The 59,419-nt window shown below is 49.9% G+C and overlaps 5 long non-coding RNA genes across 5 annotated transcripts; all 5 read right to left on the bottom strand.

Annotated features, from left to right (window-relative positions):
- Positions 1-1,062: 1,062 nt before the first annotated feature.
- LOC141955734 (uncharacterized) lies at positions 1,063-10,733 on the bottom strand. The gene is made up of 3 exons (XR_012632720.1): positions 10,688-10,733; positions 9,389-9,508; positions 1,063-1,261 (listed from the first exon to the last, which is right to left on the bottom strand). It is a non-coding gene; the product is annotated as an uncharacterized LOC141955734 (long non-coding RNA).
- A 351-nt stretch (positions 10,734-11,084) lies between these two features.
- Positions 11,085-20,754, bottom strand: LOC141955733 (uncharacterized). Its single transcript, XR_012632719.1, has 3 exons — positions 20,709-20,754; positions 19,410-19,529; positions 11,085-11,283 (listed from the first exon to the last, which is right to left on the bottom strand). It is a non-coding gene; the product is annotated as an uncharacterized LOC141955733 (long non-coding RNA).
- Positions 20,755-21,108: 354 nt separating this feature from the next.
- LOC141955731 (uncharacterized) lies at positions 21,109-30,778 on the bottom strand. Its single transcript, XR_012632717.1, has 3 exons — positions 30,733-30,778; positions 29,434-29,553; positions 21,109-21,307 (listed from the first exon to the last, which is right to left on the bottom strand). It is a non-coding gene; the product is annotated as an uncharacterized LOC141955731 (long non-coding RNA).
- A 353-nt stretch (positions 30,779-31,131) lies between these two features.
- On the bottom strand, positions 31,132-40,801 carry LOC141955732 (uncharacterized). The gene is made up of 3 exons (XR_012632718.1): positions 40,756-40,801; positions 39,458-39,577; positions 31,132-31,330 (listed from the first exon to the last, which is right to left on the bottom strand). It is a non-coding gene; the product is annotated as an uncharacterized LOC141955732 (long non-coding RNA).
- Positions 40,802-41,153: 352 nt separating this feature from the next.
- LOC141955730 (uncharacterized) lies at positions 41,154-50,836 on the bottom strand. The gene is made up of 3 exons (XR_012632716.1): positions 50,791-50,836; positions 49,490-49,609; positions 41,154-41,352 (listed from the first exon to the last, which is right to left on the bottom strand). It is a non-coding gene; the product is annotated as an uncharacterized LOC141955730 (long non-coding RNA).
- Between the last annotated feature and the right edge of the window lie 8,583 nt (positions 50,837-59,419).

Raw genomic sequence — 59,419 nt, forward strand, 5'->3', positions numbered from 1 at the left:
TTCCCCTCGGGAAAAAGAGCTGTCCCCCGTGGAAGCTACCCTCCCGGACTTGCAGAAAGGCAAGTACTTTTCATCTTCTTGCACAATGGTTACCACTTTTTAAATTACTGTTACAGGGAGAAACTATCACAGAGTTTGCCCCTCCTCCCCACTTTTTAGATTTCGTGTCGATAAAAGACAGGAATTTCCACACACACCCCCCCGCCCCCCCCATCTCTCTCTCTTTCTCTCCTGTCACTGTATCGAGTGTAGGTGGAAAAGGTAGAAATGGGCTATTAATCCTATGTGTACTTTCCCGAGATACAAGGATCGAGATTTGTGTGGCCTAGTTTTAGCCGTCCTAAGGTAGGAACGTAGTTTCCATTCCCCATCAGGCCGTGCAGGCACTCTTACGGGGCTCTTTATTGCATCGTCAGACAGTGCCAAAGAAAGGGCAGACCAGTCCCTTTCCCAGAGGTGCTCTGTGCTCTCTGCTCGCTGGCTTGGGTCTCTAGATGACGAAATGCAGCCACACATCAAGCTTTTCTCCAACTCAACTCAGATTAAATAAATCCCCCCTTCAAGTGCCTTCTAACAGAGAGTAAGAAACCAGTTCCATTTTGGTTGGAATGCTAGGCTTTACTCAACAGAAGGCAGGACAAAGAAATACAACTCAGAAATATTTACCTCCTCTAGTTTGTTTCTCCTTCATTCCTGAGCAAGTGGCGTGACTGGAAAAAAAACAAAATTCTGTGTTAGATCTTTTACGGGATAAGCAAGAGTATAATTCCATTAGAGGAGAGAGCATTATGTTCAGACTATAAAAACACACCGGACTCACCAGTACATCAGTCATCAGAAACTGCTGCACAGAAATATCACCTGCTACTTTCAACTGGAGGGGGGGGGGGGGGGGGGGAGGCCGGGAAATCACATTACCGTCAATTTCAGGGACAAAATCTTCTAATTTTATATTCTAATGAGATGCAGTCAGAGGAAAGGAGAGAGATGCTTCCCCCAGAGCATTTCTTCAAGTGAGTTCTCTTGAGGTTTTAGGTACAAGGATGACACACACACCTTTTAATAGGCCACATCTTCCCTCGGGTAGGATCCGTAAATAGCATTCCTGAAAAGCGAGAAGCCAAAGAACCAACAGGTGGCTGAGGCCGGTGCCTTCCTTTGGAGCCGTGGTCTTCTTTAACCTGGGCATGATGGTGTTTCATCAGAGAGCACGGCAGTCACACACCAGGTGCTCGAGTTACACTCGGCGGGATCCGAAGAACTAACCAAAGACCAAGAAGCAGACAAAATGAGAGCTTCAAGGCAATTGCACTAAACTAATCACGAGCTCCCAGAGGTGGGAGCCAGTGCTAAAGGAGATTACCTCCATTTTCAAAGGCTCTGCCGTCTGTGCTGGCAATATTCTCAATTGCTACTGCGTTTCCTGAAGGCTCTCCTTCTCTTTTGGCGTTACTCAGCGTGGTGGGAATTGTATTGCCATCACCCGGAAAGGCAAGAGAAAGAAGGGTTTAGCTGCTTGTGGGTAAGCACAGGGAACGGCACTGCCATTCTCACTGCTGAGCATCAGGGGGTAAATAAAATAACTGAATGCATTTGGACTGGGCTACCCAGAAAGAACAAGTTTTTCATCTTGTTTTCCAGCCAGGATGTCAGCTCTTGAAGAACAGTGCAACAGTTCTGTTTGCTTTTTCCCTTTGAGGAATTCATACTTCAAACCCCAGAGCAAAACCAAGTTACCAGCAAAGGGGTCAAAGGGAGGGCGATCAAACTGATTCTTCTCATCTTTATGTCTGTACAGAACCGAGAAGAAAGTCTTCTTTCGACTCTGCAGGACCACCAATTTCGGCGTACATCGTCTCCTGTGCCTTCCCTGCCAAGCCAGCGCCAAAGTTCACGGAAGTTACAGGTGGGCTCCTGCTTACATTGATCTCTTAAAAATGCCTCAACGTGCCTGTCTGGATTGTGCTGCTTTCCATCGGTCCCTGCAGCTGAAAACTCACTTATTTATGCCTGAATATGGGCAGGGGTCAATCTGATCCAGCATCATTTTCACCAACAGACTGATTGCCTCAGGATCCACAGACAGAAACGTGAAGCTTTAGAAAGCTTTACAACTGGTCAGACACAATAGTCACCAACACTAATTTAGCACCTTCCGAGCAGAAAGCAGTCCTCTGCCCCACAAACGGCGACAGATGCAGGAAATGGGCCACGGGGCACAAATATACTGATCCCCACTTTTTACAGCCTCTTTGATCTCTTCAGCAAACTCCTGCTATCAATTTAAAGGTAGCATACATTTTTGCAAATTAACGCAACACCCGAGTATTAATAAGATTCATTTTTAAGCCCGTTTGACAGAACAGGGGTAGTCCTTAGGCAGCGTACTCGGGTGCAAAACCAACCGCCCGGCACAAAACCACAAAGCTGCCTTGTGCCTGGTGCTTTCTTCACAAGCAGGGATAAAACAGGAGGCCGGCTTAGGCACTCCTTTCCTCTAAAAGCAACTGATGCCTTGGGGCAGACTTTCAACACAGGAACATCCCCTTTGTTCGAGTCAAGGATGTCCCCCACGGCGGGATCGCCTCACTGCGAAGGTCCCGTGAGCCCCCTGGGAACGCCACCAGTTTACAGATGATCTTTAAACGACCACAGAGGGAGTCTGGATTGAATACTAGCTGCTATTTCAGAGGTGGTGTGGGATCCACCCCATGCACTCCCTCCTTGGTCCTTCAGCTAACCTCACACTGAATTCACCTCTCAGGCTCAGAGAGCCTTTCCTGCCATTGCAGCTGTCATTAAGAAACAATGTCTATGTGTTTTCTACAGACAGATCCACATCAGGAGCCTCTACCTCAACCCCTGGGAGCAAAAGAAATCCAGAGGGAAAAACGAGCTCTCCCTTGAAAACCACCCTTCAGGTAACTGCTTGATACAATTCCCTCTTTCCAGTGAAAGCACCAGGCCCCTGCCCGCCTCTGTTTCAGACACCCCCCAGGCGGCCCCGCTGTCAGTGCTGCCCCGAGCTGACCCAGGGCACTTCCACACGCAGCATTAGGCCATTCTGACTCCGGTCGGAGATGCAAATCCTGCTGAGGCACCACAGGGATGCAAAGCACCTCAACCCACCTTCGGGAATCCCTCACCAGCCTTGCCACCATTTCTGCTTGCTTTGTGCAACCACCACCTGCTGCTCAAGCAGCTGCTTGGGAAGGTTTTAGAGGAAAAAGACTTGAATGGAACCTTTGGAAACGAGGGTCAATTAGATTAGGATGACATTTTTTTTTTCCCCCCTTGCTTTTACAAGCGTTCAAAGTGTACTTCTGAAAAGGTTTCCGAGAGAGAGAGCATGTTGTTTCCTTCTAGGAAATGACGCACACATAACGTTCTGTCTCTCTCTTTTGACCGCAGAGCCACCAAGACGTCCAGGTCCATAGGAAAGGAGACCGCCAGCCTCCACGCGGGAAAGCCAAGAAGCGAGGGCTGCAGTTTACAAGAACAGGAGAATCGGCAACCGGAAAACCCAAAGAAGATTATCTTACCAAGTCCGAAAAATCATGTCTACCCTAGAACGTTCAAAACTTCCCAACAGCCTTCAGTAAATGGACTACATTTAAATCAGTCAGGAAAATCGGAGAGAGGAAATTATTTTTACAGACTCTGTTTTAATAACGCAGAATTCCTTGTATGAATAAATATGTTGGCTTCACTTAGCAGTTTCAGAGAGCTTTTCATGTAAGCAGCAATAACGATGCATTCTAGAAAGTAGCTGGTTTGGTGCCAAAGCCAGATTTCTAGACGCTTTAGCTGTCTGCCAGACGTCTGGGGGCTCAGTCTGAGCTTCCTCCTGAGATTCTGACCTTTGAGCAGGGCAGCAGAACCGTGTTACGAACCAAACGAGCTTCACAACCAAACTCCCCGAATGAGCTGAAAGAGGTTTGACACACATTTTGAACTAAAGGAGCAAAGATGGGGGAAAGACCAAGATCAGAGCGAGAGGAAGGCTGAGAAGAAGGCTACTTTAATGTTGCCTTCTGAAGAAACCAACCTCACACCCAGCTGTCACCTAGATGTGATGTCTAGCTTTGTCGCAGGCCTTTCCCCTTTTGGCGTTTACCGGACCTTTGGTCGTTCTTAGAACATCCTCACTTTGGGAGGAGAGCCCTTCAGACTCCTTTCTGTAGCTCTGGGATCCAGCACTTATCCGGGTGGCACTTGTCACTGGGAACGTCCAAGTCTTTTTCTTCCTTGGAGCTTTCTCCTCACTGTGACTGTTTAGAACATGGGGATGGATCAGATCCCTTCCAGGGTGCCTTCGAGCTGAAATGATTCTATCCTTCTCCCAGAAATACAGCTCTCATACAGCTCTCTACCCTACTTTACAGAGAGTATCTGGCAGAAACCGCAGGTGGTCATGATGTCCTTTTTCTTCTCTTTAGAAATCTAATGGGGACGGTTCAGTCTGAGGAGGAGAAGGCTGAGGGCAGACCTCAGCACTCTCTACAACTCCCTGAAAGGACAGTGGAGAGAGCCTGGTGCTGGTCTCTTCTCACAGGTCATTAGCGACAGAACAAGAGGGAATGGCTTTCAACTGCAACAGGGAGGTTTACACTGGACATTCGGAGAAAAGGGTTCCCAGAAAGAGAGCTCAGACAGGGGAATAGGCTGCCCAGGGAAGGGCTGGAGTCACCATCCCTGGAGGTGTTGAAGGGTCGTTTGGATGAGACCTCGGGGGCTATGGTGCAGGGGAGAACTTTGCACCATAGTGGGGCTGAGGGTTGGACTCGATGATCCCAAGGGGTTTTTTCAACCTGAACGGTTCTGGGATCCTGTGAAATTTAGAGAGGCTATAGGGATTGTAAACAGGCGTGCAGTTAGGTCTCGCTTTCCTTAACTGAGAGAAGAATAGAAACGTCTATAGAGTATCTGCTTTAGCCGAGAGTTAGAACATGTCAAAAAAACAGAGAGAAACACCTTTTTGAAAGCAAGGACACTAAGCGTCTCAAAAATGTTTCCTCCCCTCGAACTAGACACCGCCCTTTCCACCTGTGGGACCCGACGCCTTGCGGCAACACCTTCTATGTCGTCTGCCTGAGGCAATTTACAATCTGACCCAGAGGGATGCTGTGCCCAGTTAGATAAGGCCCGGCCTAGCCCTTATCTAAGAGTGCAGCAACAAGTTCTCAGGTGAACATCCCTTCTGTCTCACAGTGGAAATGAGGAATCGAGATGGCTTCTTTGGGAAAATCCTCTAAGAGCTCAAAGGACCAAAACGGGGTGACTTTTCCACCGACGGGAGGTGCAGGGGGTGCTGGGCCAGAGTCGCAGGCCCATTCGCTGCCGCACAACTTGGGGCTCCTCCCAGCATCTGAATGGCTGTAGCACGAGCTACACTGTCCTCCTTGCCTTTTAAATGGCATCTCAGAAAACCAGCATCCGAAAAGACGCTTTATACAAGCCCAGTGCCTTTCCAAACCGGGATCATGGAGAACTAGCACCTCCTGAGGCAATTGCACCCACCACCCTCCCCCGAAAAGCCACCCCAACAAGCCAAAGCCCGAAGGAAATCATTTTCTAGCGTCTTAGCGTGCCGACATGCCCAGCACAGGATCGGCCTGCGCGAGAGGCCCAGCTCAAGGGAAAGACACCCACCGTGGCGTCTGCAGAGTTGTTTCTCCCGCAGATTCTCGCTCCTCTCTCCGGCTGCTGCTGCCCAGCAGTTTTCCCCCCTTCTCAAATATCTTATCCCAGAAGCGCTCCCACCGGCGCTGATGGGCGCAGCCCTGGCCGGCAGCGGGTCCATCTTGGAGCTGCCTGGCATTGCCTCTGCCGGACGCGGGGGAAGCTTCAGGCCCCTTCTCACAGAAGCCGCCCCTGTAGCCCCTCCGCTACCAAAACCGTGTCCCGCAAACACCACACGCAGTTAATTCTTCCTGACCGTACCTTCTCCTGTGCCTCCTTCAGGCACAGCTGACCAGCTACAAAGAGCCCCTGTGTGGAAAGCTCTCGGCAGGGTTAACACATCCTGCCCGTGGATGCTGCTGCCCACTGACAGTTCATCGTTCGTGGCCGTCACCTGCTTTCCCAAATTCTCCTCCTATGCTATGAACCACTAGGCTCTGTCTTGAATTCTGCCTTTGATCTCCCTCCCTTCTCTTGGGCTCCATCTCTAGCGTATTACTCTTTCACCTCTCTTTGGAGGCTGTGGAGCCTTTCCCTTTCTGCCCTTGCTTTGACTTCTTACTCCTAAGTTCCCAGGTTTCGCCCTAACAGTGCTCTCAAGCGTTCATCTCCCAGTCACTGATGGCAGGCAGTGGGGTAAATGGGACCCCACGTCCTGAGGAGAACAGGATGCCTCACCGTGTTCCAACGCTAAAACTCCATTTCCCCCCCCCCCCCTCGCTACTTTTTGTGCAGGGGCAGCCTAGCCCCTGAACGGGACCACAGGTCTTCATTAGGGACACAGGTGCACGCTCTTCTTTCTGCTTTAGCCCTGCCAGTGGACATCGCAGAAGCAAGAAGCAGCTCTGCACCCCAGCAGGGGAAGCAGCTAACAGCTAACCGCGCACTGACAGGGAACAGCAACTTTCTCAATCCAAAGAGGGAGGGAGAGTACGAGAAACACGGGGTAAAAGGATTTGGGTTAAAGAAAGAGTCAGAGAAGACCGTTTGCCTCGGTGGTATCAAAGATTTGTTTCCAAGACACTGTGAGTTCCTACAGCAAGAAGTGGGGCACTATTTAAGCCCCGCCAAATGGGTTTCTTCCCTTTGACGGTAAAGAAGCACCAGAACGGGAGACCCTCTGACAGGCTCCGGTTTTCCCGACTTTATTGGGGAGCAAGGGAGAAAAAGGAAGGGGTTCCAGCTGGACAGGTTACAGAGCGCCATGCTGTTGACGGCACGCGCTGGAGGTGCCCTTGGCAACCGCTGGAGGGTAACATTCTAAAGCCCCTAGCAACTGCCTTCGCTGGTTCCACAAGCCTGCAGAAGGTACCACCTCCTCCCTTCAAGCCCCTTTCACTGCTGGCTGGAGTTTCTGTTTCAAGAAAGAAGCAGACATCAGCTTCCAGAGGTGCAGTTTTTGAGAGGAGCTACTGCTTTCACAGGATAAGATCGCCTGCCGTTAGGAGCACAGACCAGAAGCAGCCTCAGCGGGGAAAATGGGCACACTTGGGAATGACCCCTACTTCCGCTTTCATCCCCCCTACGCACAGGTAAATGCTGTAGATTTTACAGGGCCTTGTAACCTGGATTCTCTGGACAGACCGTGCTGAAAGGGAGCCTTACTGTCTCCAGTCTGAAGTTGCTATGACCCCTCTCTCTGGGTCATGGCAGCACCTGTCCATCAAACTGCTGATTTTTGCAAGTGCAAAGAGCTAACATCATCTAAACTACAGACAATTTCTCCTGTGAGCTGGGTTCAGATACTCAAGGAAGACGTAAAAGTTAAAAATCGTGCATAAAGATCACCCAGCGCTTTCTTAGCGAATTGACATGACGCTGATTCTGAGAAAAACTGGCATGTTGAGAGCTTCTGCTCACAGCAACTGCCTGGATCCCCGTAAAGTCACTTACTTCAGAGAAAGACCTTCCAAACGGGTCCGTCCGCCAAAGAAATACTATTCTATTGCACCGAGTAAAAACCCAAGGGTGGGTGTAGGGCTCTTGGTTATTGCGTCCGCTTCGGCCTCGGGGATTGAGGCGTTCACGCCTGGGAGATGGGCTTTGGCCCCAGACCCCAGCCTGTCTCAGGGCATGGCCCGCTTGTGCTGCCTACAGTCCAAAAGCGGCGGGTTGGGGAGATGCTGCTCCTAGACCCAGCTGTTCATGCCTGCACCCAAGTGAAACTTACCTTCAAGTACACAAGGATCTTCAAGCGGGACTTTGCTTTCCTTCAAAAAACCACACAGAAACTCATTCAGAATTTACCCTCAACCTGGCATTTTCAGCTCTCAGCTGGGATGAAGCTCAGCACACCACCTACTAAACCATTTAGGCCATTTTTATTGTGCCATTTACAACACCTGAAAACTCCTTTCTCCTGCAGCAAAAGTACCACAACATCTCCTGTTTCTGGGAAAAACAACCCCGAGGCTGCCTGAGGATCAGCTGTGCCTTCCATCACAGCAAACCCCGATACATCAACGGACTTTTTTTGCCACCTACTAACAGTGAGTAGAAAGATCTTACCAACCATTTGTTCGCTCGACTAAGGACATACGCAAAAATGTCCTTCCAGTGCTGCCAGAACCTAGAGTAAGGTCAAGAAATGCACCCTGGCAAATCAGTCAGCTAAGATCTGCTATCGCAGCAAGGACAAGGCAAGGCACAACCTCTCTGTGTAAAGAGGCCTTCAGTGTCAGAAGGACTGCAGAACTGTACCTGCTGCTCTCAACCCTCATCTGACATTCTAGTTCCCTCCTAACAAAACAAACAAACACCACGTTCTCTTCTGCAGATGCCCCACTGCAACAGGCTGCCCACCATCCAGGCCCTCATCAGCAACCCCACAGAAACCAACACAAGACTCGACTGCCAATTCACCCGCCGCTCATCATAAACCTCGAGGATGATGAGGACGACGAAGACGACGAGGAAGAGGAGGAGAACTGTAAACAAGTTTTTTTCTTTCTTTTACAAGGAAGTAGAAGGGGGGGGCGGGGGGGGGTGGGTGTGTTTGACACCTCAGAGCTCATTTATTCGAATAACGGTGACAATTGTAGAAAAGAGCTGTTGACAGGTTTTTGAAAGAGTTTCCAGCTAATCCCCAAGTTACTGGAACCGGCAGTCACCAGGTGGGAGCGAGGCAACATTCCCTAACTCCTGGGCAATGCCTGGCTGTATAGTTCAACAGCGGGATAATTCCTCTTTTTCCCATTAAATAGAGCTGAAGTCACAGGTTTGTTCACCAAAGACAGTGCTCTGACTTCCACTTAAATAATCCCTTCAACTGCTTTCCTCAACTCTGTAGGCAGTCTCATGTTATTGCAGAAAGTTATCCTTAAATCCAGCAAAGAGAATCCATACAACACTCTCCGCAGAAGCTGAATGTCTGTGTCTGTGTTTTTATACGTACAGAGAGAGATTCAGGTTTTCGTTTTTTAAAATGTAGTTCAACTGTTGGATGTATCTCCCTCGGAGATGCCAGATTCACAGGGAAGGAACGAATTGCACGTTCCCGGAGAGCGGGAGCGCGACCTCCTCTCACGTGCGCACTCCGCAAACCGCTGTGCTCCTTCCTTCCCGGGCAGCCCCAAGCTGCTCGTCACTTTCCCCTGCCCTTCAGGCTGGCTGGCAGGGCTGCCTGTTCAGGCTTCCTAACTCGCTTCCAGCCCCAGGAACCTCAACAATACAAGAAGCAGGGCTCTTCTCATCTTAGCAGCCTTACCTGAGACAGCCAAGGAGCACTCCCTTCGCCAGCTCCGCTGGCAGACACTGCCCGAGAGGAACTCTGCGCAGAGGGTTTCTGACAAGCGCTCCCTGCTGACATGTTTCATCACAACATTTCCTTTGGGGGGGGGGGGAAAAGAAGGATCATGAGTACTGAAGATGGCTTGGCATCAGTTTACATCAACCAACGTTTGCTTCTTAATAGGTGTCGTGACTGCAAGTCCACTGCGCTTGCAAATACCTCACAGCAAGGAATCCACTTTCTGGCCAGAAGCAGAGCTTGCAGCCAGAAAAAAAGAAGGGCTCTGACCAAAGTGAAATTCCTTATGGTGGCTGGTTATGAAGAATTGCCAAAGGTCTTTGTAGAGCTGTCTAGTAACCCTTGAAAAATATTTCCTACAGATGTTCCTGACCGGGTGCCCAAGACTGCTGAAGAGATCGAAGAGGAAAGGGCAATAAAGGAAATATGCTATAAATCTGGTAAATACAAACTTAGTCACTCTTGCCTAAACAGCAGTTCTGACAAGAGAGTGAACTTTGTTGGGTTTTTTTTTCCCTCCTGGGCTGTGTCTAGGAGAGTATTACAGGATTCAGCCCCCTCGTGAACACCCCTCAACAACAACCGTGTCTTCCCCTCGGGAAAAAGAGCTGTCCCCCGTGGAAGCTACCCTCCCGGACTTGCAGAAAGGCAAGTACTTTTCATCTTCTTGCACAATGGTTACCACTTTTTAAATTACTGTTACAGGGAGAAACTATCACAGAGTTTGCCCCTCCTCCCCACTTTTTAGATTTCGTGTCGATAAAAGACAGGAATTTCCACACACACCCCCCCGCCCCCCCCCATCTCTCTCTCTTTCTCTCCTGTCACTGTATCGAGTGTAGGTGGAAAAGGTAGAAATGGGCTATTAATCCTATGTGTACTTTCCCGAGATACAAGGATCGAGATTTGTGTGGCCTAGTTTTAGCCGTCCTAAGGTAGGAACGTAGTTTCCATTCCCCATCAGGCCGTGCAGGCACTCTTACGGGGCTCTTTATTGCATCGTCAGACAGTGCCAAAGAAAGGGCAGACCAGTCCCTTTCCCAGAGGTGCTCTGTGCTCTCTGCTCGCTGGCTTGGGTCTCTAGATGACGAAATGCAGCCACACATCAAGCTTTTCTCCAACTCAACTCAGATTAAATAAATCCCCCCTTCAAGTGCCTTCTAACAGAGAGTAAGAAACCAGTTCCATTTTGGTTGGAATGCTAGGCTTTACTCAACAGAAGGCAGGACAAAGAAATACCAACTCAGAAATATTTACCTCCTCTAGTTTGTTTCTCCTTCATTCCTGAGCAAGTGGCGTGACTGGAAAAAAAACAAAATTCTGTGTTAGATCTTTTACGGGATAAGCAAGAGTATAATTCCATTAGAGGAGAGAGCATTATGTTCAGACTATAAAAACACACCGGACTCACCAGTACATCAGTCATCAGAAACTGCTGCACAGAAATATCACCTGCTACTTTCAACTGGAGGGGGGGGGGGGGGGGGGGAGGCCGGGAAATCACATTACCGTCAATTTCAGGGACAAAATCTTCTAATTTTATATTTCTAATGAGATGCAGTCAGAGGAAAGGAGAGAGATGCTTCCCCCAGAGCATTTCTTCAAGTGAGTTCTCTTGAGGTTTTAGGTACAAGGATGACACACACACCTTTTAATAGGCCACATCTTCCCTCGGGTAGGATCCGTAAATAGCATTCCTGAAAAGCGAGAAGCCAAAGAACCAACAGGTGGCTGAGGCCGGTGCCTTCCTTTGGAGCCGTGGTCTTCTTTAACCTGGGCATGATGGTGTTTCATCAGAGAGCACGGCAGTCACACACCAGGTGCTCGAGTTACACTCGGCGGGATCCGAAGAACTAACCAAAGACCAAGAAGCAGACAAAATGAGAGCTTCAAGGCAATTGCACTAAACTAATCACGAGCTCCCAGAGGTGGGAGCCAGTGCTAAAGGAGATTACCTCCATTTTCAAAGGCTCTGCCGTCTGTGCTGGCAATATTCTCAATTGCTACTGCGTTTCCTGAAGGCTCTCCTTCTCTTTTGGCGTTACTCAGCGTGGTGGGAATTGTATTGCCATCACCCGGAAAGGCAAGAGAAAGAAGGGTTTAGCTGCTTGTGGGTAAGCACAGGGAACGGCACTGCCATTCTCACTGCTGAGCATCAGGGGGTAAATAAAATAACTGAATGCATTTGGACTGGGCTACCCAGAAAGAACAAGTTTTTCATCTTGTTTTCCAGCCAGGATGTCAGCTCTTGAAGAACAGTGCAACAGTTCTGTTTGCTTTTTCCCTTTGAGGAATTCATACTTCAAACCCCAGAGCAAAACCAAGTTACCAGCAAAGGGGTCAAAGGGAGGGCGATCAAACTGATTCTTCTCATCTTTATGTCTGTACAGAACCGAGAAGAAAGTCTTCTTTCGACTCTGCAGGACCACCAATTTCGGCGTACATCGTCTCCTGTGCCTTCCCTGCCAAGCCAGCGCCAAAGTTCACGGAAGTTACAGGTGGGCTCCTGCTTACATTGATCTCTTAAAATGCCTCAAACGTGCCTGTCTGGATTGTGCTGCTTTCCATCGGTCCCTGCAGCTGAAAACTCACTTATTTATGCCTGAATATGGGCAGGGGTCAATCTGATCCAGCATCATTTTCACCAACAGACTGATTGCCTCAGGATCCACAGACAGAAACGTGAAGCTTTAGAAAGCTTTACAACTGGTCAGACACAATAGTCACCAACACTAATTTAGCACCTTCCGAGCAGAAAGCAGTCCTCTGCCCCACAAACGGCGACAGATGCAGGAAATGGGCCACGGGGCACAAATATACTGATCCCCACTTTTTACAGCCTCTTTGATCTCTTCAGCAAACTCCTGCTATCAATTTAAAGGTAGCATACATTTTTGCAAATTAACGCAACACCCGAGTATTAATAAGATTCATTTTTAAGCCCGTTTGACAGAACAGGGGTAGTCCTTAGGCAGCGTACTCGGGTGCAAAACCAACCGCCCGGCACAAAACCACAAAGCTGCCTTGTGCCTGGTGCTTTCTTCACAAGCAGGGATAAAACAGGAGGCCGGCTTAGGCACTCCTTTCCTCTAAAAGCAACTGATGCCTTGGGGCAGACTTTCAACACAGGAACATCCCCTTTGTTCGAGTCAAGGATGTCCCCCACGGCGGGATCGCCTCACTGCGAAGGTCCCGTGAGCCCCCTGGGAACGCCACCAGTTTACAGATGATCTTTAAACGACCACAGAGGGAGTCTGGATTGAATACTAGCTGCTATTTCAGAGGTGGTGTGGGATCCACCCCATGCACTCCCTCCTTGGTCCTTCAGCTAACCTCACACTGAATTCACCTCTCAGGCTCAGAGAGCCTTTCCTGCCATTGCAGCTGTCATTAAGAAACAATGTCTATGTGTTTTCTACAGACAGATCCACATCAGGAGCCTCTACCTCAACCCCTGGGAGCAAAAGAAATCCAGAGGGAAAAACGAGCTCTCCCTTGAAAACCACCCTTCAGGTAACTGCTTGATACAATTCCCTCTTTCCAGTGAAAGCACCAGGCCCCTGCCCGCCTCTGTTTCAGACACCCCCCAGGCGGCCCCGCTGTCAGTGCTGCCCCGAGCTGACCCAGGGCACTTCCACACGCAGCATTAGGCCATTCTGACTCCGGTCGGAGATGCAAATCCTGCTGAGGCACCACAGGGATGCAAAGCACCTCAACCCACCTTCGGGAATCCCTCACCAGCCTTGCCACCATTTCTGCTTGCTTTGTGCAACCACCACCTGCTGCTCAAGCAGCTGCTTGGGAAGGTTTTAGAGGAAAAAGACTTGAATGGAACCTTTGGAAACGAGGGTCAATTAGATTAGGATGACATTTTTTTTTTCCCCCCTTGCTTTTACAAGCGTTCAAAGTGTACTTCTGAAAAGGTTTCCGAGAGAGAGAGCATGTTGTTTCCTTCTAGGAAATGACGCACACATAACGTTCTGTCTCTCTCTTTTGACCGCAGAGCCACCAAGACGTCCAGGTCCATAGGAAAGGAGACCGCCAGCCTCCACGCGGGAAAGCCAAGAAGCGAGGGCTGCAGTTTACAAGAACAGGAGAATCGGCAACCGGAAAACCCAAAGAAGATTATCTTACCAAGTCCGAAAAATCATGTCTACCCTAGAACGTTCAAAACTTCCCAACAGCCTTCAGTAAATGGACTACATTTAAATCAGTCAGGAAAATCGGAGAGAGGAAATTATTTTTACAGACTCTGTTTTAATAACGCAGAATTCCTTGTATGAATAAATATGTTGGCTTCACTTAGCAGTTTCAGAGAGCTTTTCATGTAAGCAGCAATAACGATGCATTCTAGAAAGTAGCTGGTTTGGTGCCAAAGCCAGATTTCTAGACGCTTTAGCTGTCTGCCAGACGTCTGGGGGCTCAGTCTGAGCTTCCTCCTGAGATTCTGACCTTTGAGCAGGGCAGCAGAACCGTGTTACGAACCAAACGAGCTTCACAACCAAACTCCCCGAATGAGCTGAAAGAGGTTTGACACACATTTTGAACTAAAGGAGCAAAGATGGGGGAAAGACCAAGATCAGAGCGAGAGGAAGGCTGAGAAGAAGGCTACTTTAATGTTGCCTTCTGAAGAAACCAACCTCACACCCAGCTGTCACCTAGATGTGATGTCTAGCTTTGTCGCAGGCCTTTCCCCTTTTGGCGTTTACCGGACCTTTGGTCGTTCTTAGAACATCCTCACTTTGGGAGGAGAGCCCTTCAGACTCCTTTCTGTAGCTCTGGGATCCAGCACTTATCCGGGTGGCACTTGTCACTGGGAACGTCCAAGTCTTTGTCTTCCTTGGAGCTTTCTCCTCACTGTGACTGTTTAGAACATGGGGATGGATCAGATCCCTTCCAGGGTGCCTTCGAGCTGAAATGATTCTATCCTTCTCCCAGAAATACAGCTCTCATACAGCTCTCTACCCTACTTTACAGAGAGTATCTGGCAGAAACCTCAGGTGGTCATGATGTCCTTTTTCTTCTCTTTAGAAATCTAATGGGGACGGTTCAGTCTGAGGAGGAGAAGGCTGAGGGCAGACCTCAGCACTCTCTACAACTCCCTGAAAGGACACTGGAGAGAGCCTGGTGCTGGTCTCTTCTCACAGGTCATTAGCGACAGAACAAGAGGGAATGGCTTTCAACTGCAACAGGGAGGTTTACACTGGACATTCGGAGAAAAGGGTTCCCAGAAAGAGAGCTCAGACAGGGGAATAGGCTGCCCAGGGAAGGGCTGGAGTCACCATCCCTGGAGGTGTTGAAGGGTCGTTTGGATGAGACCTCGGGGGCTATGGTGCAGGGGAGAACTTTGCACCATAGTGGGGCTGAGGGTTGGACTCGATGATCCCAAGGGGTTTTTTCAACCTGAACGGTTCTGGGATCCTGTGAAATTTAGAGAGGCTATAGGGATTGTAAACAGGCGTGCAGTTAGGTCTCGCTTTCCTTAACTGAGAGAAGAATAGAAACGTCTATAGAGTATCTGCTTTAGCCGAGAGTTAGAACATGTCAAAAAAACAGAGAGAAACACCTTTTTGAAAGCAAGGACACTAAGCGTCTCAAAAATGTTTCCTCCCCTCGAACTAGACACCGCCCTTTCCACCTGTGGGACCCGACGCCTTGCGGCAACACCTTCTATGTCGTCTGCCTGAGGCAATTTACAATCTGACCCAGAGGGATGCTGTGCCCAGTTAGATAAGGCCCGGCCTAGCCCTTATCTAAGAGTGCAGCAACAAGTTCTCAGGTGAACATCCCTTCTGTCTCACAGTGGAAATGAGGAATCGAGATGGCTTCTTTGGGAAAATCCTCTAAGAGCTCAAAGGACCAAAACGGGGTGACTTTTCCACCGACGGGAGGTGCAGGGGGTGCTGGGCCAGAGTCGCAGGCCCATTCGCTGCCGCACAACTTGGGGCTCCTCCCAGCATCTGAATGGCTGTAGCACGAGCTACACTGTCCTCCTTGCCTTTTAAATGGCATCTCAGAAAACCAGCATCCGAAAAGACGCTTTATACAAGCCCAGTGCCTTTCCAAACCGGGATCATGGAGAACTAGCACCTCCTGAGGCAATTGCACCCACCACCCTCCCCCGAAAAGCCACCCCAACAAGCCAAAGCCCGAAGGAAATCATTTTCTAGCGTCTTAGCGTGCCGACATGCCCAGCACAGGATCGGCCTGCGCGAGAGGCCCAGCTCAAGGGAAAGACACCCACCGTGGCGTCTGCAGAGTTGTTTCTCCCGCAGATTCTCGCTCCTCTCTCCGGCTGCTGCTGCCCAGCAGTTTTCCCCCCTTCTCAAATATCTTATCCCAGAAGCGCTCCCACCGGCGCTGATGGGCGCAGCCCTGGCCGGCAGCGGGTCCATCTTGGAGCTGCCTGGCATTGCCTCTGCCGGACGCGGGGGAAGCTTCAGGCCCCTTCTCACAGAAGCCGCCCCTGTAGCCCCTCCGCTACCAAAACCGTGTCCCGCAAACACCACACGCAGTTAATTCTTCCTGACCGTACCTTCTCCTGTGCCTCCTTCAGGCACAGCTGACCAGCTACAAAGAGCCCCTGTGTGGAAAGCTCTCGGCAGGGTTAACACATCCTGCCCGTGGATGCTGCTGCCCACTGACAGTTCATCGTTCGTGGCCGTCACCTGCTTTCCCAAATTCTCCTCCTATGCTATGAACCACTAGGCTCTGTCTTGAATTCTGCCTTTGATCTCCCTCCCTTCTCTTGGGCTCCATCTCTAGCGTATTACTCTTTCACCTCTCTTTGGAGGCTGTGGAGCCTTTCCCTTTCTGCCCTTGCTTTGACTTCTTACTCCTAAGTTCCCAGGTTTCGCCCTAACAGTGCTCTCAAGCGTTCATCTCCCAGTCACTGATGGCAGGCAGTGGGGTAAATGGGACCCCACGTCCTGAGGAGAACAGGATGCCTCACCGTGTTCCAACGCTAAAACTCCATTTCCCCCCCCCCCCCTCGCTACTTTTTGTGCAGGGGCAGCCTAGCCCCTGAACGGGACCACAGGTCTTCATTAGGGACACAGGTGCACGCTCTTCTTTCTGCTTTAGCCCTGCCAGTGGACATCGCAGAAGCAAGAAGCAGCTCTGCACCCCAGCAGGGGAAGCAGCTAACAGCTAACCGCGCACTGACAGGGAACAGCAACTTTCTCAATCCAAAGAGGGAGGGAGAGTACGAGAAACACGGGGTAAAAGGATTTGGGTTAAAGAAAGAGTCAGAGAAGACCGTTTGCCTCGGTGGTATCAAAGATTTGTTTCCAAGACACTGTGAGTTCCTACAGCAAGAAGTGGGGCACTATTTAAGCCCCGCCAAATGGGTTTCTTCCCTTTGACGGTAAAGAAGCACCAGAACGGGAGACCCTCTGACAGGCTCCGGTTTTCCCGACTTTATTGGGGAGCAAGGGAGAAAAAGGAAGGGGTTCCAGCTGGACAGGTTACAGAGCGCCATGCTGTTGACGGCACGCGCTGGAGGTGCCCTTGGCAACCGCTGGAGGGTAACATTCTAAAGCCCCTAGCAACTGCCTTCGCTGGTTCCACAAGCCTGCAGAAGGTACCACCTCCTCCCTTCAAGCCCCTTTCACTGCTGGCTGGAGTTTCTGTTTCAAGAAAGAAGCAGACATCAGCTTCCAGAGGTGCAGTTTTTGAGAGGAGCTACTGCTTTCACAGGATAAGATCGCCTGCCGTTAGGAGCACAGACCAGAAGCAGCCTCAGCGGGGAAAATGGGCACACTTGGGAATGACCCCTACTTCCGCTTTCATCCCCCCTACGCACAGGTAAATGCTGTAGATTTTACAGGGCCTTGTAACCTGGATTCTCTGGACAGACCGTGCTGAAAGGGAGCCTTACTGTCTCCAGTCTGAAGTTGCTATGACCCCTCTCTCTGGGTCATGGCAGCACCTGTCCATCAAACTGCTGATTTTTGCAAGTGCAAAGAGCTAACATCATCTAAACTACAGACAATTTCTCCTGTGAGCTGGGTTCAGATACTCAAGGAAGACGTAAAAGTTAAAAATCGTGCATAAAGATCACCCAGCGCTTTCTTAGCGAATTGACATGACGCTGATTCTGAGAAAAACTGGCATGTTGAGAGCTTCTGCTCACAGCAACTGCCTGGATCCCCGTAAAGTCACTTACTTCATAGAAAGACCTTCCAAACGGGTCCGTCCGCCAAAGAAATACTATTCTATTGCACCGAGTAAAAACCCAAGGGTGGGTGTAGGGCTCTTGGTTATTGCGTCCGCTTCAGCCTCGGGGATTGAGGCGTTCACGCCTGGGAGATGGGCTTTGGCCCCAGACCCCAGCCTGTCTCAGGGCATGGCCCGCTTGTGCTGCCTACAGTCCAAAAGCGGCGGGTTGGGGAGATGCTGCTCCTAGACCCAGCTGTTCATGCCTGCACCCAAGTGAAACTTACCTTCAAGTACACAAGGATCTTCAAGCGGGACTTTGCTTTCCTTCAAAAAACCACACAGAAACTCATTCAGAATTTACCCTCAACCTGGCATTTTCAGCTCTCAGCTGGGATGAAGCTCAGCACACCACCTACTAAACCATTTAGGCCATTTTTATTGTGCCATTTACAACACCTGAAAACTCTTTTCTCCTGCAGCAAAAGTACCACAACATCTCCTGTTTCTGGGAAAAACAACCCCGAGGCTGCCTGAGGATCAGCTGTGCCTTCCATCACAGCAAACCCCGATACATCAACGGACTTTTTTTGCCACCTACTAACAGTGAGTAGAAAGATCTTACCAACCATTTGTTCGCTCGACTAAGGACATACGCAAAAATGTCCTTCCAGTGCTGCCATAACCTAGAGTAAGGTCAAGAAATGCACCCTGGCAAATCAGTCAGCTAAGATCTGCTATCGCAGCAAGGACAAGGCAAGGCACAACCTCTCTGTGTAAAGAGGCCTTCAGTGTCAGAAGGATTGCAGAACTGTACCTGCTGCTCTCAACCCTCATCTGACATTCTAGTTCCCTCCTAACAAAACAAACAAACACCACGTTCTCTTCTGCAGATGCCCCACTGCAACAGGCTGCCCACCATCCAGGCCCTCATCAGCAACCCCACAGAAACCAACACAAGACTCGACTGCCAATTCACCCGCCGCTCATCATAAACCTCGAGGATGATGAGGACGACGAAGACGACGAGGAAGAGGAGGAGAACTGTAAACAAGTTTTTTCTTTCTTTTACAAAGAAGTAGAAGGGGGGGGCAGGGGGGGGTGGGTGTGTTTGACACCTCAGAGCTCATTTATTCGAATAACCGTGACAATTGTAGAAAAGAGCTGTTGACAGGTTTTTGAAAGAGTTTCCAGCTAATCCCCAAGTTACTGGAACCGGCAGTCACCAGGTGGGAGCGAGGCAACATTCCCTAACTCCTGGGCAATGCCTGGCTGTATAGTTCAACAGCGGGATAATTCCTCTTTTTCCCATTAAATAGAGCTGAAGTCACAGGTTTGTTCACCAAAGACAGTGCTCTGACTTCCACTTAAATAATCCCTTCAACTGCTTTCCTCAACTCTGTAGGCAGTCTCATGTTATTGCAGAAAGTTATCCTTAAATCCAGCAAAGAGAATCCATACAACACTCTCCGCAGAAGCTGAATGTCTGTGTCTGTGTTTTTATACGTACAGAGAGAGATTCAGGTTTTCGTTTTTTAAAATGTAGTTCAACTGTTGGATGTATCTCCCTCGGAGATGCCAGATTCACAGGGAAGGAACGAATTGCACGTTCCCGGAGAGCGGGAGCGCGACCTCCTCTCACGTGCGCACTCCGCAAACCGCTGTGCTCCTTCCTTCCCGGGCAGCCCCAAGCTGCTCGTCACTTTCCCCTGCCCTTCAGGCTGGCTGGCAGGGCTGCCTGTTCAGGCTTCCTAACTCGCTTCCAGCCCCAGGAACCTCAACAATACAAGAAGCAGGGCTCTTCTCATCTTAGCAGCCTTACCTGAGACAGCCAAGGAGCACTCCCTTCGCCAGCTCCGCTGGCAGACACTGCCCGAGAGGAACTCTGCGCAGAGGGTTTCTGACAAGCGCTCCCTGCTGACATGTTTCATCACAACATTTCCTTTGGGGGGGGGGGGAAAAGAAGGATCATGAGTACTGAAGATGGCTTGGCATCAGTTTACATCAACCAACGTTTGCTTCTTAATAGGTGTCGTGACTGCAAGTCCACTGCGCTTGCAAATACCTCACAGCAAGGAATCCACTTTCTGGCCAGAAGCAGAGCTTGCAGCCAGAAAAAAAGAAGGGCTCTGACCAAAGTGAAATTCCTTATGGTGGCTGGTTATGAAGAATTGCCAAAGGTCTTTGTAGAGCTGTCTAGTAACCCTTGAAAAATATTTCCTACAGATGTTCCTGACCGGGTGCCCAAGACTGCTGAAGAGATCGAAGAGGAAAGGGCAATAAAGGAAATATGCTATAAATCTGGTAAATACAAACTTAGTCACTCTTGCCTAAACAGCAGTTCTGACAAGAGAGTGAACTTTGTTGGGTTTTTTTTTCCCTCCTGGGCTGTGTCTAGGAGAGTATTACAGGATTCAGCCCCCTCGTGAACACCCCTCAACAACAACCGTGTCTTCCCCTCGGGAAAAAGAGCTGTCCCCCGTGGAAGCTACCCTCCCGGACTTGCAGAAAGGCAAGTACTTTTCATCTTCTTGCACAATGGTTACCACTTTTTAAATTACTGTTACAGGGAGAAACTATCACAGAGTTTGCCCCTCCTCCCCACTTTTTAGATTTCGTGTCGATAAAAGACAGGAATTTCCACACACACCCCCCCGCCCCCCCCCATCTCTCTCTCTTTCTCTCCTGTCACTGTATCGAGTGTAGGTGGAAAAGGTAGAAATGGGCTATTAATCCTATGTGTACTTTCCCGAGATACAAGGATCGAGATTTGTGTGGCCTAGTTTTAGCCGTCCTAAGGTAGGAACGTAGTTTCCATTCCCCATCAGGCCGTGCAGGCACTCTTACGGGGCTCTTTATTGCATCGTCAGACAGTGCCAAAGAAAGGGCAGACCAGTCCCTTTCCCAGAGGTGCTCTGTGCTCTCTGCTCGCTGGCTTGGGTCTCTAGATGACGAAATGCAGCCACACATCAAGCTTTTCTCCAACTCAACTCAGATTAAATAAATCCCCCCTTCAAGTGCCTTCTAACAGAGAGTAAGAAACCAGTTCCATTTTGGTTGGAATGCTAGGCTTTACTCAACAGAAGGCAGGACAAAGAAATACCAACTCAGAAATATTTACCTCCTCTAGTTTGTTTCTCCTTCATTCCTGAGCAAGTGGCGTGACTGGAAAAAAAACAAAATTCTGTGTTAGATCTTTTACGGGATAAGCAAGAGTATAATTCCATTAGAGGAGAGAGCATTATGTTCAGACTATAAAAACACACCGGACTCACCAGTACATCAGTCATCAGAAACTGCTGCACAGAAATATCACCTGCTACTTTCAACTGGAGGGGGGGGGGGGGGGGGGGGGGAGGCCGGGAAATCACATTACCGTCAATTTCAGGGACAAAATCTTCTAATTTTATATTTCTAATGAGATGCAGTCAGAGGAAAGGAGAGAGATGCTTCCCCCAGAGCATTTCTTCAAGTGAGTTCTCTTGAGGTTTTAGGTACAAGGATGACACACACACCTTTTAATAGGCCACATCTTCCCTCGGGTAGGATCCGTAAATAGCATTCCTGAAAAGCGAGAAGCCAAAGAACCAACAGGTGGCTGAGGCCGGTGCCTTCCTTTGGAGCCGTGGTCTTCTTTAACCTGGGCATGATGGTGTTTCATCAGAGAGCACGGCAGTCACACACCAGGTGCTCGAGTTACACTCGGCGGGATCCGAAGAACTAACCAAAGACCAAGAAGCAGACAAAATGAGAGCTTCAAGGCAATTGCACTAAACTAATCACGAGCTCCCAGAGGTGGGAGCCAGTGCTAAAGGAGATTACCTCCATTTTCAAAGGCTCTGCCGTCTGTGCTGGCAATATTCTCAATTGCTACTGCGTTTCCTGAAGGCTCTCCTTCTCTTTTGGCGTTACTCAGCGTGGTGGGAATTGTATTGCCATCACCCGCAAAGGCAAGAGAAAGAAGGGTTTAGCTGCTTGTGGGTAAGCACAGGGAACGGCACTGCCATTCTCACTGCTGAGCATCAGGGGGTAAATAAAATAACTGAATGCATTTGGACTGGGCTACCCAGAAAGAACAAGTTTTTCATCTTGTTTTCCAGCCAGGATGTCAGCTCTTGAAGAACAGTGCAACAGTTCTGTTTGCTTTTTCCCTTTGAGGAATTCATACTTCAAACCCCAGAGCAAAACCAAGTTACCAGCAAAGGGGTCAAAGGGAGGGCGATCAAACTGATTCTTCTCATCTTTATGTCTGTACAGAACCGAGAAGAAAGTCTTCTTTCGACTCTGCAGGACCACCAATATCGGCGTACATCGTCTCCCGTGCCTTCGCTGCCAAGCCAGCGCCAAAGTTCACGGAAGTTACAGGTGGGCTCCTGCTTACATTGATCTCTTAAAATGCCTCAAACGTGCCTGTCTGGATTGTGCTGCTTTCCATCGGTCCCTGCAGCTGAAAACTCACTTATTTATGCCTGAATATGGGCAGGGGTCAATCTGATCCAGCATCATTTTCACCAACAGACTGATTGCCTCAGGATCCACAGACAGAAACGTGAAGCTTTAGAAAGCTTTACAACTGGTCAGACACAATAGTCACCAACACTAATTTAGCACCTTCCGAGCAGAAAGCAGTCCTCTGCCCCACAAACGGCGACAGATGCAGGAAATGGGCCACGGGGCACAAATATACTGATCCCCACTTTTTACAGCCTCTTTGATCTCTTCAGCAAACTCCTGCTATCAATTTAAAGGTAGCATACATTTTTGCAAATTAACGCAACACCCGAGTATTAATAAGATTCATTTTTAAGCCCGTTTGACAGAACAGGGGTAGTCCTTAGGCAGCGTACTCGGGTGCAAAACCAACCGCCCGGCACAAAACCACAAAGCTGCCTTGTGCCTGGTGCTTTCTTCACAAGCAGGGATAAAACAGGAGGCCGGCTTAGGCACTCCTTTCCTCTAAAAGCAACTGATGCCTTGGGGCAGACTTTCAACACAGGAACATCCCCTTTGTTCGAGTCAAGGATGTCCCCCACGGCGGGATCGCCTCACTGCGAAGGTCCCGTGAGCCCCCTGGGAACGCCACCAGTTTACAGATGATCTTTAAACGACCACAGAGGGAGTCTGGATTGAATACTAGCTGCTATTTCAGAGGTGGTGTGGGATCCACCCCATGCACTCCCTCCTTGGTCCTTCAGCTAACCTCACACTGAATTCACCTCTCAGGCTCAGAGAGCCTTTCCTGCCATTGCAGCTGTCATTAAGAAACAATGTCTATGTGTTTTCTACAGACAGATCCACATCAGGAGCCTCTACCTCAACCCCTGGGAGCAAAAGAAATCCAGAGGGAAAAACGAGCTCTCCCTTGAAAACCACCCTTCAGGTAACTGCTTGATACAATTCCCTCTTTCCAGTGAAAGCACCAGGCCCCTGCCCGCCTCTGTTTCAGACACCCCCCAGGCGGCCCCGCTGTCAGTGCTGCCCCGAGCTGACCCAGGGCACTTCCACACGCAGCATTAGGCCATTCTGACTCCGGTCGGAGATGCAAATCCTGCTGAGGCACCACAGGGATGCAAAGCACCTCAACCCACCTTCGGGAATCCCTCACCAGCCTTGCCACCATTTCTGCTTGCTTTGTGCAACCACCACCTGCTGCTCAAGCAGCTGCTTGGGAAGGTTTTAGAGGAAAAAGACTTGAATGGAACCTTTGGAAACGAGGGTCAATTAGATTAGGATGACATTTTTTTTTTCCCCCCTTGCTTTTACAAGCGTTCAAAGTGTACTTCTGAAAAGGTTTCCGAGAGAGAGAGCATGTTGTTTCCTTCTAGGAAATGACGCACACATAACGTTCTGTCTCTCTCTTTTGACCGCAGAGCCACCAAGACGTCCAGGTCCATAGGAAAGGAGACCGCCAGCCTCCACGCGGGAAAGCCAAGAAGCGAGGGCTGCAGTTTACAAGAACAGGAGAATCGGCAACCGGAAAACCCAAAGAAGATTATCTTACCAAGTCCGAAAAATCATGTCTACCCTAGAACGTTCAAAACTTCCCAACAGCCTTCAGTAAATGGACTACATTTAAATCAGTCAGGAAAATCGGAGAGAGGAAATTATTTTTACAGACTCTGTTTTAATAACGCAGAATTCCTTGTATGAATAAATATGTTGGCTTCACTTAGCAGTTTCAGAGAGCTTTTCATGTAAGCAGCAATAACGATGCATTCTAGAAAGTAGCTGGTTTGGTGCCAAAGCCAGATTTCTAGACGCTTTAGCTGTCTGCCAGACGTCTGGGGGCTCAGTCTGAGCTTCCTCCTGAGATTCTGACCTTTGAGCAGGGCAGCAGAACCGTGTTACGAACCAAACGAGCTTCACAACCAAACTCCCCGAATGAGCTGAAAGAGGTTTGACACACATTTTGAACTAAAGGAGCAAAGATGGGGGAAAGACCAAGATCAGAGCGAGAGGAAGGCTGAGAAGAAGGCTACTTTAATGTTGCCTTCTGAAGAAACCAACCTCACACCCAGCTGTCACCTAGATGTGATGTCTAGCTTTGTCGCAGGCCTTTCCCCTTTTGGCGTTTACCGGACCTTTGGTCGTTCTTAGAACATCCTCACTTTGGGAGGAGAGCCCTTCAGACTCCTTTCTGTAGCTCTGGGATCCAGCACTTATCCGGGTGGCACTTGTCACTGGGAACGTCCAAGTCTTTTTCTTCCTTGGAGCTTTCTCCTCACTGTGACTGTTTAGAACATGGGGATGGATCAGATCCCTTCCAGGGTGCCTTCGAGCTGAAATGATTCTATCCTTCTCCCAGAAATACAGCTCTCATACAGCTCTCTACCCTACTTTACAGAGAGTATCTGGCAGAAACCTCAGGTGGTCATGATGTCCTTTTTCTTCTCTTTAGAAATCTAATGGGGACGGTTCAGTCTGAGGAGGAGAAGGCTGAGGGCAGACCTCAGCACTCTCTACAACTCCCTGAAAGGACACTGGAGAGAGCCTGGTGCTGGTCTCTTCTCACAGGTCATTAGCGACAGAACAAGAGGGAATGGCTTTCAACTGCAACAGGGAGGTTTACACTGGACATTCGGAGAAAAGGGTTCCCAGAAAGAGAGCTCAGACAGGGGAATAGGCTGCCCAGGGAAGGGCTGGAGTCACCATCCCTGGAGGTGTTGAAGGGTCGTTTGGATGAGACCTCGGGGGCTATGGTGCAGGGGAGAACTTTGCACCATAGTGGGGCTGAGGGTTGGACTCGATGATCCCAAGGGGTTTTTTCAACCTGAACGGTTCTGGGATCCTGTGAAATTTAGAGAGGCTATAGGGATTGTAAACAGGCGTGCAGTTAGGTCTCGCTTTCCTTAACTGAGAGAAGAATAGAAACGTCTATAGAGTATCTGCTTTAGCCGAGAGTTAGAACATGTCAAAAAAACAGAGAGAAACACCTTTTTGAAAGCAAGGACACTAAGCGTCTCAAAAATGTTTCCTCCCCTCGAACTAGACACCGCCCTTTCCACCTGTGGGACCCGACGCCTTGCGGCAACACCTTCTATGTCGTCTGCCTGAGGCAATTTACAATCTGACCCAGAGGGATGCTGTGCCCAGTTAGATAAGGCCCGGCCTAGCCCTTATCTAAGAGTGCAGCAACAAGTTCTCAGGTGAACATCCCTTCTGTCTCACAGTGGAAATGAGGAATCGAGATGGCTTCTTTGGGAAAATCCTCTAAGAGCTCAAAGGACCAAAACGGGGTGACTTTTCCACCGACGGGAGGTGCAGGGGGTGCTGGGCCAGAGTCGCAGGCCCATTCGCTGCCGCACAACTTGGGGCTCCTCCCAGCATCTGAATGGCTGTAGCACGAGCTACACTGTCCTCCTTGCCTTTTAAATGGCATCTCAGAAAACCAGCATCCGAAAAGACGCTTTATACAAGCCCAGTGCCTTTCCAAACCGGGATCATGGAGAACTAGCACCTCCTGAGGCAATTGCACCCACCACCCTCCCCCGAAAAGCCACCCCAACAAGCCAAAGCCCGAAGGAAATCATTTTCTAGCGTCTTAGCGTGCCGACATGCCCAGCACAGGATCGGCCTGCGCGAGAGGCCCAGCTCAAGGGAAAGACACCCACCGTGGCGTCTGCAGAGTTGTTTCTCCCGCAGATTCTCGCTCCTCTCTCCGGCTGCTGCTGCCCAGCAGTTTTCCCCCCTTCTCAAATATCTTATCCCAGAAGCGCTCCCACCGGCGCTGATGGGCGCAGCCCTGGCCGGCAGCGGGTCCATCTTGGAGCTGCCTGGCATTGCCTCTGCCGGACGCGGGGGAAGCTTCAGGCCCCTTCTCACAGAAGCCGCCCCTGTAGCCCCTCCGCTACCAAAACCGTGTCCCGCAAACACCACACGCAGTTAATTCTTCCTGACCGTACCTTCTCCTGTGCCTCCTTCAGGCACAGCTGACCAGCTACAAAGAGCCCCTGTGTGGAAAGCTCTCGGCAGGGTTAACACATCCTGCCCGTGGATGCTGCTGCCCACTGACAGTTCATCGTTCGTGGCCGTCACCTGCTTTCCCAAATTCTCCTCCTATGCTATGAACCACTAGGCTCTGTCTTGAATTCTGCCTTTGATCTCCCTCCCTTCTCTTGGGCTCCATCTCTAGCGTATTACTCTTTCACCTCTCTTTGGAGGCTGTGGAGCCTTTCCCTTTCTGCCCTTGCTTTGACTTCTTACTCCTAAGTTCCCAGGTTTCGCCCTAACAGTGCTCTCAAGCGTTCATCTCCCAGTCACTGATGGCAGGCAGTGGGGTAAATGGGACCCCACGTCCTGAGGAGAACAGGATGCCTCACCGTGTTCCAACGCTAAAACTCCATTTCCCCCCCCCCCCCTCGCTACTTTTTGTGCAGGGGCAGCCTAGCCCCTGAACGGGACCACAGGTCTTCATTAGGGACACAGGTGCACGCTCTTCTTTCTGCTTTAGCCCTGCCAGTGGACATCGCAGAAGCAAGAAGCAGCTCTGCACCCCAGCAGGGGAAGCAGCTAACAGCTAACCGCGCACTGACAGGGAACAGCAACTTTCTCAATCCAAAGAGGGAGGGAGAGTACGAGAAACACGGGGTAAAAGGATTTGGGTTAAAGAAAGAGTCAGAGAAGACCGTTTGCCTCGGTGGTATCAAAGATTTGTTTCCAAGACACTGTGAGTTCCTACAGCAAGAAGTGGGGCACTATTTAAGCCCCGCCAAATGGGTTTCTTCCCTTTGACGGTAAAGAAGCACCAGAACGGGAGACCCTCTGACAGGCTCCGGTTTTCCCGACTTTATTGGGGAGCAAGGGAGAAAAAGGAAGGGGTTCCAGCTGGACAGGTTACAGAGCGCCATGCTGTTGACGGCACGCGCTGGAGGTGCCCTTGGCAACCGCTGGAGGGTAACATTCTAAAGCCCCTAGCAACTGCCTTCGCTGGTTCCACAAGCCTGCAGAAGGTACCACCTCCTCCCTTCAAGCCCCTTTCACTGCTGGCTGGAGTTTCTGTTTCAAGAAAGAAGCAGACATCAGCTTCCAGAGGTGCAGTTTTTGAGAGGAGCTACTGCTTTCACAGGATAAGATCGCCTGCCGTTAGGAGCACAGACCAGAAGCAGCCTCAGCGGGGAAAATGGGCACACTTGGGAATGACCCCTACTTCCGCTTTCATCCCCCCTACGCACAGGTAAATGCTGTAGATTTTACAGGGCCTTGTAACCTGGATTCTCTGGACAGACCGTGCTGAAAGGGAGCCTTACTGTCTCCAGTCTGAAGTTGCTATGACCCCTCTCTCTGGGTCATGGCAGCACCTGTCCATCAAACTGCTGATTTTTGCAAGTGCAAAGAGCTAACATCATCTAAACTACAGACAATTTCTCCTGTGAGCTGGGTTCAGATACTCAAGGAAGACGTAAAAGTTAAAAATCGTGCATAGAGATCACCCAGCGCTTTCTTAGCGAATTGACATGACGCTGATTCTGAGAAAAACTGGCATGTTGAGAGGTTCTGCTCACAGCAACTGCCTGGATCCCCGTAAAGTCACTTACTTCAGAGAAAGACCTTCCAAACGGGTCCGTCCGCCAAAGAAATACTATTCTATTGCACCGAGTAAAAACCCAAGGGTGGGTGTAGGGCTCTTGGTTATTGCGTCCGCTTCGGCCTCGGGGATTGAGGCGTTCACGCCTGGGAGATGGGCTTTGGCCCCAGACCCCAGCCTGTCTCAGGGCATGGCCCGCTTGTGCTGCCTACAGTCCAAAAGCGGCGGGTTGGGGAGATGCTGCTCCTAGACCCAGCTGTTCATGCCTGCACCCAAGTGAAACTTACCTTCAAGTACACAAGGATCTTCAAGCGGGACTTTGCTTTCCTTCAAAAAACCACACAGAAACTCATTCAGAATTTACCCTCAACCTGGCATTTTCAGCTCTCAGCTGGGATGAAGCTCAGCACACCACCTACTAAACCATTTAGGCCATTTTTATTGTGCCATTTACAACACCTGAAAACTCCTTTCTCCTGCAGCAAAAGTACCACAACATCTCCTGTTTCTGGGAAAAACAACCCCGAGGCTGCCTGAGGATCAGCTGTGCCTTCCATCACAGCAAACCCCGATACATCAACGGACTTTTTTTGCCACCTACTAACAGTGAGTAGAAAGATCTTACCAACCATTTGTTCGCTCGACTAAGGACATACGCAAAAATGTCCTTCCAGTGCTGCCATAACCTAGAGTAAGGTCAAGAAATGCACCCTGGCAAATCAGTCAGCTAAGATCTGCTATCGCAGCAAGGACAAGGCAAGGCACAACCTCTCTGTGTAAAGAGGCCTTCAGTGTCAGAAGGATTGCAGAACTGTACCTGCTGCTCTCAACCCTCATCTGACATTCTAGTTCCCTCCTAACAAAACAAACAAACACCACGTTCTCTTCTGCAGATGCCCCACTGCAACAGGCTGCCCACCATCCAGGCCCTCATCAGCAACCCCACAGAAACCAACACAAGACTCGACTGCCAATTCACCCGCCGCTCATCATAAACCTCGAGGATGATGAGGACGACGAAGACGACGAGGAAGAGGAGGAGAACTGTAAACAAGTTTTTTCTTTCTTTTACAAGGAAGTAGAAGGGGGGGGCAGGGGGGGGTGGGTGTGTTTGACACCTCAGAGCTCATTTATTCGAATAACCGTGACAATTGTAGAAAAGAGCTGTTGACAGGTTTTTGAAAGAGTTTCCAGCTAATCCCCAAGTTACTGGAACCGGCAGTCACCAGGTGGGAGCGAGGCAACATTCCCTAACTCCTGGGCAATGCCTGGCTGTATAGTTCAACAGCGGGATAATTCCTCTTTTTCCCATTAAATAGAGCTGAAGTCACAGGTTTGTTCACCAAAGACAGTGCTCTGACTTCCACTTAAATAATCCCTTCAACTGCTTTCCTCAACTCTGTAGGCAGTCTCATGTTATTGCAGAAAGTTATCCTTAAATCCAGCAAAGAGAATCCATACAACACTCTCCGCAGAAGCTGAATGTCTGTGTCTGTGTTTTTATACGTACAGAGAGAGATTCAGGTTTTCGTTTTTTAAAATGTAGTTCAACTGTTGGATGTATCTCCCTCGGAGATGCCAGATTCACAGGGAAGGAACGAATTGCACGTTCCCGGAGAGCGGGAGCGCGACCTCCTCTCACGTGCGCACTCCGCAAACCGCTGTGCTCCTTCCTTCCCGGGCAGCCCCAAGCTGCTCGTCACTTTCCCCTGCCCTTCAGGCTGGCTGGCAGGGCTGCCTGTTCAGGCTTCCTAACTCGCTTCCAGCCCCAGGAACCTCAACAATACAAGAAGCAGGGCTCTTCTCATCTTAGCAGCCTTACCTGAGACAGCCAAGGAGCACTCCCTTCGCCAGCTCCGCTGGCAGACACTGCCCGAGAGGAACTCTGCGCAGAGGGTTTCTGACAAGCGCTCCCTGCTGACATGTTTCATCACAACATTTCCTTTGGGGGGGGGGGGAAAAGAAGGATCATGAGTACTGAAGATGGCTTGGCATCAGTTTACATCAACCAACGTTTGCTTCTTAATAGGTGTCGTGACTGCAAGTCCACTGCGCTTGCAAATACCTCACAGCAAGGAATCCACTTTCTGGCCAGAAGCAGAGCTTGCAGCCAGAAAAAAAGAAGGGCTCTGACCAAAGTGAAATTCCTTATGGTGGCTGGTTATGAAGAATTGCCAAAGGTCTTTGTAGAGCTGTCTAGTAACCCTTGAAAAATATTTCCTACAGATGTTCCTGACCGGGTGCCCAAGACTGCTGAAGAGATCGAAGAGGAAAGGGCAATAAAGGAAATATGCTATAAATCTGGTAAATACAAACTTAGTCACTCTTGCCTAAACAGCAGTTCTGACAAGAGAGTGAACTTTGTTGGGTTTTTTTTTCCCTCCTGGGCTGTGTCTAGGAGAGTATTACAGGATTCAGCCCCCTCGTGAACACCCCTCAACAACAACCGTGTCTTCCCCTCGGGAAAAAGAGCTGTCCCCCGTGGAAGCTACCCTCCCGGACTTGCAGAAAGGCAAGTACTTTTCATCTTCTTGCACAATGGTTACCACTTTTTAAATTACTGTTACAGGGAGAAACTATCACAGAGTTTGCCCCTCCTCCCCACTTTTTAGATTTCGTGTCGATAAAAGACAGGAATTTCCACACACACCCCCCCGCCCCCCCCCATCTCTCTCTCTTTCTCTCCTGTCACTGTATCGAGTGTAGGTGGAAAAGGTAGAAATGGGCTATTAATCCTATGTGTACTTTCCCGAGATACAAGGATCGAGATTTGTGTGGCCTAGTTTTAGCCGTCCTAAGGTAGGAACGTAGTTTCCATTCCCCATCAGGCCGTGCAGGCACTCTTACGGGGCTCTTTATTGCATCGTCAGACAGTGCCAAAGAAAGGGCAGACCAGTCCCTTTCCCAGAGGTGCTCTGTGCTCTCTGCTCGCTGGCTTGGGTCTCTAGATGACGAAATGCAGCCACACATCAAGCTTTTCTCCAACTCAACTCAGATTAAATAAATCCCCCCTTCAAGTGCCTTCTAACAGAGAGTAAGAAACCAGTTCCATTTTGGTTGGAATGCTAGGCTTTACTCAACAGAAGGCAGGACAAAGAAATACCAACTCAGAAATATTTACCTCCTCTAGTTTGTTTCTCCTTCATTCCTGAGCAAGTGGCGTGACTGGAAAAAAAACAAAATTCTGTGTTAGATCTTTTACGGGATAAGCAAGAGTATAATTCCATTAGAGGAGAGAGCATTATGTTCAGACTATAAAACCACACCGGACTCACCAGTACATCAGTCATCAGAAACTGCTGCACAGAAATATCACCTGCTACTTTCAACTGGAGGGGGGGGGGGGGGGGGGGGGAGGCCGGGAAATCACATTACCGTCAATTTCAGGGACAAAATCTTCTAATTTTATATTTCTAATGAGATGCAGTCAGAGGAAAGGAGAGAGATGCTTCCCCCAGAGCATTTCTTCAAGTGAGTTCTCTTGAGGTTTTAGGTACAAGGATGACACACACACCTTTTAATAGGCCACATCTTCCCTCGGGTAGGATCCGTAAATAGCATTCCTGAAAAGCGAGAAGCCAAAGAACCAACAGGTGGCTGAGGCCGGTGCCTTCCTTTGGAGCCGTGGTCTTCTTTAACCTGGGCATGATGGTGTTTCATCAGAGAGCACGGCAGTCACACACCAGGTGCTCGAGTTACACTCGGCGGGATCCGAAGAACTAACCAAAGACCAAGAAGCAGACAAAATGAGAGCTTCAAGGCAATTGCACTAAACTAATCACGAGCTCCCAGAGGTGGGAGCCAGTGCTAAAGGAGATTACCTCCATTTTCAAAGGCTCTGCCGTCTGTGCTGGCAATATTCTCAATTGCTACTGCGTTTCCTGAAGGCTCTCCTTCTCTTTTGGCGTTACTCAGCGTGGTGGGAATTGTATTGCCATCACCCGGAAAGGCAAGAGAAAGAAGGGTTTAGCTGCTTGTGGGTAAGCACAGGGAACGGCACTGCCATTCTCACTGCTGAGCATCAGGGGGTAAATAAAATAACTGAATGCATTTGGACTGGGCTACCCAGAAAGAACAAGTTTTTCATCTTGTTTTCCAGCCAGGATGTCAGCTCTTGAAGAACAGTGCAACAGTTCTGTTTGCTTTTTCCCTTTGAGGAATTCATACTTCAAACCCCAGAGCAAAACCAAGTTACCAGCAAAGGGGTCAAAGGGAGGGCGATCAAACTGATTCTTCTCATCTTTATGTCTGTACAGAACCGAGAAGAAAGTCTTCTTTCGACTCTGCAGGACCACCAATATCGGCGTACATCGTCTCCCGTGCCTTCGCTGCCAAGCCAGCGCCAAAGTTCACGGAAGTTACAGGTGGGCTCCTGCTTACATTGATCTCTTAAAATGCCTCAAACGTGCCTGTCTGGATTGTGCTGCTTTCCATCGGTCCCTGCAGCTGAAAACTCACTTATTTATGCCTGAATATGGGCAGGGGTCAATCTGATCCAGCATCATTTTCACCAACAGACTGATTGCCTCAGGATCCACAGACAGAAACGTGAAGCTTTAGAAAGCTTTACAACTGGTCAGACACAATAGTCACCAACACTAATTTAGCACCTTCCGAGCAGAAAGCAGTCCTCTGCCCCACAAACGGCGACAGATGCAGGAAATGGGCCACGGGGCACAAATATACTGATCCCCACTTTTTACAGCCTCTTTGATCTCTTCAGCAAACTCCTGCTATCAATTTAAAGGTAGCATACATTTTTGCAAATTAACGCAACACCCGAGTATTAATAAGATTCATTTTTAAGCCCGTTTGACAGAACAGGGGTAGTCCTTAGGCAGCGTACTCGGGTGCAAAACCAACCGCCCGGCACAAAACCACAAAGCTGCCTTGTGCCTGGTGCTTTCTTCACAAGCAGGGATAAAACAGGAGGCCGGCTTAGGCACTCCTTTCCTCTAAAAGCAACTGATGCCTTGGGGCAGACTTTCAACACAGGAACATCCCCTTTGTTCGAGTCAAGGATGTCCCCCACGGCGGGATCGCCTCACTGCGAAGGTCCCGTGAGCCCCCTGGGAACGCCACCAGTTTACAGATGATCTTTAAACGACCACAGAGGGAGTCTGGATTGAATACTAGCTGCTATTTCAGAGGTGGTGTGGGATCCACCCCATGCACTCCCTCCTTGGTCCTTCAGCTAACCTCACACTGAATTCACCTCTCAGGCTCAGAGAGCCTTTCCTGCCATTGCAGCTGTCATTAAGAAACAATGTCTATGTGTTTTCTACAGACAGATCCACATCAGGAGCCTCTACCTCAACCCCTGGGAGCAAAAGAAATCCAGAGGGAAAAACGAGCTCTCCCTTGAAAACCACCCTTCAGGTAACTGCTTGATGCAATTCCCTCTTTCCAGTGAAAGCACCAGGCCCCTGCCCGCCTCTGTTTCAGACACCCCCCAGACGGCCCCGCTGTCAGTGCTGCCCCGAGCTGACCCAGGGCACTTCCACACGCAGCATTAGGCCATTCTGACTCCGGTCGGAGATGCAAATCCTGCTGAGGCACCACAGGGATGCAAAGCACCTCAACCCACCTTCGGGAATCCCTCACCAGCCTTGCCACCATTTCTGCTTGCTTTGTGCAACCACCACCTGCTGCTCAAGCAGCTGCTTGGGAAGGTTTTAGAGGAAAAAGACTTGAATGGAACCTTTGGAAACGAGGGTCAATTAGATTAGGATGACATTTTTTTTTTCCTCCCTTGCTTTTACAAGCGTTCAAAGTGTACTTCTGAAAAGGTTTCTGAGAGAGAGAGCATGTTGTTTCCTTCTAGGAAATGACGCACACATAACGTTCTGTCTCTCTCTTTTGACCGCAGAGCCACCAAGACGTCCAGGTCCATAGGAAAGGAGACCGCCAGCCTCCACGCGGGAAAGCCAAGAAGCGAGGGCCGCAGTTTACAAGAACAGGAGAATCGGCAACCGGAAAACCCAAAGAAGATTATCTTACCAAGTCCGAAAAATCATGTCTACCCTAGAACATTTAAAACTTCCCAACAGCCTTCAGTAAATGGACTACATTTAAATCAGTCAGGAAAATCGGAGAGAGGAAATTATTTTTACAGACTCTGTTTTAATAACGCAGAATTCCTTGTATGAATAAATATGTTGGCTTCACTTAGCAGTTTCAGAGAGCTTTTCATGTAAGCAGCAATAACGATGCATTCTAGAAAGTAGCTGGTTTGGTGCCAAAGCCAGATTTCTAGACGCTTTAGCTGTCTGCCAGACGTCTGGGGGCTCAGTCTGAGCTTCCTCCTGAGATTCTGACCTTTGAGCAGGGCAGCAGAACCGTGTTACGAACCAAACGAGCTTCACAACCAAACTCCCCGAATGAGCTGAAAGAGGTTTGACACACATTTTGAACTAAAGGAGCAAAGATGGGGGAAAGACCAAGATCAGAGCGAGAGGAAGGCTGAGAAGAAGGCTACTTTAATGTTGCCTTCTGAAGAAACCAACCTCACACCCAGCTGTCACCTAGATGTGATGTCTAGCTTTGTCGCAGGCCTTTCCCCTTTTGGCGTTTACCGGACCTTTGGTCGTTCTTAGAACATCCTCACTTTGGGAGGAGAGCCCTTCAGACTCCTTTCTGTAGCTCTGGGATCCAGCACTTATCCGGGTGGCACTTGTCACTGGGAACGTCCAAGTCTTTGTCTTCCTTGGAGCTTTCTCCTCACTGTGACTGTTTAGAACATGGGGATGGATCAGATCCCTTCCAGGGTGCCTTCGAGCTGAAATGATTCTATCCTTCTCCCAGAAATACAGCTCTCATACAGCTCTCTACCCTACTTTACAGAGAGTATCTGGCAGAAACCTCAGGTGGTCATGATGTCCTTTTTCTTCTCTTTAGAAATCTAATGGGGACGGTTCAGTCTGAGGAGGAGAAGGCTGAGGGCAGACCTCAGCACTCTCTACAACTCCCTGAAAGGACAGTGGAGAGAGCCTGGTGCTGGTCTCTTCTCACAGGTCATTAGCGACAGAACAAGAGGGAATGGCTTTCAACTGCAACAGGGAGGTTTACACTGGACATTCGGAGAAAAGGGTTCCCAGAAAGAGAGCTCAGACAGGGGAATAGGCTGCCCAGGGAAGGGCTGGAGTCACCATCCCTGGAGGTGTTGAAGGGTCGTTTGGATGAGACCTCGGGGGCTATGGTGCAGGGGAGAACTTTGCACCATAGTGGGGCTGAGGGTTGGACTCGATGATCCCAAGGGGTTTTTTCAACCTGAACGGTTCTGGGATCCTGTGAAATTTAGAGAGGCTATAGGGATTGTAAACAGGCGTGCAGTTAGGTCTCGCTTTCCTTAACTGAGAGAAGAATAGAAACGTCTATAGAGTATCTGCTTTAGCCGAGAGTTAGAACATGTCAAAAAAACAGAGAGAAACACCTTTTTGAAAGCAAGGACACTAAGCGTCTCAAAAATGTTTCCTCCCCTCGAACTAGACACCGCCCTTTCCACCTGTGGGACCCGACGCCTTGCGGCAACACCTTCTATGTCGTCTGCCTGAGGCAATTTACAATCTGACCCAGAGGGATGCTGTGCCCAGTTAGATAAGGCCCGGCCTAGCCCTTATCTAAGAGTGCAGCAACAAGTTCTCAGGTGAACATCCCTTCTGTCTCACAGTGGAAATGAGGAATCGAGATGGCTTCTTTGGGAAAATCCTCTAAGAGCTCAAAGGACCAAAACGGGGTGACTTTTCCACCGACGGGAGGTGCAGGGGGTGCTGGGCCAGAGTCGCAGGCCCATTCGCTGCCGCACAACTTGGGGCTCCTCCCAGCATCTGAATGGCTGTAGCACGAGCTACACTGTCCTCCTTGCCTTTTAAATGGCATCTCAGAAAACCAGCATCCGAAAAGACGCTTTATACAAGCCCAGTGCCTTTCCAAACCGGGATCATGGAGAACTAGCACCTCCTGAGGCAATTGCACCCACCACCCTCCCCCGAAAAGCCACCCCAACAAGCCAAAGCCCGAAGGAAATCATTTTCTAGCGTCTTAGCGTGCCGACATGCCCAGCACAGGATCGGCCTGCGCGAGAGGCCCAGCTCAAGGGAAAGACACCCACCGTGGCGTCTGCAGAGTTGTTTCTCCCGCAGATTCTCGCTCCTCTCTCCGGCTGCTGCTGCCCAGCAGTTTTCCCCCCTTCTCAAATATCTTATCCCAGAAGCGCTCCCACCGGCGCTGATGGGCGCAGCCCTGGCCGGCAGCGGGTCCATCTTGGAGCTGCCTGGCATTGCCTCTGCCGGACGCGGGGGAAGCTTCAGGCCCCTTCTCACAGAAGCCGCCCCTGTAGCCCCTCCGCTACCAAAACCGTGTCCCGCAAACACCACACGCAGTTAATTCTTCCTGACCGTACCTTCTCCTGTGCCTCCTTCAGGCACAGCTGACCAGCTACAAAGAGCCCCTGTGTGGAAAGCTCTCGGCAGGGTTAACACATCCTGCCCGTGGATGCTGCTGCCCACTGACAGTTCATCGTTCGTGGCCGTCACCTGCTTTCCCAAATTCTCCTCCTATGCTATGAACCACTAGGCTCTGTCTTGAATTCTGCCTTTGATCTCCCTCCCTTCTCTTGGGCTCCATCTCTAGCGTATTACTCTTTCACCTCTCTTTGGAGGCTGTGGAGCCTTTCCCTTTCTGCCCTTGCTTTGACTTCTTACTCCTAAGTTCCCAGGTTTCGCCCTAACAGTGCTCTCAAGCGTTCATCTCCCAGTCACTGATGGCAGGCAGTGGGGTAAATGGGACCCCACGTCCTGAGGAGAACAGGATGCCTCACCGTGTTCCAACGCTAAAACTCCATTTCCCCCCCCCCCCGTCGCTACTTTTTGTGCAGGGGCAGCCTAGCCCCTGAACGGGACCACAGGTCTTCATTAGGGACACAGGTGCACGCTCTTCTTTCTGCTTTAGCCCTGCCAGTGGACATCGCAGAAGCAAGAAGCAGCTCTGCACCCCAGCAGGGGAAGCAGCTAACAGCTAACCGCGCACTGACAGGGAACAGCAACTTTCTCAATCCAAAGAGGGAGGGAGAGTACGAGAAACACGGGGTAAAAGGATTTGGGTTAAAGAAAGAGTCAGAGAAGACCGTTTGCCTCGGTGGTATCAAAGATTTGTTTCCAAGACACTGTGAGTTCCTACAGCAAGAAGCTGGGCACTATTTAAGCCCCGCCAAATGGGTTTGTTCCCTTTGACGGTAAAGAAGCACCAGAACGGGAGACCCTCTGACAGGCTCCGGTTTTCCCGACTTTATTGGGGAGCAAGGGAGAAAAAGGAAGGGGTTCCAGCTGGACAGGTTACAGAGCGCCATGCTGTTGACGGCACGCGCTGGAGGTGCCCTTGGCAACCGCTGGAGGGTAACATTCTAAAGCCCCTAGCAACTGCCTTCGCTGGTTCCACAAGCCTGCAGAAGGTACCACCTCCTCCCTTCAAGCCCCTTTCACTGCTGGCTGGAGTTTCTGTTTCAAGAAAGAAGCAGACATCAGCTTCCAGAGGTGCAGTTTTTGAGAGGAGCTACTGCTTTCACAGGATAAGATCGCCTGCCGTTAGGAGCACAGACCAGAAGCAGCCTCAGCGGGGAAAATGGGCACACTTGGGAATGACCCCTACTTCCGCTTTCATCCCCCCTACGCACAGGTAAATGCTGTAGATTTTACAGGGCCTTGTAACCTGGATTCTCTGGACAGACCGTGCTGAAAGGGAGCCTTACTGTCTCCAGTCTGAAGTTGCTATGACCCCTCTCTCTGGGTCATGGCAGCACCTGTCCATCAAACTGCTGATTTTTGCAAGTGCAAAGAGCTAACATCATCTAAACTACAGACAATTTCTCCTGTGAGCTGGGTTCAGATACTCAAGGAAGACGTAAAAGTTAAAAATCGTGCATAAAGATCACCCAGCGCTTTCTTAGCGAATTGACATGACGCTGATTCTGAGAAAAACTGGCATGTTGAGAGCTTCTGCTCACAGCAACTGCCTGGATCCCCGTAAAGTCACTTACTTCAGAGAAAGACCTTCCAAACGGGTCCGTCCGCCAAAGAAATACTATTCTATTGCACCGAGTAAAAACCCAAGGGTGGGTGTAGGGCTCTTGGTTATTGCGTCCGCTTCAGCCTCGGGGATTGAGGCGTTCACGCCTGGGAGATGGGCTTTGGCCCCAGACCCCAGCCTGTCTCAGGGCATGGCCCGCTTGTGCTGCCTACAGTCCAAAAGCGGCGGGTTGGGGAGATGCTGCTCCTAGACCCAGCTGTTCATGCCTGCACCCGAGTGAAACTTACCTTCAAGTACACAAGGATCTTCAAGCGGGACTTTGCTTTCCTTCAAAAAACCACACAGAAACTCATTCAGAATTTACCCTCAACCTGGCATTTTCAGCTCTCAGCTGGGATGAAGCTCAGCACACCACCTACTAAACCATTTAGGCCATTTTTATTGTGCCATTTACAACACCTGAAAACTCTTTTCTCCTGCAGCAAAAGTACCACAACATCTCCTGTTTCTGGGAAAAACAACCCCGAGGCTGCCTGAGGATCAGCTGTGCCTTCCATCACAGCAAACCCCGATACATCAACGGACTTTTTTTGCCACCTACTAACAGTGAGTAGAAAGATCTTACCAACCATTTGTTCGCTCGACTAAGGACATACGCAAAAATGTCCTTCCAGTGCTGCCATAACCTAGAGTAAGGTCAAGAAATGCACCCTGGCAAATCAGTCAGCTAAGATCTGCTATCGCAGCAAGGACAAGGCAAGGCACAACCTCTCTGTGTAAAGAGGCCTTCAGTGTCAGAAGGACTGCAGAACTGTACCTGCTGCTCTCAACCCTCATCTGACATTCTAGTTCCCTCCTAACAAAACAAACAAACACCACGTTCTCTTCTGCAGATGCCCCACTGCAACAGGCTGCCCACCATCCAGGCCCTCATCAGCAACCCCACAGAAACCAACACAAGACTCGACTGCCAATTCACCCGCCGCTCATCATAAACCTCGAGGATGATGAGGACGACGAAGACGACGAGGAAGAGGAGGAGAACTGTAAACAAGTTTTTTTCTTTCTTTTACAAGGAAGTAGAAGGGGGGGGCGGGGGGGGGTGGGTGTGTTTGACACCTCAGAGCTCATTTATTCGAATAACGGTGACAATTGTAGAAAAGAGCTGTTGACAGGTTTTTGAAAGAGTTTCCAGCTAATCCCCAAGTTACTGGAACCGGCAGTCACCAGGTGGGAGCGAGGCAACATTCCCTAACTCCTGGGCAATGCCTGGCTGTATAGTTCAACAGCGGGATAATTCCTCTTTTTCCCATTAAATAGAGCTGAAGTCACAGGTTTGTTCACCAAAGACAGTGCTCTGACTTCCACTTAAATAATCCCTTCAACTGCTTTCCTCAACTCTGTAGGCAGTCTCATGTTATTGCAGAAAGTTATCCTTAAATCCAGCAAAGAGAATCCATACAACACTCTCCGCAGAAGCTGAATGTCTGTGTCTGTGTTTTTATACGTACAGAGAGAGATTCAGGTTTTCGTTTTTTAAAATGTAGTTCAACTGTTGGATGTATCTCCCTCGGAGATGCCCGATTCACAGGGAAGGAACGAATTGCACGTTCCCGGAGAGCGGGAGCGCGACCTCCTCTCACGTGCGCACTCCGCAAACCGCTGTGCTCCTTCCTTCCCGGGCAGCCCCAAGCTGCTCGTCACTTTCCCCTGCCCTTCAGGCTGGCTGGCAGGGCTGCCTGTTCAGGCTTCCTAACTCGCTTCCAGCCCCAGGAACCTCAACAATACAAGAAGCAGGGCTCTTCTCATCTTAGCAGCCTTACCTGAGACAGCCAAGGAGCACTCCCTTCGCCAGCTCCGCTGGCAGACACTGCCCGAGAGGAACTCTGCGCAGAGGGTTTCTGACAAGCGCTCCCTGCTGACATGTTTCATCACAACATTTCCTTTGGGGGGGGGGGAAAAGAAGGATCATGAGTACTGAAGATGGCTTGGCATCAGTTTACATCAACCAACGTTTGCTTCTTAATAGGTGTCGTGACTGCAAGTCCACTGCGCTTGCAAATACCTCACAGCAAGGAATCCACTTTCTGGCCAGAAGCAGAGCTTGCAGCCAGAAAAAAAGAAGGGCTCTGACCAAAGTGAAATTCCTTATGGTGGCTGGTTATGAAGAATTGCCAAAGGTCTTTGTAGAGCTGTCTAGTAACCCTTGAAAAATATTTCCTACAGATGTTCCTGACCGGGTGCCCAAGACTGCTGAAGAGATGGAAGAGGAAAGGGCAATAAAGGAAATATGCTATAAATCTGGTAAATACAAACTTAGTCACTCTTGCCTAAACAGCAGTTCTGACAAGAGAGTGAACTTTGTTGGGTTTTTTTTTCCCTCCTGGGCTGTGTCTAGGAGAGTATTACAGGATTCAGCCCCCTCGTGAACACCCCTCAACAACAACCGTGTCTTCCCCTCGGGAAAAAGAGCTGTCCCCCGTGGAAGCTACCCTCCCGGACTTGCAGAAAGGCAAGTACTTTTCATCTTCTTGCACAATGGTTACCACTTTTTAAATTACTGTTACAGGGAGAAACTATCACAGAGTTTGCCCCTCCTCCCCACTTTTTAGATTTCGTGTCGATAAAAGACAGGAATTTCCACACACACCCCCCCGCCCCCCCCCATCTCTCTCTCTTTCTCTCCTGTCACTGTATCGAGTGTAGGTGGAAAAGGTAGAAATGGGCTATTAATCCTATGTGTACTTTCCCGAGATACAAGGATCGAGATTTGTGTGGCCTAGTTTTAGCCGTCCTAAGGTAGGAACGTAGTTTCCATTCCATATCAGGCCGTGCAGGCACTCTTACGGGGCTCTTTATTGCATCGTCAGACAGTGCCAAAGAAAGGGCAGACCAGTCCCTTTCCCAGAGGTGCTCTGTGCTCTCTGCTCGCTGGCTTGGGTCTCTAGATGACGAAATGCAGCCACACATCAAGCTTTTCTCCAACTCAACTCAGATTAAATAAATCCCCCCTTCAAGTGCCTTCTAACAGAGAGTAAGAAACCAGTTCCATTTTGGTTGGAATGCTAGGCTTTACTCAACAGAAGGCAGGACAAAGAAATACCAACTCAGAAATATTTACCTCCTCTAGTTTGTTTCTCCTTCATTCCTGAGCAAGTGGCGTGACTGGAAAAAAAACAAAATTCTGTGTTAGATCTTTTACGGGATAAGCAAGAGTATAATTCCATTAGAGGAGAGAGCATTATGTTCAGACTATAAAAACACACCGGACTCACCAGTACATCAGTCATCAGAAACTGCTGCACAGAAATATCACCTGCTACTTTCAACTGGAGGGGGGGGGGGGGGGGGGGGAGGCCGGGAAATCACATTACCGTCAATTTCAGGGACAAAATCTTCTAATTTTATATTTCTAATGAGATGCAGTCAGAGGAAAGGAGAGAGATGCTTCCCCCAGAGCATTTCTTCAAGTGAGTTCTCTTGAGGTTTTAGGTACAAGGATGACACACACACCTTTTAATAGGCCACATCTTCCCTCGGGTAGGATCCGTAAATAGCATTCCTGAAAAGCGAGAAGCCAAAGAACCAACAGGTGGCTGAGGCCGGTGCCTTCCTTTGGAGCCGTGGTCTTCTTTAACCTGGGCATGATGGTGTTTCATCAGAGAGCACGGCAGTCACACACCAGGTGCTCGAGTTACACTCGGCGGGATCCGAAGAACTAACCAAAGACCAAGAAGCAGACAAAATGAGAGCTTCAAGGCAATTGCACTAAACTAATCACGAGCTCCCAGAGGTGGGAGCCAGTGCTAAAGGAGATTACCTCCATTTTCAAAGGCTCTGCCGTCTGTGCTGGCAATATTCTCAATTGCTACTGCGTTTCCTGAAGGCTCTCCTTCTCTTTTGGCGTTACTCAGCGTGGTGGGAATTGTATTGCCATCACCCGGAAAGGCAAGAGAAAGAAGGGTTTAGCTGCTTGTGGGTAAGCACAGGGAACGGCACTGCCATTCTCACTGCTGAGCATCAGGGGGTAAATAAAATAACTGAATGCATTTGGACTGGGCTACCCAGAAAGAACAAGTTTTTCATCTTGTTTTCCAGCCAGGATGTCAGCTCTTGAAGAACAGTGCAACAGTTCTGTTTGCTTTTTCCCTTTGAGGAATTCATACTTCAAACCCCAGAGCAAAACCAAGTTACCAGCAAAGGGGTCAAAGGGAGGGCGATCAAACTGATTCTTCTCATCTTTATGTCTGTACAGAACCGAGAAGAAAGTCTTCTTTCGACTCTGCAGGACCACCAATATCGGCGTACATCGTCTCCCGTGCCTTCGCTGCCAAGCCAGCGCCAAAGTTCACGGAAGTTACAGGTGGGCTCCTGCTTACATTGATCTCTTAAAATGCCTCAAACGTGCCTGTCTGGATTGTGCTGCTTTCCATCGGTCCCTGCAGCTGAAAACTCACTTATTTATGCCTGAATATGGGCAGGGGTCAATCTGATCCAGCATCATTTTCACCAACAGACTGATTGCCTCAGGATCCACAGACAGAAACGTGAAGCTTTAGAAAGCTTTACAACTGGTCAGACACAATAGTCACCAACACTAATTTAGCACCTTCCGAGCAGAAAGCAGTCCTCTGCCCCACAAACGGCGACAGATGCAGGAAATGGGCCACGGGGCACAAATATACTGATCCCCACTTTTTACAGCCTCTTTGATCTCTTCAGCAAACTCCTGCTATCAATTTAAAGGTAGCATACATTTTTGCAAATTAACGCAACACCCGAGTATTAATAAGATTCATTTTTAAGCCCGTTTGACAGAACAGGGGTAGTCCTTAGGCAGCGTACTCGGGTGCAAAACCAACCGCCCGGCACAAAACCACAAAGCTGCCTTGTGCCTGGTGCTTTCTTCACAAGCAGGGATAAAACAGGAGGCCGGCTTAGGCACTCCTTTCCTCTAAAAGCAACTGATGCCTTGGGGCAGACTTTCAACACAGGAACATCCCCTTTGTTCGAGTCAAGGATGTCCCCCACGGCGGGATCGCCTCACTGCGAAGGTCCCGTGAGCCCCCTGGGAACGCCACCAGTTTACAGATGATCTTTAAACGACCACAGAGGGAGTCTGGATTGAATACTAGCTGCTATTTCAGAGGTGGTGTGGGATCCACCCCATGCACTCCCTCCTTGGTCCTTCAGCTAACCTCACACTGAATTCACCTCTCAGGCTCAGAGAGCCTTTCCTGCCATTGCAGCTGTCATTAAGAAACAATGTCTATGTGTTTTCTACAGACAGATCCACATCAGGAGCCTCTACCTCAACCCCTGGGAGCAAAAGAAATCCAGAGGGAAAAACGAGCTCTCCCTTGAAAACCACCCTTCAGGTAACTGCTTGATACAATTCCCTCTTTCCAGTGAAAGCACCAGGCCCCTGCCCGCCTCTGTTTCAGACACCCCCCAGGCGGCCCCGCTGTCAGTGCTGCCCCGAGCTGACCCAGGGCACTTCCACACGCAGCATTAGGCCATTCTGACTCCGGTCGGAGATGCAAATCCTGCTGAGGCACCACAGGGATGCAAAGCACCTCAACCCACCTTCGGGAATCCCTCACCAGCCTTGCCACCATTTCTGCTTGCTTTGTGCAACCACCACCTGCTGCTCAAGCAGCTGCTTGGGAAGGTTTTAGAGGAAAAAGACTTGAATGGAACCTTTGGAAACGAGGGTCAATTAGATTAGGATGACATTTTTTTTTTCCCCCCTTGCTTTTACAAGCGTTCAAAGTGTACTTCTGAAAAGGTTTCCAAGAGAGAGAGCATGTTGTTTCCTTCTAGGAAATGACGCACACATAACGTTCTGTCTCTCTCTTTTGACCGCAGAGCCACCAAGACGTCCAGGTCCATAGGAAAGGAGACCGCCAGCCTCCACGCGGGAAAGCCAAGAAGCGAGGGCTGCAGTTTACAAGAACAGGAGAATCGGCAACCGGAAAACCCAAAGAAGATTATCTTACCAAGTCCGAAAAATCATGTCTACCCTAGAACGTTCAAAACTTCCCAACAGCCTTCAGTAAATGGACTACATTTAAATCAGTCAGGAAAATCGGAGAGAGGAAATTATTTTTACAGACTCTGTTTTAATAACGCAGAATTCCTTGTATGAATAAATATGTTGGCTTCACTTAGCAGTTTCAGAGAGCTTTTCATGTAAGCAGCAATAACGATGCATTCTAGAAAGTAGCTGGTTTGGTGCCAAAGCCAGATTTCTAGACGCTTTAGCTGTCTGCCAGACGTCTGGGGGCTCAGTCTGAGCTTCCTCCTGAGATTCTGACCTTTGAGCAGGGCAGCAGAACCGTGTTACGAACCAAACGAGCTTCACAACCAAACTCCCCGAATGAGCTGAAAGAGGTTTGACACACATTTTGAACTAAAGGAGCAAAGATGGGGGAAAGACCAAGATCAGAGCGAGAGGAAGGCTGAGAAGAAGGCTACTTTAATGTTGCCTTCTGAAGAAACCAACCTCACACCCAGCTGTCACCTAGATGTGATGTCTAGCTTTGTCGCAGGCCTTTCCCCTTTTGGCGTTTACCGGACCTTTGGTCGTTCTTAGAACATCCTCACTTTGGGAGGAGAGCCCTTCAGACTCCTTTCTGTAGCTCTGGGATCCAGCACTTATCCGGGTGGCACTTGTCACTGGGAACGTCCAAGTCTTTTTCTTCCTTGGAGCTTTCTCCTCACTGTGACTGTTTAGAACATGGGGATGGATCAGATCCCTTCCAGGGTGCCTTCGAGCTGAAATGATTCTATCCTTCTCCCAGAAATACAGCTCTCATACAGCTCTCTACCCTACTTTACAGAGAGTATCTGGCAGAAACCTCAGGTGGTCATGATGTCCTTTTTCTTCTCTTTAGAAATCTAATGGGGACGGTTCAGTCTGAGGAGGAGAAGGCTGAGGGCAGACCTCAGCACTCTCTACAACTCCCTGAAAGGACAGTGGAGAGAGCCTGGTGCTGGTCTCTTCTCACAGGTCATTAGCGACAGAACAAGAGGGAATGGCTTTCAACTGCAACAGGGAGGTTTACACTGGACATTCGGAGAAAAGGGTTCCCAGAAAGAGAGCTCAGACAGGGGAATAGGCTGCCCAGGGAAGGGCTGGAGTCACCATCCCTGGAGGTGTTGAAGGGTCGTTTGGATGAGACCTCGGGGGCTATGGTGCAGGGGAGAACTTTGCACCATAGTGGGGCTGAGGGTTGGACTCGATGATCCCAAGGGGTTTTTTCAACCTGAACGGTTCTGGGATCCTGTGAAATTTAGAGAGGCTATAGGGATTGTAAACAGGCGTGCAGTTAGGTCTCGCTTTCCTTAACTGAGAGAAGAATAGAAACGTCTATAGAGTATCTGCTTTAGCCGAGAGTTAGAACATGTCAAAAAAACAGAGAGAAACACCTTTTTGAAAGCAAGGACACTAAGCGTCTCAAAAATGTTTCCTCCCCTCGAACTAGACACCGCCCTTTCCACCTGTGGGACCCGACGCCTTGCGGCAACACCTTCTATGTCGTCTGCCTGAGGCAATTTACAATCTGACCCAGAGGGATGCTGTGCCCAGTTAGATAAGGCCCGGCCTAGCCCTTATCTAAGAGTGCAGCAACAAGTTCTCAGGTGAACATCCCTTCTGTCTCACAGTGGAAATGAGGAATCGAGATGGCTTCTTTGGGAAAATCCTCTAAGAGCTCAAAGGACCAAAACGGGGTGACTTTTCCACCGACGGGAGGTGCAGGGGGTGCTGGGCCAGAGTCGCAGGCCCATTCGCTGCCGCACAACTTGGGGCTCCTCCCAGCATCTGAATGGCTGTAGCACGAGCTACACTGTCCTCCTTGCCTTTTAAATGGCATCTCAGAAAACCAGCATCCGAAAAGACGCTTTATACAAGCCCAGTGCCTTTCCAAACCGGGATCATGGAGAACTAGCACCTCCTGAGGCAATTGCACCCACCACCCTCCCCCGAAAAGCCACCCCAACAAGCCAAAGCCCGAAGGAAATCATTTTCTAGCGTCTTAGCGTGCCGACATGCCCAGCACAGGATCGGCCTGCGCGAGAGGCCCAGCTCAAGGGAAAGACACCCACCGTGGCGTCTGCAGAGTTGTTTCTCCCGCAGATTCTCGCTCCTCTCTCCGGCTGCTGCTGCCCAGCAGTTTTCCCCCCTTCTCAAATATCTTATCCCAGAAGCGCTCCCACCGGCGCTGATGGGCGCAGCCCTGGCCGGCAGCGGGTCCATCTTGGAGCTGCCTGGCATTGCCTCTGCCGGACGCGGGGGAAGCTTCAGGCCCCTTCTCACAGAAGCCGCCCCTGTAGCCCCTCCGCTACCAAAACCGTGTCCCGCAAACACCACACGCAGTTAATTCTTCCTGACCGTACCTTCTCCTGTGCCTCCTTCAGGCACAGCTGACCAGCTACAAAGAGCCCCTGTGTGGAAAGCTCTCGGCAGGGTTAACACATCCTGCCCGTGGATGCTGCTGCCCACTGACAGTTCATCGTTCGTGGCCGTCACCTGCTTTCCCAAATTCTCCTCCTATGCTATGAACCACTAGGCTCTGTCTTGAATTCTGCCTTTGATCTCCCTCCCTTCTCTTGGGCTCCATCTCTAGCGTATTACTCTTTCACCTCTCTTTGGAGGCTGTGGAGCCTTTCCCTTTCTGCCCTTGCTTTGACTTCTTACTCCTAAGTTCCCAGGTTTCGCCCTAACAGTGCTCTCAAGCGTTCATCTCCCAGTCACTGATGGCAGGCAGTGGGGTAAATGGGACCCCACGTCCTGAGGAGAACAGGATGCCTCACCGTGTTCCAACGCTAAAACTCCATTTCCCCCCCCCCCCCTCGCTACTTTTTGTGCAGGGGCAGCCTAGCCCCTGAACGGGACCACAGGTCTTCATTAGGGACACAGGTGCACGCTCTTCTTTCTGCTTTAGCCCTGCCAGTGGACATCGCAGAAGCAAGAAGCAGCTCTGCACCCCAGCAGGGGAAGCAGCTAACAGCTAACCGCGCACTGACAGGGAACAGCAACTTTCTCAATCCAAAGAGGGAGGGAGAGTACGAGAAACACGGGGTAAAAGGATTTGGGTTAAAGAAAGAGTCAGAGAAGACCGTTTGCCTCGGTGGTATCAAAGATTTGTTTCCAAGACACTGTGAGTTCCTACAGCAAGAAGTGGGGCACTATTTAAGCCCCGCCAAATGGGTTTCTTCCCTTTGACGGTAAAGAAGCACCAGAACGGGAGACCCTCTGACAGGCTCCGGTTTTCCCGACTTTATTGGGGAGCAAGGGAGAAAAAGGAAGGGGTTCCAGCTGGACAGGTTACAGAGCGCCATGCTGTTGACGGCACGCGCTGGAGGTGCCCTTGGCAACCGCTGGAGGGTAACATTCTAAAGCCCCTAGCAACTGCCTTCGCTGGTTCCACAAGCCTGCAGAAGGTACCACCTCCTCCCTTCAAGCCCCTTTCACTGCTGGCTGGAGTTTCTGTTTCAAGAAAGAAGCAGACATCAGCTTCCAGAGGTGCAGTTTTTGAGAGGAGCTACTGCTTTCACAGGATAAGATCGCCTGCCGTTAGGAGCACAGACCAGAAGCAGCCTCAGCGGGGAAAATGGGCACACTTGGGAATGACCCCTACTTCCGCTTTCATCCCCCCTACGCACAGGTAAATGCTGTAGATTTTACAGGGCCTTGTAACCTGGATTCTCTGGACAGACCGTGCTGAAAGGGAGCCTTACTGTCTCCAGTCTGAAGTTGCTATGACCCCTCTCTCTGGGTCATGGCAGCACCTGTCCATCAAACTGCTGATTTTTGCAAGTGCAAAGAGCTAACATCATCTAAACTACAGACAATTTCTCCTGTGAGCTGGGTTCAGATACTCAAGGAAGACGTAAAAGTTAAAAATCGTGCATAGAGATCACCCAGCGCTTTCTTAGCGAATTGACATGACGCTGACTCTGAGAAAAACTGGCATGTTGAGAGCTTCTGCTCACAGCAACTGCCTGGATCCCCGTAAAGTCACTTACTTCAGAGAAAGACCTTCCAAACGGGTCCGTCCGCCAAAGAAATACTATTCTATTGCACCGAGTAAAAACCCAAGGGTGGGTGTAGGGCTCTTGGTTATTGCGTCCGCTTCAGCCTCGGGGATTGAGGCGTTCACGCCTGGGAGATGGGCTTTGGCCCCAGACCCCAGCCTGTCTCAGGGCATGGCCCGCTTGTGCTGCCTACAGTCCAAAAGCGGCGGGTTGGGGAGATGCTGCTCCTAGACCCAGCTGTTCATGCCTGCACCCAAGTGAAACTTACCTTCAAGTACACAAGGATCTTCAAGCGGGACTTTGCTTTCCTTCAAAAAACCACACAGAAACTCATTCAGAATTTACCCTCAACCTGGCATTTTCAGCTCTCAGCTGGGATGAAGCTCAGCACACCACCTACTAAACCATTTAGGCCATTTTTATTGTGCCATTTACAACACCTGAAAACTCCTTTCTCCTGCAGCAAAAGTACCACAACATCTCCTGTTTCTGGGAAAAACAACCCCGAGGCTGCCTGAGGATCAGCTGTGCCTTCCATCACAGCAAACCCCGATACATCAACGGACTTTTTTTGCCACCTACTAACAGTGAGTAGAAAGATCTTACCAACCATTTGTTCGCTCGACTAAGGACATACGCAAAAATGTCCTTCCAGTGCTGCCAGAACCTAGAGTAAGGTCAAGAAATGCACCCTGGCAAATCAGTCAGCTAAGATCTGCTATCGCAGCAAGGACAAGGCAAGGCACAACCTCTCTGTGTAAAGAGGCCTTCAGTGTCAGAAGGACTGCAGAACTGTACCTGCTGCTCTCAACCCTCATCTGACATTCTAGTTCCCTCCTAACAAAACAAACAAACACCACGTTCTCTTCTGCAGATGCCCCACTGCAACAGGCTGCCCACCATCCAGGCCCTCATCAGCAACCCCACAGAAACCAACACAAGACTCGACTGCCAATTCACCCGCCGCTCATCATAAACCTCGAGGATGATGAGGACGACGAAGACGACGAGGAAGAGGAGGAGAACTGTAAACAAGTTTTTTTCTTTCTTTTACAAGGAAGTAGAAGGGGGGGGCGGGGGGGGGTGGGTGTGTTTGACACCTCAGAGCTCATTTATTCGAATAACGGTGACAATTGTAGAAAAGAGCTGTTGACAGGTTTTTGAAAGAGTTTCCAGCTAATCCCCAAGTTACTGGAACCGGCAGTCACCAGGTGGGAGCGAGGCAACATTCCCTAACTCCTGGGCAATGCCTGGCTGTATAGTTCAACAGCGGGATAATTCCTCTTTTTCCCATTAAATAGAGCTGAAGTCACAGGTTTGTTCACCAAAGACAGTGCTCTGACTTCCACTTAAATAATCCCTTCAACTGCTTTCCTCAACTCTGTAGGCAGTCTCATGTTATTGCAGAAAGTTATCCTTAAATCCAGCAAAGAGAATCCATACAACACTCTCCGCAGAAGCTGAATGTCTGTGTCTGTGTTTTTATACGTACAGAGAGAGATTCAGGTTTTCGTTTTTTAAAATGTAGTTCAACTGTTGGATGTATCTCCCTCGGAGATGCCAGATTCACAGGGAAGGAACGAATTGCACGTTCCCGGAGAGCGGGAGCGCGACCTCCTCTCACGTGCGCACTCCGCAAACCGCTGTGCTCCTTCCTTCCCGGGCAGCCCCAAGCTGCTCGTCACTTTCCCCTGCCCTTCAGGCTGGCTGGCAGGGCTGCCTGTTCAGGCTTCCTAACTCGCTTCCAGCCCCAGGAAGCCACAGGAACCTCAACAATACAAGAAGCAGGGCTTTGCTCATCTTAGCAGCCTTACCTGAGACAGCCAAGGAGCACTCCCTTCGCCAGCTCCGCTGGCAGACACTGCCCGAGAGGAACTCTGCGCAGAGGGTTTCTGACAAGCGCTCCCTGCTGACATGTTTCATCACAACATTTCCTTTGGGGGGGGGGGGAAAAGAAGGATCATGAGTATTGAAGATGGCTTGGCATCAGTTTACATCAACCAACGTTTGCTTCTTAATAGGTGTCGTGACTGCAAGTCCACTGCGCTTGCAAATACCTCACAGCAAGGAATCCACTTTCTGGCCAGAAGCAGAGCTTGCAGCCAGAAAAAAAGAAGGGCTCTGACCAAAGTGAAATTCCTTATGGTGGCTGGTTATGAAGAATTGCCAAAGGTCTTTGTAGAGCTGTCTAGTAACCCTTGAAAAATATTTCCTACAGATGTTCCTGACCAGGTGCCCAAGACTGCTGAAGAGATCGAAGAGGAAAGGGCAATAAAGGAAATATGCTATAAATCTGGTAAATACAAACTTAGTCACTCTTGCCTAAACAGCAGTTCTGACAAGAGAGTGAACTTTGTTGGGTTTTTTTTTCCCTCCTGGGCTGTGTCTAGGAGAGTATTACAGGATTCAGCCCCCTCGTGAACACCCCTCAACAACAACCGTGTCTTCCCCTCGGGAAAAAGAGCTGTCCCCCGTGGAAGCTACCCTCCCGGACTTGCAGAAAGGCAAGTACTTTTCATCTTCTTGCACAATGGTTACCACTTTTTAAATTACTGTTACAGGGAGAAACTATCACAGAGTTTGCCCCTCCTCCCCACTTTTTAGATTTCGTGTCGATAAAAGACAGGAATTTCCACACACCCCCCAACCCGCCCCCCCCCATCTCTCTCTCTTTCTCTCCTGTCACTGTATCGAGTGTAGGTGGAAAAGGTAGAAATGGGCTATTAATCCTATGTGTACTTTCCCGAGATACAAGGATCGAGATTTGTGTGGCCTAGTTTTAGCCGTCCTAAGGTAGGAACGTAGTTTCCATTCCCCATCAGGCCGTGCAGGCACTCTTACGGGGCTCTTTATTGCATCGTCAGACAGTGCCAAAGAAAGGGCAGACCAGTCCCTTTCCCAGAGGTGCTCTGTGCTCTCTGCTCGCTGGCTTGGGTCTCTAGATGACGAAATGCAGCCACACATCAAGCTTTTCTCCAACTCAACTCAGATTAAATAAATCCCCCCTTCAAGTGCCTTCTAACAGAGAGTAAGAAACCAGTTCCATTTTGGTTGGAATGCTAGGCTTTACCCAACAGAAGGCAGGACAAAGAAATACCAACTCAGAAATATTTACCTCCTCTAGTTTGTTTCTCCTTCATTCCTGAGCAAGTGGCGTGACTGGAAAAAAAACAAAATTCTGTGTTAGATCTTTTACGGGATAAGCAAGAGTATAATTCCATTAGAGGAGAGAGCATTATGTTCAGACTATAAAAACACACCGGACTCACCAGTACATCAGTCATCAGAAACTGCTGCACAGAAATATCACCTGCTACTTTCAACTGGAGGGAGGGGGGGGGGGGGGGGAGGCTGGGAAATCACATTACCGTCAATTTCAGGGACAAAATCTTCTAATTTTATATTTCTAATGAGATGCAGTCAGAGGAAAGGAGAGAGGTGCTTCCCCCAGAGCATTTCTTCAAGTGAGTTCTCTTGAGGTTTTAGGTACAAGGATGACACACGCACCTTTTAATAGGCCACATCTTCCCTCGGGTAGGATCCGTAAATAGCATTCCTGAAAAGCGAGAAGCCAAAGAACCAACAGGTGGCTGAGGCCGGTGCCTTCCTTTGGAGCTGTGGTCTTCTTTAACCTGGGCATGATGGTGTTTCATCAGAGAGCACGGCAGTCACACACCAGGTGCTCGAGTTACACTCGGCGGGATCCGAAGAACTAACCAAAGACCAAGAAGCAGACAAAATGAGAGCTTCAAGGCAATTGCACTAAACTAATCACAAGCTCCCAGAGGTGGGAGCCAGTGCTAAAGGAGATTACCTCCATTTTCAAAGGCTCTGCCGTCTGTGCTGGCAATATTCACAATTGCTACTGCGTTTCCTGAAGGCTCTCCTTCTCTTTTGGCGTTACTCAGCGTGGTGGGAATTGTATTGCCATCACCCGGAAAGGCAAGAGAAAGAAGGGTTTAGCTGCTTGTGGGTAAGCACAGGGAACGGCACTGCCATTCTCACTGCTGAGCATCAGGGGGTAAATAAAATAACTGAATGCATTTGGACTGGGCTACCCAGAAAGAACAAGTTTTTCATCTTGTTTTCCAGCCAGGATGTCAGCTCTTGAAGAACAGTGCAACAGTTCTGTTTGCTTTTTCCCTTTGAGGAATTCATACTTCAAACCCCAGAGCAAAACCAAGTTACCAGCAAAGGGGTCAAAGGGAGGGCGATCAAACTGATTCTTCTCATCTTTATGTCTGTACAGAACCGAGAAGAAAGTCTTCTTTCGACTCTGCAGGACCACCAATTTCGGCGTACATCGTCTCCTGTGCCTTCCCTGCCAAGCCAGCGCCAAAGTTCACGGAAGTTACAGGTGGGCTCCTGCTTACATTGATCTCTTAAAATGCCTCAAACGTGCCTGTCTGGATTGTGCTGCTTTCCATCGGTCCCTGCAGCTGAAAACTCACTTATTTACGCCTGAATATGGGCAGGGGTCAATCTGATCCAGCATCATTTTCACCAACAGACTGATTGCCTCAGGATCCACAGACAGAAACGTGAAGCTTTAGAAAGCTTTACAACTGGTCAGACACAATAGTCACCAACACTAATTTAGCACCTTCCGAGCAGAAAGCAGTCCTCTGCCCCACAAACGGCGACAGATGCAGGAAATGGGCCACGGGGCACAAATATACTGATCCCCACTTTTTACAGCCTCTTTGATCTCTTCAGCAAACTCCTGCTATCAATTTAAAGGTAGCATACATTTTTGCAAATTAACGCAACACCCGAGTATTAATAAGATTCATTTTTAAGCCCGTTTGACAGAACAGGGGTAGTCCTTAGGCAGCGTACTCGGGTGCAAAACCAACCGCCCGGCACAAAACCACAAAGCTGCCTTGTGCCTGGTGCTTTCTTCACAAGCAGGGATAAAACAGGAGGCCGGCTTAGGCACTCCTTTCCTCTAAAAGCAACTGATGCCTTGGGGCAGACTTTCAACACAGGAACATCCCCTTTGTTCGAGTCAAGGATGTCCCCCACGGCGGGATCGCCTCACTGCGAAGGTCCCGTGAGCCCCCTGGGAACGCCACCAGTTTACAGATGATCTTTAAACGACCACAGAGGGAGTCTGGATTGAATACTAGCTGCTATTTCAGAGGTGGTGTGGGATCCACCCCATGCACTCCCTCCTTGGTCCTTCAGCTAACCTCACACTGAATTCACCTCTCAGGCTCAGAGAGCCTTTCCTGCCATTGCAGCTGTCATTAAGAAACAATGTCTATGTGTTTTCTACAGACAGATCCACATCAGGAGCCTCTACCTCAACCCCTGGGAGCAAAAGAAATCCAGAGGGAAAAACGAGCTCTCCCTTGAAAACCACCCTTCAGGTAACTGCTTGATACAATTCCCTCTTTCCAGTGAAAGCACCAGGCCCCTGCCCGCCTCTGTTTCAGACACCCCCCAGGCGGCCCCGCTGTCAGTGCTGCCCCGAGCTGACCCAGGGCACTTCCACACGCAGCATTAGGCCATTCTGACTCCGGTCGGAGATGCAAATCCTGCTGAGGCACCACAGGGATGCAAAGCACCTCAACCCACCTTCGGGAATCCCTCACCAGCCTTGCCACCATTTCTGCTTGCTTTGTGCAACCACCACCTGCTGCTCAAGCAGCTGCTTGGGAAGGTTTTAGAGGAAAAAGACTTGAATGGAACCTTTGGAAACGAGGGTCAATTAGATTAGGATGACATTTTTTTTTTCCCCCCTTGCTTTTACAAGCGTTCAAAGTGTACTTCTGAAAAGGTTTCCGAGAGAGAGAGCATGTTGTTTCCTTCTAGGAAATGACGCACACATAACGTTCTGTCTCTCTCTTTTGACCGCAGAGCCACCAAGACGTCCAGGTCCATAGGAAAGGAGACCGCCAGCCTCCACGCGGGAAAGCCAAGAAGCGAGGGCTGCAGTTTACAAGAACAGGAGAATCGGCAACCGGAAAACCCAAAGAAGATTATCTTACCAAGTCCGAAAAATCATGTCTACCCTAGAACGTTCAAAACTTCCCAACAGCCTTCAGTAAATGGACTACATTTAAATCAGTCAGGAAAATCGGAGAGAGGAAATTATTTTTACAGACTCTGTTTTAATAACGCAGAATTCCTTGTATGAATAAATATGTTGGCTTCACTTAGCAGTTTCAGAGAGCTTTTCATGTAAGCAGCAATAACGATGCATTCTAGAAAGTAGCTGGTTTGGTGCCAAAGCCAGATTTCTAGACGCTTTAGCTGTCTGCCAGACGTCTGGGGGCTCAGTCTGAGCTTCCTCCTGAGATTCTGACCTTTGAGCAGGGCAGCAGAACCGTGTTACGAACCAAACGAGCTTCACAACCAAACTCCCCGAATGAGCTGAAAGAGGTTTGACACACATTTTGAACTAAAGGAGCAAAGATGGGGGAAAGACCAAGATCAGAGCGAGAGGAAGGCTGAGAAGAAGGCTACTTTAATGTTGCCTTCTGAAGAAACCAACCTCACACCCAGCTGTCACCTAGATGTGATGTCTAGCTTTGTCGCAGGCCTTTCCCCTTTTGGCGTTTACCGGACCTTTGGTCGTTCTTAGAACATCCTCACTTTGGGAGGAGAGCCCTTCAGACTCCTTTCTGTAGCTCTGGGATCCAGCACTTATCCGGGTGGCACTTGTCACTGGGAACGTCCAAGTCTTTTTCTTCCTTGGAGCTTTCTCCTCACTGTGACTGTTTAGAACATGGGGATGGATCAGATCCCTTCCAGGGTGCCTTCGAGCTGAAATGATTCTATCCTTCTCCCAGAAATACAGCTCTCATACAGCTCTCTACCCTACTTTACAGAGAGTATCTGGCAGAAACCGCAGGTGGTCATGATGTCCTTTTTCTTCTCTTTAGAAATCTAATGGGGACGGTTCAGTCTGAGGAGGAGAAGGCTGAGGGCAGACCTCAGCACTCTCTACAACTCCCTGAAAGGACAGTGGAGAGAGCCTGGTGCTGGTCTCTTCTCACAGGTCATTAGCGACAGAACAAGAGGGAATGGCTTTCAACTGCAACAGGGAGGTTTACACTGGACATTCGGAGAAAAGGGTTCCCAGAAAGAGAGCTCAGACAGGGGAATAGGCTGCCCAGGGAAGGGCTGGAGTCACCATCCCTGGAGGTGTTGAAGGGTCGTTTGGATGAGACCTCGGGGGCTATGGTGCAGGGGAGAACTTTGCACCATAGTGGGGCTGAGGGTTGGACTCGATGATCCCAAGGGGTTTTTTCAACCTGAACGGTTCTGGGATCCTGTGAAATTTAGAGAGGCTATAGGGATTGTAAACAGGCGTGCAGTTAGGTCTCGCTTTCCTTAACTGAGAGAAGAATAGAAACGTCTATAGAGTATCTGCTTTAGCCGAGAGTTAGAACATGTCAAAAAAACAGAGAGAAACACCTTTTTGAAAGCAAGGACACTAAGCGTCTCAAAAATGTTTCCTCCCCTCGAACTAGACACCGCCCTTTCCACCTGTGGGACCCGACGCCTTGCGGCAACACCTTCTATGTCGTCTGCCTGAGGCAATTTACAATCTGACCCAGAGGGATGCTGTGCCCAGTTAGATAAGGCCCGGCCTAGCCCTTATCTAAGAGTGCAGCAACAAGTTCTCAGGTGAACATCCCTTCTGTCTCACAGTGGAAATGAGGAATCGAGATGGCTTCTTTGGGAAAATCCTCTAAGAGCTCAAAGGACCAAAACGGGGTGACTTTTCCACCGACGGGAGGTGCAGGGGGTGCTGGGCCAGAGTCGCAGGCCCATTCGCTGCCGCACAACTTGGGGCTCCTCCCAGCATCTGAATGGCTGTAGCACGAGCTACACTGTCCTCCTTGCCTTTTAAATGGCATCTCAGAAAACCAGCATCCGAAAAGACGCTTTATACAAGCCCAGTGCCTTTCCAAACCGGGATCATGGAGAACTAGCACCTCCTGAGGCAATTGCACCCACCACCCTCCCCCGAAAAGCCACCCCAACAAGCCAAAGCCCGAAGGAAATCATTTTCTAGCGTCTTAGCGTGCCGACATGCCCAGCACAGGATCGGCCTGCGCGAGAGGCCCAGCTCAAGGGAAAGACACCCACCGTGGCGTCTGCAGAGTTGTTTCTCCCGCAGATTCTCGCTCCTCTCTCCGGCTGCTGCTGCCCAGCAGTTTTCCCCCCTTCTCAAATATCTTATCCCAGAAGCGCTCCCACCGGCGCTGATGGGCGCAGCCCTGGCCGGCAGCGGGTCCATCTTGGAGCTGCCTGGCATTGCCTCTGCCGGACGCGGGGGAAGCTTCAGGCCCCTTCTCACAGAAGCCGCCCCTGTAGCCCCTCCGCTACCAAAACCGTGTCCCGCAAACACCACACGCAGTTAATTCTTCCTGACCGTACCTTCTCCTGTGCCTCCTTCAGGCACAGCTGACCAGCTACAAAGAGCCCCTGTGTGGAAAGCTCTCGGCAGGGTTAACACATCCTGCCCGTGGATGCTGCTGCCCACTGACAGTTCATCGTTCGTGGCCGTCACCTGCTTTCCCAAATTCTCCTCCTATGCTATGAACCACTAGGCTCTGTCTTGAATTCTGCCTTTGATCTCCCTCCCTTCTCTTGGGCTCCATCTCTAGCGTATTACTCTTTCACCTCTCTTTGGAGGCTGTGGAGCCTTTCCCTTTCTGCCCTTGCTTTGACTTCTTACTCCTAAGTTCCCAGGTTTCGCCCTAACAGTGCTCTCAAGCGTTCATCTCCCAGTCACTGATGGCAGGCAGTGGGGTAAATGGGACCCCACGTCCTGAGGAGAACAGGATGCCTCACCGTGTTCCAACGCTAAAACTCCATTTCCCCCCCCCCCCCTCGCTACTTTTTGTGCAGGGGCAGCCTAGCCCCTGAACGGGACCACAGGTCTTCATTAGGGACACAGGTGCACGCTCTTCTTTCTGCTTTAGCCCTGCCAGTGGACATCGCAGAAGCAAGAAGCAGCTCTGCACCCCAGCAGGGGAAGCAGCTAACAGCTAACCGCGCACTGACAGGGAACAGCAACTTTCTCAATCCAAAGAGGGAGGGAGAGTACGAGAAACACGGGGTAAAAGGATTTGGGTTAAAGAAAGAGTCAGAGAAGACCGTTTGCCTCGGTGGTATCAAAGATTTGTTTCCAAGACACTGTGAGTTCCTACAGCAAGAAGTGGGGCACTATTTAAGCCCCGCCAAATGGGTTTCTTCCCTTTGACGGTAAAGAAGCACCAGAACGGGAGACCCTCTGACAGGCTCCGGTTTTCCCGACTTTATTGGGGAGCAAGGGAGAAAAAGGAAGGGGTTCCAGCTGGACAGGTTACAGAGCGCCATGCTGTTGACGGCACGCGCTGGAGGTGCCCTTGGCAACCGCTGGAGGGTAACATTCTAAAGCCCCTAGCAACTGCCTTCGCTGGTTCCACAAGCCTGCAGAAGGTACCACCTCCTCCCTTCAAGCCCCTTTCACTGCTGGCTGGAGTTTCTGTTTCAAGAAAGAAGCAGACATCAGCTTCCAGAGGTGCAGTTTTTGAGAGGAGCTACTGCTTTCACAGGATAAGATCGCCTGCCGTTAGGAGCACAGACCAGAAGCAGCCTCAGCGGGGAAAATGGGCACACTTGGGAATGACCCCTACTTCCGCTTTCATCCCCCCTACGCACAGGTAAATGCTGTAGATTTTACAGGGCCTTGTAACCTGGATTCTCTGGACAGACCGTGCTGAAAGGGAGCCTTACTGTCTCCAGTCTGAAGTTGCTATGACCCCTCTCTCTGGGTCATGGCAGCACCTGTCCATCAAACTGCTGATTTTTGCAAGTGCAAAGAGCTAACATCATCTAAACTACAGACAATTTCTCCTGTGAGCTGGGTTCAGATACTCAAGGAAGACGTAAAAGTTAAAAATCGTGCATAGAGATCACCCAGCGCTTTCTTAGCGAATTGACATGACGCTGATTCTGAGAAAAACTGGCATGTTGAGAGGTTCTGCTCACAGCAACTGCCTGGATCCCCGTAAAGTCACTTACTTCAGAGAAAGACCTTCCAAACGGGTCCGTCCGCCAAAGAAATACTATTCTATTGCACCGAGTAAAAACCCAAGGGTGGGTGTAGGGCTCTTGGTTATTGCGTCCGCTTCGGCCTCGGGGATTGAGGCGTTCACGCCTGGGAGATGGGCTTTGGCCCCAGACCCCAGCCTGTCTCAGGGCATGGCCCGCTTGTGCTGCCTACAGTCCAAAAGCGGCGGGTTGGGGAGATGCTGCTCCTAGACCCAGCTGTTCATGCCTGCACCCAAGTGAAACTTACCTTCAAGTACACAAGGATCTTCAAGCGGGACTTTGCTTTCCTTCAAAAAACCACACAGAAACTCATTCAGAATTTACCCTCAACCTGGCATTTTCAGCTCTCAGCTGGGATGAAGCTCAGCACACCACCTACTAAACCATTTAGGCCATTTTTATTGTGCCATTTACAACACCTGAAAACTCCTTTCTCCTGCAGCAAAAGTACCACAACATCTCCTGTTTCTGGGAAAAACAACCCCGAGGCTGCCTGAGGATCAGCTGTGCCTTCCATCACAGCAAACCCCGATACATCAACGGACTTTTTTTGCCACCTACTAACAGTGAGTAGAAAGATCTTACCAACCATTTGTTCGCTCGACTAAGGACATACGCAAAAATGTCCTTCCAGTGCTGCCAGAACCTAGAGTAAGGTCAAGAAATGCACCCTGGCAAATCAGTCAGCTAAGATCTGCTATCGCAGCAAGGACAAGGCAAGGCACAACCTCTCTGTGTAAAGAGGCCTTCAGTGTCAGAAGGACTGCAGAACTGTACCTGCTGCTCTCAACCCTCATCTGACATTCTAGTTCCCTCCTAACAAAACAAACAAACACCACGTTCTCTTCTGCAGATGCCCCACTGCAACAGGCTGCCCACCATCCAGGCCCTCATCAGCAACCCCACAGAAACCAACACAAGACTCGACTGCCAATTCACCCGCCGCTCATCATAAACCTCGAGGATGATGAGGACGACGAAGACGACGAGGAAGAGGAGGAGAACTGTAAACAAGTTTTTTTCTTTCTTTTACAAGGAAGTAGAAGGGGGGGGCGGGGGGGGGTGGGTGTGTTTGACACCTCAGAGCTCATTTATTCGAATAACGGTGACAATTGTAGAAAAGAGCTGTTGACAGGTTTTTGAAAGAGTTTCCAGCTAATCCCCAAGTTACTGGAACCGGCAGTCACCAGGTGGGAGCGAGGCAACATTCCCTAACTCCTGGGCAATGCCTGGCTGTATAGTTCAACAGCGGGATAATTCCTCTTTTTCCCATTAAATAGAGCTGAAGTCACAGGTTTGTTCACCAAAGACAGTGCTCTGACTTCCACTTAAATAATCCCTTCAACTGCTTTCCTCAACTCTGTAGGCAGTCTCATGTTATTGCAGAAAGTTATCCTTAAATCCAGCAAAGAGAATCCATACAACACTCTCCGCAGAAGCTGAATGTCTGTGTCTGTGTTTTTATACGTACAGAGAGAGATTCAGGTTTTCGTTTTTTAAAATGTAGTTCAACTGTTGGATGTATCTCCCTCGGAGATGCCAGATTCACAGGGAAGGAACGAATTGCACGTTCCCGGAGAGCGGGAGCGCGACCTCCTCTCACGTGCGCACTCCGCAAACCGCTGTGCTCCTTCCTTCCCGGGCAGCCCCAAGCTGCTCGTCACTTTCCCCTGCCCTTCAGGCTGGCT

The sequence above is a fragment of the Athene noctua genome, unplaced genomic scaffold (assembly GCF_965140245.1).
Source record: "Athene noctua unplaced genomic scaffold, bAthNoc1.hap1.1 HAP1_HAP1_scaffold_509, whole genome shotgun sequence".
Lineage (NCBI taxonomy): Eukaryota > Metazoa > Chordata > Aves > Strigiformes > Strigidae > Athene > Athene noctua.